The 72,089-nt window shown below is 48.4% G+C and overlaps 1 protein-coding gene and 1 long non-coding RNA gene across 2 annotated transcripts in view; one reads left to right on the top strand and one right to left on the bottom strand.

The window, feature by feature from the left end:
• LOC139361621 (disco-interacting protein 2 homolog C-like) overlaps positions 1–3,646 on the top strand; it is a 247,810-nt gene extending 244,164 nt beyond the window's left edge. The window contains exon 9 of the mRNA XM_071090247.1: positions 3,334–3,646. The gene's annotated coding sequence lies outside the window, so the exon portion shown is untranslated. The remainder of the gene's footprint in view (positions 1–3,333) is intronic.
• A 38,197-nt stretch (positions 3,647–41,843) lies between these two features.
• LOC139361624 (uncharacterized) lies at positions 41,844–72,074 on the bottom strand. The gene is made up of 3 exons (XR_011619203.1): positions 70,170–72,074; positions 44,220–44,337; positions 41,844–43,493 (listed from the first exon to the last, which is right to left on the bottom strand). It is a non-coding gene; the product is annotated as an uncharacterized lncRNA (long non-coding RNA).
• Between the last annotated feature and the right edge of the window lie 15 nt (positions 72,075–72,089).

Here is a 72,089-nt window from a genome sequence, read left to right as displayed (position 1 = left end):
TAAGACGTTCTTGTCACCTAAGCACCGAGTACAGCCTGAGAACGCACAACACGCACTCACACAAACTCAGACAGTCAACAGGTGAGATACGGCACATGAGGAGGAAGACAAGATAAATGAGCTTCACTGACACCCCAGATCCGACAAGAAATGACACACGCAGCCTGCTCTGGTGCAGGTGACTCCTGGAAAACAGCCAAGGACAGCATTTGGAGAAGCAGCACCGCAGGCCAGGAGGGTCTGGGGGCTTAAGAAGGGAGGGGCGCCCCGACCAGGTGGCTGGGGGGATTCAGAAGGGAGGGGTGCCCCGACTTCAGAGGGGATTGGTGCCCCGATCACTTCCTGGGGGCTTCAGAGGCAAGGGGTACCCTGACCACGTGCTGGGACTTCAGACGAGAAGGCACCCCGACCGGGTCCTGGGGGCAGCAGGACAAGCCCAGGGTTCCGTCGTCACTTTTCACTCCCTACTCCCGAATCTCGCCCTGAAGTTGCAGCCAGTCCAGGTATTCATTTACCCATAAAATTAAGTACCTGTGAGTAACACAAGTCACTAATCCACACAGATCTGAGTCTACAGATACCTCCCAGAGACGCCACCATCCCTTCTGGTAGAAGAACAGCCCAGGGGCCCACGCTGCTAGGAAGGGAGACTGTCTCCAGCCTGACGCTGCAGAGTCCTCAACACAAAGTCTACCTTCTGGAACCATGCCGTCTCCTACAGAGGCAACTAGGGGCATGTAGGGTTTTTTAAAATCTTTTTTTTTTCTTAAGACAGAGTCTCCCTCTGTCACCCAGGCTGGAGTGCAGTGGCTCGATCTCGGCTTGCTGCAACCTCTGCCTCTCGAGTTCAAGTGATTCTTCTGCCTCGGCCTCCCGAGTAGCTGGAATTACAGGCGCCTGTCACCGCGCCTGACTATTTTATTTATATTTTTAAGTACAGATGGGATTTCACCTTGTTGGCCAGGCTGGTGTTGAACACCTGACCTCACATGATCCACCCGCCTCGACCTCCCAAACTGCTGGGAATACACGCATGAGCCACGGTGCCCGGCCCATAGAGCTATTTAAATTTGACTAAAATTAAATAAAATTAGAAGTTCTCATTTACACTTCAAGCATTCAGTTACCCACAGGCGGCCACTGACCAGAGGCTGGTAGAGATGTCACACTCCACACTGCAGAAGGATCTAGGGACGAAATGGCTCTAAGATCATCTCAGAATCTTTATGTTGAAGCTACTGAAGTTTTACTCTGATTATTATAGACATCAGCATTCTCCCACTTAAAAATGTCAGTGTTATTGCAATGATCAGATCTGTGACTTCCCATCAGCTCTTCTCTTCCTGGATAGATAACTGTAGAGCATCTGCACTCTGCCTCCACACTAAGGGGTAGTAGAAGGCTCCGTGTAAAATCAGGGGGAGAAAAAAAAATGAATCCCTAGTCCGCCTCTCCCCCTATGATTTTGTGAAACTCCTCTTAATATGCAGAATAACTGCCAGAGTTGCAATAAAGAAGCATCCGTTGACCAGGAAGCAGCAGGGAAGCAAGAGGAGGGAGATGCAAAGACCCTCCGTTCCCTCTGGGACCCCAGGCCCAGCCAGGACTGAGAAGGGCCGCACAGCCCGGCAGACCCGCACACCTGATGCGAACCATACACACGGCTTCCCTGGGCCTCGGTCCCCTGCTCTGCCCTCACTGGCCACTGTGGCTCTGGGTAGAGGCAGCTCCCTGAGCCCCAACACCCACAGCCAGTCCCCTCCTTGCAGGTCTCAGCTGTGCTCTCACTGCCTCCCTGACGCTTCTCATCATCCGCGTACCGTGTCCACTCTACCCCACAGCCCTTGCTACCGTTCACCCCACCACGGAGCCTAGCACACAGCAGGTGCCCAAGACGCCCCAGTGGGCGGGCATGCCAGGGTAGGGCTTGGAGTTCCAAGGGCCTCGTCCCGCATCACACCACAAACGCCACGGAGGCTGTGGAAGGGGTCCAGGTTTCAGGCCTGTACTCAGCTTCTCCTGGCCCCCGAGGCCAAGAACCTAGCAAGGGAGCGCAGCCGGAAGCAGGGTCCCAAACCCCCTTCATGCTCCTCAAGAGGAAGGGGGCTTCGGGGCACAACCCCACGAGCGTCTTCCTCCTGCCAGGCTGCCTGTCACAGCCCCGACACCTTCACAGCAGGGAAACCCACTCCTGTGAGGAGAAAACCACCAAGGACAACAGGAGCCACGTCCCCCGCAGCGTCTGCTGAGCCCAATAGCGACAGCAGCAGCCGGGCCCCCACTCAGCACACACCGACTCCGAACCCGCCACGCACACCACAAGGCCGACCATCTTGAAGCTCAGCTTCCACTCGTCAGGGCCCTCTTCCAGGAGAGCTCGGCATGTCTATCTTCCCTGGGCTCACAGAAAGGAGTGGGACCCAACCCCGAGTGTGCACAAAGTTAAGCTCCCACTAGCTGTGCAGACAACCTCCCTAGCCCTGGACTGAGAAGGGGCCAAGCGCAAACAGCCATATTTTGCCCGCGCAGGTACGGAATTCAGTCAGCTCTCTCAATGAAGTCGTGACAGGTCAACTCCAGGCTCCTCAGTGCTCTGGGGTTCACCTCGGGCCACTGCACCTTTGAAACGTGGCTGTGGACTCCTCTAGGGTGCTCACTTTCACGGCCCATTTCATTCAGACACTGCAGGCCCCTACCGTGGTGTCACTACCCAGGACACCCCTGCTGGCATCCTCTGAGATGCTGCTGCAGCTGCTGTGATCTGAGAACAGCCATGCACAGGCATCAAAGGGAGGAATTCTCAAGTCTCCTCCAGGGGCAGTGACTACAGCTTTGAAAGACGTTGCACTGAATCCTGGGTGAGCCTGGCTTGGTCCGCAATCTAATCCGGGTTGCTGGGGAGACACACTCTGTTGTAATTGACAGAGGCTGTGGGTGGCAGCTCTACCAAGACTGATAATTGCAACTAGTTTGAGATTTACTATCCATACTTTCTATTTGATGTTTCAAAGGAAAGCATCGTGAAGTTCCAGTAGCAAGGAATTTTCTACAATCTATCACATTAAGATACAGCAGAAATGTAGCTAAAATGTTCATAGGGTCTATGCAGAGGAAGAGATGGGTCTATTTCAGGAAAAGTGCTTGCTGGCTTTTTAGAAACATAGTGAAATCCCTGACAAGTAAAAGGTTGTTTATACTTTTTCTTTGGAACAGAGGGAAAGTTCTTTCTTATTATTTGAATACATTAACTATATTTAAGTGTTCTGGTAGACTGAGTATTAAATATTCAAAAGGAAGTAATTCTGTTCGGTCTATTTCATTCTTTAAATGTAGCTTTCAAAAACTGACAAATACCTGGCCGGGTGCAGTGGCTCACGCCTGTAATCCCAGCACTTTGGGAGGCCGAGGCTGGTGGATCACGAGGTCAGGAGATTGAGACCATCCTGGCTAACACGGTGAAGCCCTGACTCTACTAAAAACGCAAAAAAATTAGCCTGGTGTGTTGGCGGACACCTGTGGCCCCAGCTACTCGAGAGACTGAGGCAGGAGAATGGCGTGAACCTGGGAGGTGGAGCTTGCACTGAGCCGAGATCACACCACTGCACTCCAGCCTGGGCGACAGAGCAAGACTCCATCTCAAAAAAGAAAAAATAAATAAAAAGTGGAAAACACCCCATATCTGCCCTGGCTCCGGCCATCTCCATGGAGTGGACAGAGCTTGAGAAAAGCTCACTATGGAGGCGTAGAAGGCCAGGCCGGGCCGGGCCTTTGCTCAGCAGATGAGCAAGAGGGTCAGCCACCCTAGTGAAGAAGCCCATGTTTGCTATGTTACTGATGATACCCACATAAATTTCTATTTGCCTCCCACACAGACCTGGGATCTATGTTTGAGCAAGCGACTCATACCAACAGTCCCTCCATGCCATCATTTCCCTGACCTCCCCCAGAAAAGCCAGGCCAGGCAGCGTCCCCACACGGGCACTGGGGCCCAGGAAGATCCTGGTCCTGCCCCTCTTCTCTCTCGTCCCTGCAGCACCCTGGCTTGCTGTGGAAGCCCAGCAGTGCTGGCTGAACCCACGTTCACCTGGGGCATTCAGAAGAAGCCTCTGTGCAGAAATCAACTGGGAAGGAGGGCTGTGTGTGCTGGTGCTGGCAGGTCACTCCAATGGATTTGCAGAACTCAGTTTTCAACACAGGTGCGCCACCAAGTCCCTCAAGCCCTTTGTGAGCCTAGAGCCACAGAGCCATTTGCGGCATTCTCACAATCTCTAACAACCCTGCACAGAGGCCCTGTTTTTCCAAAGGACCATAAAATTTTCCGTGTAGACAAAGTTTGACATAATGAAATAAAGTGAAGTCACCACTTCTATTTTCTATTAATCCATTCATTCAAACAAGTATCTCTTGAGTATGTGCATCGAATACTGTGGAATTAGGATTTAGTCCATGCCTTCAAGAAATATACATCACAGAAGAAAAGGTATAGCTTGTAACTAACAGTGCTGAACAGGCAAGAAATAAACATCATAGAAGGAAAGGTAGAGCTTGTAAGTAACGTCATAGAAGGAAAGGTGTAGCTTATAACTAACAGTGGTGAACAGGACAGAATTTCACAGGCTCATCAGGAGCCACCGAGGAGGAAGCCATGATTCACATCCACCTGCAGTAGATAAATGTTTCCCGGATAAAGTAACTTTTCTACAGTGATATCTGCTCCTTATTGTTTAATCCTGCTCGATAGGGTATTAAATTACCACTTTATGTGCTGCTTATATAAAATACATCATTGTCAGGGGAGGTTATAAAATAATACTTCACACAAGCTTGGGCTGTGAATGGTGTGAGGCAATGGGACGATGTGTTCCCGTGTTCTCGAGACGCAGAAGGGTCAAGACCCTGCTTCCCTTCTCCTCCCCACCGCCCTGTTCCCAGATGAGGGGTGGAGGCAATGCCGCCGGGCAGTCCTAGAGCTGGCTCCAGGGCCAGGACAGCACGCCCAGACTCTCTGTGCCCCATGTGACAAATACAGACTGTGGGGCAATCACCAATTTACCTGGCAGTGGGGAGAGTCCTTCGTCAAAAGCCTGTGCTTCCAGGAGCCAGGACAAAGCAGGAGCCCCTAGGAAAACAGTTCCGGGTGCTCCTGAAACCTGGGCAGAGTCACAGTCTGGCAGGAAGCACCAGTGATGCAGGTGTGCCCAAGACTGGGAGGATGGCCAGATGCCTGGAGACCAGACCAGCCTGCAGGAGATGACCACCTCTCTCTGGTTCATTAGAGACAGACAGTCTGGGCTTCACTTTTGTATGTGGAGTCTCACAGTACAGAAATATCACAAAGGGATTAGACTTCGTATACCCCATTTTTTTAAATTAAAAAAACACAATTATTTCAACTAATTCTAAATCCAACAAAGAAAAATAAATAAGTATATAAACGCATACATCCAAAATGTAAGCCACAATCTCTTTACCCATAGGAGACCCAAAATTTAGTTTACCTTTTCTTCAGTATTATCACTTTTTTTTTAAGCCATTACTGAGGTGTCTCCTCACCGCCCCATGAGGAGGTTCATGGGCTCTTCAGGGCTGTTTGCTGTTTCATCGTTTTTTAGATTTAAGGGCAGGATCATTTTCCCACACTTGCTTGCTTCCCTGATCACCAATTTTTCACAAGGACATCATTGTGCCTCAGAAAACCTAGTAACTGAACTTCATTAAAAGTGAAAACAATAAGGACATGTTGGCTGCTATGACAGCATCCTCAGTCACCGAATCTCCCTGGGGGACCCGACACACCCCCAAACTCCTTGGAACTCCAGCATGCAGGTATCGCTGTGGCGGACAGGACTGACCTACCCTGGGGGGGCATGAAAGCAAAGAGAAGAGAAAGCAGGTGACTCATTTAGGAAACTTCGGTGATTCTCTCGAGTCACATTTCTCAAGGTGTCAGGGGAGAGCCACATGCAGGGAACCTCCTTGGCCTGGCAGGTAGCAGACTCCTGGGACCCTCCTCAGACACGTTAATCAGAGAATCTAAAGGCGGGTAGACTCTGAAAAGTATCTGTAAAGGAAGGACTTAGCTCTGCTGTGACCCCACTACACATGGGGTCACGCAGGATGCTGCTTCCGGCGTCCAGTCTCCATTTCACTCTCCTGGGAGGAACACCCGTCAAGTCACAGAGCACGGTCTTCAGCGAACACCTTCCTGCGCGACCTCCACTGTCGCCCAGCCCTGCAGGAGTAGCCGCCGAGTAGGGGAAACAAGTCTTTGCTCCTGACCCGGCCACCTTGACGCTGGGCATAAGACCAGCACTGCTACGTCTCTGGGGAAAGGAGCGGCCCTGGGCAGGAATGCACTTGGCAGCCCCGGGGAGTGGCAAGGTGTGGACGACCAGGCCTCTGCCCGCAGACACGTCAGCACGGCATCCTGGAGCAGTACTTCCAGCCCAGCTGAGCCTACAGATGGCTGCAGCCCTGGACAGCATCTTCACAGTGACCCGGGGGACTGGGCCAGAGCCGCTCAGCAGGGCTGCCCTGAATTTCCAACCTGAAAAAGCTGTACAGTCGTACGTGTATGTTGCCTTAAGCCCCTAGGTTTTGGGGTCACTTGTCACACAGCGACAGACAGTGGATGTGCACGGACTCCCAAGGCCACGATGGCCTCTGCCGGCCTCACCCGGGCTGTCTCATCTGTTCCCGTGACATCACGTTTCTCAGAGCCAAAGGCTGCCAGGGCCCCCTCTTTTCTTCACGACGTCGTTACAAGCTCACGATACAAACTGAAAATACCCAATATGTAAAATACAACGTATGACGCAATACAGGGTGAACGCGCAGGCACATACACAGGCGAAACAGGCGCATGCGCGAAACAGGTGTATGAACACAGGAACAGGTGTACATGCATGAAAGAGGTGAACGTGTGAAGGTGTACACGCGTCAAACACGTGTGCATATACACATGAAAGCACCAGACATGAAGGGCTGTCTTTGGGAGCCTGGTTTTTAGACATCTCCCTCACCCTTTTACATCTGCACGATCACAAACACAGCACACCACAGTACTGAGGGGAAGCCCCAGCTTCTCATGGGGGCACATGAGGCTTTTTATTTATGCCACAGGTTGCATCACTACATCCTAGAACTGCAAGGCCCCCCACTGCCAGGACTGAGTCAGGTCCACCCTGTGCTCCAAGGACCAGGCCGCCTGCCAGCCCACACGGACCTGCCCCTCAGATGGTGCAGCTGCTTCTAAAACAGAGGCTCAGCCCTACCCAGAGACCTGCAGTACCTGTTATTAAATCAAGACTTGGCTGTGGGTAAACGTGAAGATTTTTATTAAACATGACTCTGCAACATTCAAAGGACCATAACTGAATGCTCCTTTCACAGCCACGGCGTGTCCAGACGCTCATGGAGAAGGCCAGGGCGTGGGAACCCATGGAGCCCCGACAAAGCAGACTCGGAGCTGAGTGGCGCAGTTAGCACCGATTTTGTTTGACACTTGCCTTTTATATTCAGAATAAAATAAAAAACAAGACGCAAAAATAGCTCACATTCTATTTCAATTCTCTATTTTTGTAGTAACTGGGCCCCTTTCCCTCTGCTTTCCCAGCCAAGCGATAAATAGGCCCAGCTGGGATTTGTCAAAGTCTGGACCTCTGTTGTAGAGTAAGTGAGGAGGGTAGGGAGGGGAGCAGGAGTGGTGAGGAAGATTGGGGGATAGGGAGGGACAGAGGAAAGGAGAGAGAGAGAGAAACCCCTGAGGACTGGAGGCAGGAGGGATGCTCCCTGGCAGCCTCAGGTTCCCCATTCCAAGGTAACTGAGCTGGCATCACGCACGCGGTACCATCATATGACTTGGCTGACACACGCCAGAATGACAACAAAATGCTTGAGGAGAAGACTAAGCACCAGCATCTTCAGATTAAGGTAGTGTCCCGGTTTCACGCTTGCCTTGTATGACATTGTATAAATTGTAAAGATAACACATTTTCTTACCAGCCACGCTGTTCCCCAAATACTAACTATAACAAAGATCAGACAGCATCTGAGTACTGAGCGTGTGTTAAGCCCGGTGAGGTAGGCATCATTTACTTTGCTAGAGAAAGAAACAGGCTCTGAGAGAAACTTCCTGAAGCCAGGCAGCTGTCTCCAAACCCACCTCGTGCCTCCTGACCCTGAAGGTGGAGGACCCAAGTCATTCACGTCAATAATTTACCTACATGCGTGTCAGATTGAGATTCAGCCCCCAGATCTAATCATCTCTATGCAGGAATGTGTCAGGAAGGTATACAATTCTATGAGTTCGACCTGGGGGAACAAAGGCAGGCACCCTCGACACAGATGTAGGGCGGAGGTGGGCGCCCAGCGCAGGAGCATGTCCAGCCCTGCCCAGTCACACAGCCACCCTGCCATGCCAGTGCAGGAGCCGCCACCGCGTCTCGGGGAAAAGCAGCTTCTCCTGCACAGGAATCTACCCCTGAAAGTGTGCTCCTGAGAAGGTGTGGACCAACATCTCAGAAATTAGACACCGTGTAACACGCTTATCTATACAGGCTGCCTATGTCAGGGAATCACCAATAATTCCCATCTCGCCATCAATTAATTCTGGTAAATACTGGTTATTCTAAGTTAACTGAGGCAACACAAGAACAATATAATGGAAATGTCAGAGTCAATCAGCTCCATCTGCTGAAGAGCTGGGACTAATGATGAAACCTAAGGAATCCTGGAGAACGCAGCAGGATCCCAGACCCCGCGGACCACCCCAGCCTCCTTCCACAGGAGAGTTAGTCGTGGGGCCAAGGAACGGCTTTCCAAGGAATCTCAGAGGATCTCAAGGTCGTGAAAGTTTAATGGGAATTGAATATTTGCATCTGAGTCACACGAGCACATTAAAAGTAAAATTTCCTCTTTCCACTAGAATTATGAGCTTGCGGCGGCGACACTGGCTGTATCTCATGCTCGTGAGATGTTTGGGCACAGCCGTGCATCTCTGGTGAATCATTTATAATAATATGAAAGAAGTGCTTGGGCCCTCGATCCAGGACCACAGACCCCACCAACGAGGGTCTAAACAGGACAAGCCTCGGCCTGGAGAGGCTGGTATCCGTGGGGGCTGGGAGGAGCACCAAGGAAACTCAGGGGCAAGCCCCACCCAAGCTCGGCATGTCCTACCCCACGCAGTCGACATCAGCCACAGGGATCTTTTGTTTTTTGTTCAGGAAGGAACATATTAAAAAGCCCGGGGCCCAGGGCCTGGACTCCTCAAAGCTCTCCACAGAGCCGGGTTAATTGGCACCTTCCGTCATGTTAAAATCAACTATATATGGCTGCTGAGGGCATCTCAGAGCAGGTGCAACGCTGAGCTTTCTTGCTGTCTGGGGAAAGCAGGAATTCCAGGCCTCTGCCTTCCTACCTCCCCAGAGGCTCTAGCCCAGATGAGCTCAACTTCTCCCAGGTGAGGAGCACAGAAAAGCTTCCCACATGCCCCTCAGGTCACACACGAGCGGTGCAGACCCTTGCACCTTGGCACGAGCCCTCCCAGAGGCAGAAGCCCAGCCCTGTGGCCCCGGCCTGGCAGGAGGCAGCTGCTGGGGCCCCTGCTCAGGGTTCAGCACAGCGAGGTCCAGCCACAGCAGGTGAGACATCCACCATCCGGCCATTCATCTTTAACCTAAAACAGACACAGGAATTTGGCAAGGGGTTCCTTCCCCTGACAAACCCATCCTTCCTGTTCTTATCTCTCCCTCCTGCCCCAGTACTGTGCCCAAGGCCACCCAGCACTGCGCCCAAGGCCTGACTCCCAGTTTCACAGGGAATCCAAGACAATTAAGAATTTGAGAAACTGGGAGCTACACAGAAAATGAGTCGGTAAAGCCAGTGTCCACTGACCCTACCCTCCCAACAGCGGAGAACAGTCCTCGGGATAAAACCCACGGGGCAGGGAAGACGCGATCAAGGTGGGCAAGGACAGAGGAGCCACAAAGCAGGTGGTTCGGAGAACAAGGCCACGTTAACACAAAGCTAAAATGCTCAGCGGCTGGAAGACAAAACACAGGAGACAGAAACACTGACCATTTAAAAAGAAAAGAAAAAAAAAAGCCTCACTCTTAAGAGTCCATCAAGATTTAAGTTCTCAAGTCACAATGTATCAGCACAGACTTCTCGTAATGTCTGAAACTTGGCACAGTAAACACGTGAATCAGTTCTCCCAAGTCCATCGTTTTCTTTGATGAGCCTCTTGAGTCTCAGGCTGGTTTCAAAGTAAGCCCTTCTCTGTTTGTTGATGATTTAATAATTAACATACTTGAAAACACATTGACTTCCAAATTAATCTGCTAATAAAATAATTACCACACTGGCTGTCATCCACAGAAAAAAACACAATCACTTTCTGGTTTTAAAAACATTAGAATTCGAAGCCCCTTTGCCCATCTGAACAGCCCCTGCTTTTGACAAGGGCATTCCAAAGCTAATCTGAAAAACTAGTCCAGGCCATGATCGCTGGGGCGTCGGACTTGCCTCATCACCCTACCTCCCTTCTGGAATTAGACAGAACTTAGACGCTTAGTCTGATGGGAAACATTTACAATCTATTCTCTCCAAAGCTACCTGGAGGATTTCCTCCACATGACAAAGCCTTGGTCTCCACAACCCCTTATCTGACAACTCTCTTAACCAACTGTCAATCAGGAAATTTTCGAATCTACCTATGACCTGGACACCCCTGCTTCCAGTTGTCCCACCTTTCCAGACCAAACCCATGTACATCTTACATTTATTTGATTGATTGTCTTATGCCTCCCTAAAAGCTATAAAACCAGGCTGGGCTCTGACCACCTTGGGAATACGTTCTTAGGATCTCCTGAGGGCAGTATCAAGGGCCATGGTAACTCATTTGGCTCAGAATAAATCTCCGAATGCTTCACAGAGTTTGACTCTTTGCTGACACGGTACCTTTCATGGGTATTCATCTGGGGGACTCACAATCAACCGGAGGCATCAGTTGCCCACTGTGCAGAAGTCTCTGCAGGACTGAGCCTCTGGCACGGGGACTCGAACCCCTGAAGCAGCAGCTGTCTCACGTCGCATGGCCTGATAGACCTGCACCTCCAGGGCTTCTCATTTCAGAGTCTCAGCAACAAATCTACCAAATGTCATCAACATCACAGAATATTCCTCGGGGCTTTTGGCTGTTGTTTCTCCCCAAGTTTACTCTAGAACCAGAATGGCAACACTCGGAACAGGATGGTTCTCAGTCACCAACCCTCCTGGTAAATACACTGTCTCCAAGGCCCTTTCCCGCCAGTCACAACTTCCTTCATGTCAGGCTCGAAGACCACCTCCCCAAGAAGGAAACCTCTTCAATCCAGCAACCACAGCTCCTGTTCCCATCTAGAGCTTGTCTGCCAGGAAGGGAAGACTCCTCATTCCAGAGACAGCAGGTGCCACAAACTCAGGGTATTAGCCATTGCGAAGGCAAACACTCATGAAATTAATAGACTTTTTCCTCCTTGGATACTGACGTTTTCTCTTCTGGAGGTCAGCCAAGGCCATCTGCACGAGTCACGAGCGTGATGGCTCCAGCCCCTCCTTCAGTGTCAGGAGTGTGGCTCCGCTCTGAGACCCTCCTGCATCAGCCAGGCCATGCACCTGTTCCCACGACTGCTGTCAGCGGACTACAGCGATTCTAAGATAGTCAGCAAGCTGACGTTCCGAAGGAAGCATTTTAAAGAAAAATGTGTAAGTTTTATTGCATGAAATCAGCTACATCTTTTGCTACTCCAGAGGCTTGTTTTGCTTTCCTCAAGGTTCTCTACAATGATCCTGACAGTCAAGCTTCCCAGTTACAGGCAGAGGGTTGGGCAGGCCGCGTCTGATGTGTAACACACACAGAGGATCCACGTCAAAGGATTTTCCCTGTTCACCAACATCATCAGGACAAACTTTAAACAGTAATAATCTGTCTGTCTGGAAAACTGAGCTCACTTGAGGACTAATGCAACAAATGTATTTGACAAAGTTGCAGGTGGACGTTTTAGTGAATGAATCACTATTTCAAGGAGGATAAAGGCTCACTATTCAAAGGCATGTTTTTGTCAAGTTTTCTAATTTCAGCTTCATGCATTTAAATCATGAAGTGAGACTTGTACCTGATACATTACAGAATCTCTACAAAATAGACAAAATTCCAATTCTGTACCTTCACTCTCATTCTTTTCCATATGTGTACAGATGGTCGTAATTTAAGTTGGCATTGCAACAGGATTTCTAAATTAAACTGTCTTCTACTTTAAACACTACGTGTTAAACATTACACGTGCCATTGTTCAACATTTATAGCAGGGTCTGTATGGCCCATTTTAAAGATTTCTTCCTCACTAAAAACAAGCGTTTAAACAATAAATGGTCTACTCTAAAATATTCTAGAGACAGAGATACATTTGGAGAGTGGACACACTTAACACAGAAGTCCGCAACATCAAACAGGCACAACCGGCAGTGAGGGTGGAAAGCGCGCCATGTGAGTGCCCCTAAAAACACACACAAGCCTGGCTGCTTAAAAGGAATGAATATAGCTCAACACTCCTATGTGAACATTGATGTGTCTACTGCCTTACAGAATCCTCCTAGCTGAGCTGCAGGAATCTTCTTTGGAACCTTTTCTCACCTACACTGCCTACAGGTGCCCACTGGGCTCCCTGGGCAGTATCATGTCTTTGTTTAGAATATCACACTATTTGGAGGCCTGTTTAATCCCAAGTCAGAGCCTTATCATAACTCAGACACCATCCCTCAGGGCTTGTGGGCCAACTTCGGTTAATGCAGGCTGCTCCACAGTGCCCTGCAGATGGGCTTGGTGCATCCACACGATTTTAAGATTTGGGGCTGCCGTTTTCTGCAGTCACAGATGCGGACTTACAGATTCATCATGACTGAAGGCAGCACGTATTTTTATGTGCCTTCTGTAATGGTAATAATCATGGCAACATTTCCTCGATCCTTAGAAAAGCCTCCTAACAGCAGTTGCATTCCACCCCCTTCCTTAAAATTAATAGAATTTACCAAACTAGGTGAAATCAGTCTTCATGAGAAAGTGAGAAATCAGTGTTCACACAATGGCATAGTAGCTGGGCATAGAGTGTACGTCAACATCCCAAACTAAGCACCCATCACAGTTATTCCCAACTCGCAGGAAAGCTAGAAAAATTTGAAGGCTTAAAACATAATTATAAATGAAAATAACAAGAAATCAAAGTTTTTGAGGAGCATTTGTTAGCCAAGCAAGGAAAGCCATTAACCAGTGCTGATTACATTGCATTTGATTACAGCAGCCAAAGACGTGTCAAGAGGAAGAGACTTTTAAAGATTAGTCTTTCGGTAAGAATGGTTGCTTAACAAGTTCAGACTACTGGGGTATACCAATTATCAATTAAAAAGCAAGGCAAACTAGTGAGAGTCATTTTCCTTAATCCTTAATGCGTCAAAAATTACCACATTGGCCAAGCTGGTCTCCAACTCCTGACCTCAGGTCATCTGCCCGCTCCGGCCTCCCAAAGTGCTGGGATTACAGGCGTGAGCCACCACGCCTGGCTGAGAACTGTTTGACAGAGGCTGAGGGGAGGCTCCTGTCCCTTCCTGGGACATCCACATCCCACCCAGTTTCCCATATCGACTATGACACTCGAAGCCTCACAGCAAGGGCAGCTGCATCCCCGCAGTTCTCTGCACTCATGCCACAGCTGCGTGAGCAGCCGCAGCCCTGGAGCTGCCACTCAGCCTTATCGTGCTGGCACAAGCACATCAGAGACTACCAAGCCCCCAAGAGGGAGGATTGGGGACCCAGGGGAGTGAACCAGGAGGGAGGAATGTGGCCCAGGAGAGTAGGGAGGAGTGGGGGCCCAGGGGAGTGAACTATGAGGGAGGCGTGGGGGCTCAGGGGAGTGAACCAGGAGGGAGGCGTGGGGGCCCAGGGCAGTGAACCAGGACGGAGGAGGGTGGAGTTCGGCCCAAGGAGTGAACCAGGAGGGAGAAGTGTGGTCCAGGGGAGTGAGTCAGGAGGGAGGTGGGAGGAAAGCGGTCCAGGGAATGAAGCAGAAGGCTCTGGGGGTAGCAAGTTCACACACCACAAATACCTCCCAATCCATCCGCGTGCAGGGAGGGGATGGAAACCACACAGGACCTGCAGCACTTTCTCCTCGCAGATGAGGAGTGAGGATACCGACTCACGCACAATATCAGAGCTAAATTTCTACCACGGTGGGGAGACGCTTCATAGACCCAAATGGGTACAAAAAGAAACCAATCATACAAGATCAGTGGATGGAACGGGATCAGAAATTTAAGCCTGTAACGAGTTTTCAGAAAAAACTTCACTTGATCTGCAAGATGACTGCAGCTCTGCTTGATCATTTCTGCAAATGTCTAACTCGCGATGATCCATCTCAGAGCCGTTCAAGAGGAGTAACAAAATCAAAACGCCAAGGCATCCTCCGTATTTTAGATAGCCTGCAACAGTATGGAAATGAGCAGCGGTGCCAGAGCTTTCAAGTTTGTTTGAAGTAAATTCCAGCATCAGGGCAGCATCTTCCTGGCTGAAGCAATGAGGTGGGCTCCTGCTCACCGCATGGGAGACCAGCTTTCAGCTAAACTGCTGTTAAGGGTCTGCAAACCATGATCCCCGACCGAGCCTTGGCCAGGGATTTTTACACGTTGAAGTTTTCACAAAAGAAATATATGCAGAGACTTCTGTGGCCCTCAAAGCATCACACGTTGCCTACTCTGCCCTTTACAGGAGCTTCTAGCTTTGCTGTCAGTTACAAAGTGTTTCTATAAAATAATGTCACTGATTCTCAAGCATGCCAGCAAAAGTCACACTTCTCAACAACCCTCAATGGAGATGCACCATCCTGTGTTTCACACAGATTTTAGATTTTTAAAAGCCAAAATAAGGGAGGTAATTCAGCTAAGTATTATAGTAACACAATTTGAGATACTTAATGATGTGTGACAACAGAATACTTGGCATTCCTGTGAGGCAATAAACTAGCTCAAACACAAAATAACAAATCAAAGCATGTTTTGGCCTCTCAAAGTGATCAGTGAAATTGGAAATAACATTCAGTTAAATGACACTAAAAAAAAAAAAAAAGCACAAACAAAACAAATACTACTACACCATCACTCCTTAAATTTATTTAACTACTGCTGCCAAATAAAATGGAGAGACTTCTTACTGCAGGGTAATAATCGGCCATTGTCATCATGAAATAGACCGCTGTGCAGGCTCAGGCCCTCCAGCCCACAAAGGCAGGGGGAGGGAGGAGAAACGATGGCCAGAAACAAAGGGACAGGGCAACCATGACCTAGTCAGCAATTGTACCCTCCCACCTTTCTTCTGGACTTACAATTTTGGAGCCATCTGGGTTTACCTTCCTATGTCCATAAGTCAGCAAGTTCTCGAAGCCAGAAATCTACAATGCTTCTGGCAGCCAAGTCCTCTCGGCCTTCCCCCCATGTTTTAGGGCCTCATCAGCTCACCCCTGGATAGTATCAATGGCCCCGGAGCTCCAGTCAACCTTGCACTCCACAGACTCAAGTATGCCAGGAGCCACTCCAGGCTGCCACTGCCATGACCAAAGGCTTTCAAAGACAGTCGCCAGCACTGCACAAATCCATGTGGCTTCACCAGGCGCAAAGGGGCTCCAGCATTCCATCCAGTCTGTCGCTGCTACCATAGCTGTGAGTCTAGGATGTGTCAGGAAGGGAAGGAAGACACCATGTACATCATCTCATTTAAGCTTCAGTGTCACAAGGTGGATTTTGTCGTGCCCGTTTTATGGATCAGGAAAGTTTTAAGGAGGGCAAGCACAGGGCCCTGCTGACACAAGAGCAAGACCCGCAGAGGCCTGGGCATGACCCCCGCCCCACGCTCCCTGGGTCCTGATATCCACTCCTCCCCCGTGGGAGCCTGATCCTGGGTCTGCCTGAATTGCTACCATTCCTAAGACACGACTCACGTCTGTCCACCTCCTCCTTTATCTGTTTCCCGCAGCCCAGAGGCGTGTGTGCTCTTCCATCCAGACAGACATCACACTTCAGCTCCTGCATCTGACATCACACTTCAGCCAAAAGCTTCTCTCAAACCTCCCCCACACCTGCCGGTCACACAGGTCTGCACCCATCACCTTTCTCACACGAATTCTCACATATTCCTGTGTAGCACCATCCAACTGATGATAGTCTGGGAGGAGGAAGCTTTGTAGATAAGTCCACGTTCTACTTTGCTCCCAGCCCTCCGTCTTGCGTCTTGCATGAGGCAACCGATTAACAGCAATTTTATTTCAGCACAACATTTCCATTTGAAGAAACGCAGAGCATAGGGCTCTGGTCATAATTAAAAGCTTGTTTCATTTGTCATTTGAAATTCCATGTACTGCTGCAACAGCAGCACCCCCTCCTCGCCAGGCTCTGCCCTAAGGACATCTTTCTTCCAGCGCTCGATTCCCATCAGAACCCTGGCAGTGAGAGCCCCGCAGGTTTCCCAGCACCTCGGGCTGCGGCTTCCACGCTGGGCCGGCACTGACAGGACCGGAATGGTGCCCCCAACAACTACAGGATCGGAAGCTGGTCGACTGCTCTGTAGAATGGAGACATGTTAGTAATCCCCGACATTTCCACTGACAGGCTGCTCAGGTAAACTGGGAAAAATCCACAAACTAGAAAGAATCCATGGGGAGGAGCACTTCTGTCTCCAACCTGGCAGCAAACGGTGGCTGTGCAGACGATCTCTTCAGGAAAACTATCGACTGTATCTCAGGTCAACAACAGCCCCGCTGAGGGCCAAAAAATCAGCTCCCCCTGGCCCTCACTTCCTAAGGGTCAGCCCTCCCAGGCCACCTCTCCTGGAAGATCAGCTCTGACGCACCCACGACGGTCAGGAACCGGCTCTGGGACACATTTCCCAGGCTCCTGCCCACCGCCCTCTCTCTTCTTCCTCCTCCATCTCCCTCTTCACTCCCATCCGCCCTCCCCCTTTCGCTTCCCTTCTCTCCTTTCCTCTCCCTCCCTCATTTCCTTTCAGCCCTCACCTTCCTCACTGCACTTCCCTATGCAACTCAGCGGACGCATTCTCAGGTCAGTAGAGTTTTCTTTCACTCTGTTTTTATTGCAATGATCATTCTTAATGAACAGAAACCTGTTTCGGACCATGTGGATGCCACCTCCTGACCAACTGCTGCCCCGCGGCTCCGTGTCCACTCAGTGACCTCACGGCGCAGGTGCCCAGCAGTATGGCTGTGACCAGGGGTAGCAACATGGGACATGAGAGAGGTATCCCAGCCAAGAGGCCCTGCAAAGCCTCCCCAGCAAACCGGAGCAAGGCCCAGGGCGGTAGGGAGAGCGCCGTGCTCACGATGTAGGCAGTTCAGCTTCCGCAAACTGTCCATCGACTGCAACTTACTTTGTTTCCATGGTTACAAAAGAACCATAAGCATTCTGAAATATGTTCTTGGTTTCATGTTTGCGAAATCTAAGCAACATTATAAGAAAAATCACTGAATTCTGCCTGAGGCTCTAGGGGTGTTTTCCTCTCTGAAAGGAGCCCCCTTCCAGGACTTGGGATTGAGTGACAGCCTTCAAAAATCACGGTTATCCTGGTGGTAACAGGGAACTCCTCAGCCCGCCAGGAGCTGGGGCCCTCGACAGCCCCCATGGCTCCAGACGCCAGTGTTCTAAGGATCACACATGTGCAGATAGCAAAGCTTGCTGCACACACGCCAGGTGCTAACAAGCCCCAAACGTCTCACTCATACTTGCTAACCACATCGCTTCTCTCAGCCTCCACGGCGTTTCACACTCTGCCTTTATATAGAGATGAACCATGCGTCCTGAGCGCTACAAAGATTCAACTCCTTCCGGGAAGAGGGGTGCATCTTTCCATCACGGGGTCCTCACTCCAGCTGGCACAGGATTTGCAGAGTGGGCGAGTCTAATGTTGATGACACTTTCTCAATATTCCCTTCACACCCCTCCAAAAACAAGAGTGCTGCCAGCTTCTTACCGACGTTGTAATGAGCAAAATATTTCTCTCTTATTTGTCACTTTTTAACGTAATACTAGTGAAGAATGTGACTCTGCATGTACACTGTAAGCACCCACACCATGAACATTCTGCTCTCCTGTGACTGTATTCACAGGTCACAAGGACAAAACTTCTCCATAGTAGCCTATATATATATATATATATTTATATATATATATATTTTTTAACATGACTTCCACTCATCTGAAAGTCACAGATGTAGCTTTTCCTTCATAAAAAGATCCAAATGATACACAAACCAGGTTTAATAAACACATTGGTCCAGGTGGGAAAATGACCCCTCAGTCTCCCTCCCCTCAAAGACCAGGGCAGCCAGGAAACTGCGCTCTCCAGTAAATGACAGCCGGCAGGATTCCCTAAATAAGCAGCCGGAAGATTCCCATCTCGCAGAGCACACCTTTCAAGACTCAAGATGCCCCCGCTCCCTGAATATCCGACGAAGAACAGGGCTACCCAACGGAGGACTGAGGCAGTAAACAAACATGTATTTGGCCGGGGGCGGCGGTTTATGCTTGTAATCCCAGAACTTTGGAAGAAGGAGGCAGGCAGATCACAAGGTCAGGCGATCGAGACCATCCTGGCTAACACGATGAAACCCCCGTCTCTACCAAAAATACAAAAAATTAGCCAGGCGTGCTGGCGGGCACCTGTAGTCCCACGTACTCGGGAGGCTGAGGCAGGAGAATGGCGTGAAGCCAGGAGGCGGAGTTTGCAGAGAGCAAGATCACACCACTGCACTCCAGCCTCGGCGACAGAGCAAGACTCCGTCTGAAAAAAATAAAATAAAATAAATAAAATTTTAAAAGTTTTCAGCAAATAGCATCATCGACCCACAAATGAGAGGTACCGTTTTCATTCTAGGAGGGAAACACTACAAAGCACGTATATTTTAGCCCTGTAAGTGAATTCTTCGGGCATTCCTGTGTCCGCTATCAAATGCAACACATCACCTCAAAAGGCAAAGTTCTATAAGTCACATCCAAGGAAGGGAAAAATCATTCTAAGTTTTAGCCATCCAGTAAGAACCTGATCCAGAGAAGCCTACTTGTTCCAGACTCTAAGCAGCAATATATTGCTACAATGTAATGAAAACAAAGGGATAATTAAGAAAATTTCAATGCTAATAAAAGGCAAAAACATAATTAGATTTATTCTACTCTAGACAGAGCAGCCGGGCAGTTCACCCATACGTTATGAACGTTGCTGTTTTTCAGACAGGGTCCCAACTCTGTCAAGGCTTGACAGCAGGGGCGTGATCTCCACTCACTGCAAGGTCCACCTCCCAGGCTCAAGCGATTCTCTTCAGCCTCTGGAGTAGCCGGGACTACAGGTGTGCAGCCATCATGCCCAGCTAATTTGTGTGTTTTCCGTAGAGATGGGATTTCACCAGGTTGCCCAGGCTGGTTCCCTGGGTCTCGAGTTCCGAGCCTCAAGCAATCCGCCCGCCTCGGCCTCCCAAAGCGCTGGGATTACAGGCGTGAGCCATCACGCCTGGCCCTTTTTTTTTTCTTTCCTTTTTAAGCGATTAATGTGCTTCAGAGTCTTGTAGGCATTTAAAAAAAAAAAAAAGAACAAGCAAATTCTGTAAGGGAAAGAAACCATTAACATGTTTTACACACCTCAAAACTCAAAACAGAAATACTAAGAATAAAATGTATTTTATTCACAGAGGCATTCTTAAAGTTCTGTAAAAGTGATACCATGGACACCACCATATCACAGACGAGTGTGGCAGGACTGCTCAGATTCAGAACACATTCTAAACAGTCCTCCTGCCACTTTCCTCAGTGGGAACACTTTATTCTGTCTTTTATTCAAATTAAGTATCTTGCAAGGGAGTTGAAGAAAACTGCAGAGCAGATTTTAAAACTTCAATGCTTTTCTCAATTTTCGTCACATTCTGATGCATTTTTACCTACTACACGGCCAATAAGTTTAAAGCTTTTTGCATCGGTAAAGACAATGCTCCTTGTAGCAATAGGCTTTTTCTTTTCTATACAAAGATCTATAACTTAAGCTAGTAAACTGGGCATTTCACAAAGATTTTGCACAATTCCTAGCACAGATTTTAGCAAAATAAAACCATTATCTTTCTGCAATTAAATAACCAAACATAGGAAACTGCACAGTTAAAATAGCCATTCCATTATTTTATATAAACACAAATGATAAAGGAGAGTATGCTTTGGAAAACAGTGTTTCCATAAGCTAATGATGAAGCAGAAGACAGTTCCTCAGCCTCATATGACATTTGACAACCGAAGTACTCTGGCCCAAGCCCAGCCCGGTTAAATGGAGGGGAAGTAAACATGTGACCGACCGTGGTGGGGCACTGTGATAGCCACAGTCCAGGAAAGAACAGCTGACATGTTTCTTCTTCATGGGAAAACTGAAACATACTCGAGACACCTTAATTCTTTAAAACACAGTCTGCCCCAGTACTAACCTTAAGCTCCCATTGATAAAGATTGCGATAACCACAGAGGTGTTTATCCAGGCCCTCGAAAATCACGGACATGGTACGTACACAACATTTTCAAACACTCAATGCTGCCAGTATGTTAAATGCACTGTGATACCGGAGGTCTTGTGCAGGACCAGAAACATCGCAGCCTGGTTACCTTCCTGGTGTTCAATGCTTTGTATGTGCAAAGTCTGCTGTTACAATTTACTGGGCTTAATGTCATTCAGTTTGTCACAGAAGAGAGCTATGACATTTACTTAAGTCCACACACAGATTCTCAAGTTCATCTTCCACCAATGACTGCCCTGTCCACAAGACAGCGGAGGGAAGACCCAGGAAAGGCCTGGGAGATGCCAGGTGCTCACAAACTGGTATCAGTCTGCTGGTTCTGGCTTAAAGGAAAACAGACATAGAAGAAACTAAAAGGACTCACTACATCTAATATCACAATGTTCTCAACTTTACCTTAGCCAAAAATAAAAGCGGAAAAGCAAAACTACTCTAGGGCATGATCCCAGGGCTAATCTGAAACATGAAATATTTAGAAGACAAAGCTTATTGTGAGTGCAATTAATATACACATAAAACACTGGTTCTGCAAAACCCAGTCTTTGTGATTGCTTTTATAAAAAGTAAAATTCTCATGAGGATCACATACACTAACTGATTTTCAAATGAAGGGACTGGTAAACTTCAGAGCATATGATTTCTGCCACACACGAGGGGAGCAGTGAGAGAGAAGAGCTAGGATCAAGTGTGCTGAAGCTGTCCTAGGACTGAAATTCAGTTTCTGCCAAAACAAAAACACAGGAGTCTGTCAACTTCGATAGCAAGCTCTGCTTGAGAGCGTCAAGATGTTAAAATTGCAAAGGGGATTCTCCCTGCTATAAGCACGCATGATCCTTGCAAAAACATAGCTCAGCATCATCAAAAATCAGGAAAGAACACAAGCCTTCCAGACACGAAATCCAAGAGCAGAAGGGAGCAGAGTCCAAGCTTGCTCGGCAGAACTGTTCCTGGACAACAGCACAGAGGACGTCACAGGGAGGGCAGGGCAAGCAACAGCAGCTTCCGTGATGCCGCAAGCAGGGCCTGAGCCAGGGGAGCAGTCTCCTCCAACCTGACAAGGAGGCGCGAGGAGCCACAGAGAAGTCAATTCAGGGTCCTTTTCAGAAAGGGGCAACAAATGAGAAAATCTGGTCTTACCCAACCACCCCCCACCCACGGTAACAGCTAAACTCGCACGTGCGTCTGTCACCTTCCCCACCCCCTCTTGCAGATGCTCTTCCTGCACCCGGGTGCCTGTCTCCGTGCTGCTCCTGAGGCCACACCTGTTGCCATCCAGTAGTGACCACGAATTCACCTTTGTCCGGGCGAAGCAAACGCAGAGTTCACACACTCTTGTACAGGTTTGCTGGCCGAGAATCTAACCGAGCTGTCCAATTCCAGATGTGCTGGTACCAAGGAGAACGCTCGATGTCCGGCATTTATAAACGGTATCAGTGGGTTCTCCTGGGACTCCCAGGCAGCCGCACGAGGGAGGGAGCTGTTGCCCTGTTACCCCGAGCCAAAGCAGCGCTGCGAGGCAAACACCACAGGCCACATCACACTCGAGCACCGACTCTTGACACTTGCTCGTTTGTGTGTTCAGAGTTCAGGGTACAGGCGACAGACAGGCCTGATCTCAGCCATGGGACAGCAGTGATTGCCCACAAGTCCCGTATCTAAGCCCCGACTTGCCCATCAGCCTTCCTTCAGGAACAATGCCCACCTCACAGTGCTGCCATGAACGCTAAGTCAGCACGTATATACACAACCAGATTCATTGCAATTGTGCTTTCTACCCCAAGTTAATACAACCAGGTGCTATCATCGAGACTGAATAACCAATATTAGAACAGAAGGTCAGGCCAGCGATGGTGGCTCAGACCTGTAATCCCAGCACTTTGGGAAGCTGAGGTGGGTGGATCACTTGAGGTCAGGAGTTGCAGACCAGCCTGGCCAACATGGCAAAATCCCATCTCTACTAACAATAATTTATCCAGACATGGTGGCACACACCCTGTAACCCCAGCTACTAGGGAGGCTGAGGCATAAGAATCGCTTGAACCTGTGACGTAGAGGTTGCAGTGAATGGAGATCGTACTCCTGGGCTCCACCCTTCCAGCCTGGGTGACAGAGCAAGATTCTAATAAAACAATAAAAGGTCAAGATGAGAACTGATTGCCAAGGTCCACAGTCCATATACTTAAAACATAAAATTCATTAGCTAGTACTTGATCAAGTTGCTGCTTTCTTCATTACAATCTTGTATATCCTTCTAACACGGCTCAAAATGTTTACATTTGAACACACCTCGAGTATAACAAAAAATAAAGTGCCTGTATTTCACAAACGAGCAATTTCCAGTAAGGCTGCATCCTGTTCTAGTTAATCCTTTGACAATGTAAAACTGAGCCATCCTGACATAGCACTGACACATGGTACAAGAAGAATGACCTCCAATTAAATCGCTAGATTTAGAGAACACGTAAATATAGTTTATCACTAATTCACTAGCCATTAGCAAGATTTTAAAGGAAGAAAAATTATCAGGACTGTAACTAGGAATAAAGGCAAAAATAAACATGAAGAAATTAGTCACGTTTAAATCAATACCCTTTCTGTGAGGCCGTAACAAAGTATACACAGCAGGGGCACAAACTGTCATGCTAAACTGTCACCAAGCTCTCTATGAAGGTGGTAAGAGCGACCCAAGTCGCAGAGCCTCGTCTTCCTATTTAAACCCTAAACAGCCAACACCACTCAGCATGCAGTGAGAGCTCTGAAAGCTCAGAGGAACGCATGATGGGATGAAGGGCCCTAGCCCTGCCATCACCCTGCTGCTTATTAAAAATATAAAACAAACCCCTGCCTTCAAGGTGCCCAGATCTAACTAGTACAAGGTTTTGCTTTTAACAAGTTAACTACGAATGATGAAGACTCTGAACAGCTGTGTGAAAAGTTAGGCAACCTCATAAGAGGAACTTGGCTGAGACTAAACCCAGAGATGGTTTTTTAACCACAGAAGAGGAAAGAACTGAAGAACCTTACAGAAAGTTGACAGCAATTTCTATTTCTCTATGGTAGAACCTGGAATTTACCTTTGAGACAGACTGTCCTTCTATTCTGAAAAATCAGATTATTCTTGCAATCCTCCATCAGGACTGAAATTCCCAAAGGCATGGAAAACCAAGTACTAATTTTAACCCCCCCCCCCAAAAAAAACAAACTACCTATGATCTTAGATGTGAGATTTAGTATTCTCAAATTCCAAATTTGGAAATATTTTGCACAAAGTCCTTATTTTCCCTGTTTACTTGAAAGCTCTCTATTCTTTTGTCCTAAACATCTTCCTTCTCATCCTTCCAAACAATATCTGAAGATGAACTTACATATCGTTTTCAATGTTACAAAGAAGATACTACATTTGTCATGGACTGTTTATATTCACAACTCTAGGAAGGATTTTGCTACATCGTGAGGAATAACACGAGGCAGTTAATACGCCACGAATAAAGAACAGTAGAAAGTGGACACATTTCCTGATGAGTGCCGATTTCTCATTGAGCTGCTGACAAAGTTATAATACAGAAAGCTAGACAGCTGCTCTGTTAGTTCTACCTCACTTAAGTGACCGAGTCATTGTTGTTTCGGTTCCCTCTCTCGTCTGGGGATGAGACACACCTCACAGAGCTGTTTATGATTTCAGGAACACACACATCAATGAAGTGACTGTTCCTAAATCGTTGCAAAGGGTAGAGTAACCTGCCAAATTTCAACTAGGTTGTAACAAACAACTGTTTTCATCCTACACGCTCCGGTGCCAGCGAGATGGTGTGTTCTTGGATCCCTGCGGGAGCCCTATTCCTGGTGCCATAAAGCACACACACATTTACATCCACATAGTGTACATATATGGCACACTGTAACACGTGTACCTGCATAGAGTGTACACACATCCGAATACGTAGAGTGTACATAAGTGCACTACGTGCGTACAGAGTGCACACACATCCAGATCCATGTAGGGTACATGCATAGAGTGTACACACATCCAAATATATATAGTGTACAAACAAGTTCACTACGTGTGTACAAGCATAGAGCATACACACATCCGTATAGCAAATGTACATAGGTATGCTAACATGTATGTACATGCAGAGCATGTACACACGTCTATATGCATACAGTGTACACAGGTATACTATAACCTGTATGTACATGCATATGGCATACACAAGCACATCCGTATGTACACAGGTATGCTATTTGCTATATGTATACACATGCATATAACATTCTTATCCAATGTACGTAGGTGCACTACAGCATGCATACACATGCGCAGTGTACACATATGCACATGTATACAATGTACATCAGTACACTAACGTATAAAACGTATACACATATGCAATAGTGTACATACATATGCAGCATGTATACGTATTATTGTGTACATATCCAGAAGTTTATTCAGTGTGCATAGTGTACATGCATGCTTGTGTGCACATATGTATATATACATCTGCAGAAATAATGTGCACATACCCACATGGTGCACGTACACAAGTATGTATGTGGCATTAAATACATGCATGTATGTACACATGTAGAACAGATAGGTGTCCAACTAGTGTGCATATAATCATCCCCATACACACATATACACATGTACATGCATGCCTACAGCATGCACGTGTGTAGGACACAAATGTAGTGTACATACCTATACATTGTAAATACATGCACAGTGGAAATACACGTAGTATGTGTACACCACATACACACATGTACATTTATACAGTACACATATACCGAGACCCAGAACGGGTCATGAGTATTAACACGGCGCAAACGCTTCCAGTTCTACCTAAGTGAATTTTTTTCAAACTATAATAGAACTCATATAAAAAGGGTTTTAAGGAAATCAATACAGCTAGTGACAAAAACAGTGGGAAGGGCACAACCACTTTTCCCTCAGAGTTCTGGGCCTGACCGTGGAAGTTCAGAGGTTTCCTAATGCATTACACGTCAGAACTGACTCACAATGAAGCACTCCTTAAAAATTAAAAATGTGTCCTCATATTTTGGCCTTTGAGACAAAGCCTCTTATTTAATCGAGTTCTGACTGAATTTGACTCACAGTACTCTGGCAGATTCTTCATTTTCTGGTGAGACAGACGAATGTCCCAGGGTGAGGACAATGCCAGCCGTTTCAGGGTCAGCTTTTCGAGGAGCGATATCTGGCAGAACACAATCCAACACCATAGGAGGATCCCCCACCCAGCCACTTAGACGCTTTCTGGTACTTACACTGTCTGCTTGTTTCCCTTTCTTGAATTCAGCTGGGGGGAGAAAAAAAACCAAAAAAATCAAAACCAAAAACAAACAGCCCATGTGTTTGTGTGTCTGAAAAGTGAATACATCCACATCCAACTTTCTAAATGATACACGGCAGGTGTGATGGTCACCAACCAGTGGCCACTGTTGACAAAATACAAAGTCATCTGCAAACATGAACGAGTTTCTAGGAATACAAAAGTCAAGGGAATTTACTTCACATATTAAAGCTCTCAAGGGTGCTCATCAAAAATATATTTAGAGGTTTTCCTTTAAAGATATTTTTGAAGATTTTTAAGTTGCAATACTTAAAAGCCTCTGGGAAAAGAAAGGATACAGGTATCAGGAAGATTTATACTAAATGATTTTCATGTCTTTTTGATAAAGTTAAATAAGGTCAGCCTTGAAGTAATGGCTTCCACTACTCTGAGGCTGTGGATGGAATCCACACCACCACCAGACAATTGAATGAACAGCAAGGCTGCACACACAAGACACAGGCAGTGAGCCAGCCTGACTAGTTGTCAGCTTCTGGGTCAGTTCTACCCAGTTCTGGCCAGGCCCCACTGGAGATGAAAACCTGCCCTTTAGAAGCCTTCAAACCCCACCTTTCAAAATCTAATCCTCTTCAACTGAGGCCCAAGTCCAAAAATCTACTGACATCTTAGCCCGCGTTAGGCCAGCTGTCCCCCAGCCTTTTTGGCACCAGGGATGGGTTTCATGGAAGACAGTTTTTCTGGGGGGTGGTTTTGAATTGCAACTGTTCCACCTCAGGTCAGGCAGCGGATCCTCATAAGGAGCACCTCCGAGACCTCTCACAAGCAGTTTACGATAGGGTCCCAGCGCCTAGCAGAACACACAGCTAATGATAGGGTCACAACACCTAGGAGAACATGCGGCTTATGATAGGGCTCCAGCACCTAGGAGAACAGGCGGCTTAGGAGAGGGTCCCAGCACCTAGGAGAACAGGCGGCTTAGGAGAGGGTCCCAGCACCTAGGAGAACAGGTATTAAAATGAGTTGTCAAAGCCAAAATCCACCGGATCTACCACTCCAAAGCAAACATACACCACTGCCCAATATTGATGTGAGCCAAAAACAGGGAAGTCCTGAGGGCCCACACTGACCACAGCCAGACACCACTTCTGCAAGAAGCAAGCACGCACCTAGAGATCACCAGTGATGACCCAGGAGAGCAGCTTTGAGCAGAGACAAAGGTGAAGGAGAGGCACATGGGCCAGGGTGCTGGGTGTGCCCGTCTTTGTGACCTCACTGAGATTGCTGACCTCTGGCCCTTGGTGTCCTTCCTGTGGAGGAGGTAGCCCCCAAATCCCTGCCTCCCTTCAGCACTGACTGAGGCGGCCATGAAGTCTCCCCAGGGCTGAGACTGCTTCTAAATCCTGTTAACTGCACACCCACATGAAAAACAAAAAACACAATATCAAGTATGCAGACAGGAAAATAAAAATACGTGAATCCTCCCTTATTCAACAGGCATTTAAAAAGTAACAGGAAAATTGTGATAGTCTTTAAACAACCACCAGCTATCACGTCCTCTTGAAATGTTTTAGCTAATCAGGAACATCTTTACCAAGCACTTGCGTGTTCAGGAAATCAGTTGACAGGTCCCAAATAACCTCGGAGCCTGCGACCTGACCCCCACTCACGCACATCACCTCTCCAGAGGAACGTGTCCTGGACACCTTTCAAATGGTGAGGAACAGGAACAAGGGTAGCTTTCCCTCAACACCACAAAACAAGCTCGACCCCGAGGAGCCCGGAGAACAGCGACGTTTGTTTAGATGCTTTCCCACTGTCCTTGTCAGAGCAAACATTCCCATCCCACACCGCCCAGTGTTTAACTCTCCCTGGGATACCAGCAGCCGTCAACCCTCAACAAGCTGGAAACAGAGGCCAAGCTGGTAGGAGGCCTCTCTCCATTCCTTACTGAATTCGCTCAGGACACGGATGTTCCCAAACACATATGGCCCCGAGTATTCCACACCTGGGGAACATTCAAACAGCAGACTTTGCAAAGACGTTCCCCTCAAGAGAAACTCAGTTTCTAACTTCCCTTAGGGAAAAATATGAGACCCAGAACTTTCCAGAAAATCAAGTGTGGGAGGAAGCCACTCACCTCTGGCACTTCCTAAACCTGCCTTCCCGCGGGTGCTCAGGGATGTCCCCGCGACAGCCCCGTCCACCCAGGACGGCAGCAGGTCTCAGGCAGCCAGCACCTGGGCAGCTGGCGAAGCAACCCCAGGGTGAAAACGCCATCCCAGGCACCACTTCCCGGAGCACCTCAGCAAGAAAAACAGAGGTGGGACAGAACCGAGGGCTGACTCGAGGCTGGGGAGCCACAGACCCGCACAGCTCAATCATCGGACATGCTCTTCTGTGGACAGAGCCCAGGGAGAGGCCAGCACAGAGACCCTCGTGCCGGCTCCACAGGCCAGCGTCCTCCAGGGCTGCAAGTTTGTGATCACAGCTTCAGAATTTGGTTCCAGAATCTTCCAGAATCAAAGACGCACCAAACTGTAAAGCTGCCAGGACAGCAGGGCCCAGGAGCAGGCTCAGGGGAGGACCACTTAGAAACCCCACACACAGCATACACGTGTGCATGCTTACTCCACACATGCCACCGCTTCACCCAATAGTATACACGCAAACGCATGTATGTACTCCATACACACCCTCAAATACACTCACCAAATATGATGCGTGTACACACTCCACACACACCCTCAAATACATACGACACACATGAACATGCTCACTCCACCCACACCTGCTAAATACACTCAACCACACATGCACAAACGTGACACACGTGCACACTCATTCCGGACGTCACACCCCTCACCAAGTACACAGGTGCACACACCTCCAAGTTCAGAACCTGTAGACTCCACAAGCTTTGGTTTCCCCCACTGTTTCTCTCATCACATGAGATCCACACACAGGTGTCATTTACTGACATCTAACACCCGGGGAGGCCCTTAGACAGAACTGCAGTCACAAGTCGGCTTCATTCAGGCACTCATCACCAGCCTCCTGAAGCCACCTCCTGTCCCCACGGGGAGCGGGGGCCGAGACCGGAGACGTCACTGGGCTCACAGATCCCCAGGCTGGCAACCCAGCGAAATGAGGAGGGCTGGGCCACGGCCCTGGAGGGAGACGGGTACTGGCTCAAGTATGCGGAACATGAGTCCTCATTTCCAGACAGTGTCACCTACGACAGCGTCAGGTGAAAGCCAGTGGTTTGGCATTCCTGGGATAGACAGTTCTGGAAATACAAGGGAAGCTTTTTACTCCTCCCCTCTGAACACATGAGGTCCATGGTCCCCTCACATCTAACACTGGGAATCCGAATCGGTGACTCCTTGTCCACCTGAGGACCACCCAAGAGGATCCACACACCTGCTACAACAGCAGCACCGCACCTGGTCTGCAGGGGAGCAAAGCAAATCCCACCTTTATGACTAAAACTGGATTACCCTGACACTGGCAGCCTGCAGTGTGTGTATCGTCAAGCCCCCACGTCTGTGCCACCTGCAAGAGGAACACAAGCCCTTAGTCCCAGGTTCTCAGGACGGCCTGTGAGGTGGATGCTGGCACCTTCCCATCTCCCAGGGGAGAGGAGAGAAGGCCACGGTCAGGGCTTGCATATCAGGAGGGTCGGGATTCAAACCCCATCTGCCTCACAAAGCAGCCCTTACCATTCAAGTGACTTCTATCATCAGCCTTAAAATGTACCACAGTTACCAGCAATTCTGAGTGCTGTTCCTTGGGACATCATAAGCAAACATTTTGTTAGAAAGGTTTTGCCAAATCTGCTTTCAAAATCCTATGGTATGAAATGACTAATGAAAATTTGAGCTATGAAATAAAGCACATAGTTAAATGAATCCCAAAATGACTATCGCGAAGGAAGTTTTAACTTGAAGTGAAAAATATCCTCCAAATGACATCAGCCAGAATTATCTTCAATCATTACTGATCCCATACGCTTCAGGAATTATACAGCATCATCTCAGATATGAACTTAAAACCATTAGCTGAATGCACATTTCAGCACAACCAAAGTTCTGCTATAATAAGCAGCACAGGCGTCTCTGGAGAGGATTTTAATTGGGACTACAAACGATGTGCACGATCGTGGTAAGAGGTTTCATGCTGGCTGTTCTCCAAGGTGCGACACAGAGAAACACCACTAACCTCAAAGACACCTGCTGCTTTGTAATGAGATGAGAGACGATGTGGACGGACTACTGTAAATATTCGAAAAGGAGAAACAATGCAAGGAAAGAATCGTATCAGTTACCCTTTACATTCTTAGAAAAAAACGATTTTTCTTTTGGGATGATTTTAAAAGAAAATGACATTTCTGGATTTTTTTTAACTTTTCTTTCTGAGACAGGGTCTTGGCTCTGTCGCCAAGATTGGAGTACAGTGGAGCAATAGCAGCTCACTGTAGCCTTAAGTGATCTTCCCACCTCAGCCTCCAGAGTACCAGGGACCGCAGGCACGCACCACCACACTCAGCTAACTTCTGTTATACAGATGGGGTCTTGCTATGATGTCCAGGCTGGTCTTCAACCCCTTGGCCTCAAGTGATCCTCCTGTCTTGACCTCACAAAGATTTAGCCTAAGCGACCATGTCTTATTGGAAAACAGACATTAGAGCAAATGTATTTCTGTAAGATTTTCTACCTCTTTTCACTGGAGAAAAAGGTAACTTGCCTCCAAGGGTCGGAGACAAAGACGTTACTGCAGACAAGAGCGCTGTGCATCCCGGGAACCGCTACACCACGAGGCACGGCCGTGCACACTGGACGCAGCAGTAACAAACGAGGCTAGCACAGGCCGATGCTGGCCCTCTCCAGAAGCAGGCCTATCCTTCCTCCTCTCCTCAGCCCCCTCTCCCTTCAGGCCTCAGTGGCTGCTGACAGCGGAGAGGCCACAACTAGAGGAGGCTCTCAACTCCACCAGGGACAGGAGTCCCGGACGCTGGGGACTCAACTGCTGTCCTCCGCATCCACCTCCTTCTGGTCCAGCCTTCTCAGGAGCCAGGCGTGGCCACTTTGACCCTCTTTTCCCTTCTGTGGCTCCTACAAAAAACCAGTCAGAGAGCCCAGGCTGCCTTGCACTCCAGGGATACCTGGCACAGGCCCCCTCCATGTCCTTATCCAAGCTCCTGGGGCCAGAAGGGTCTTGCAATATTTCACTTTCCAGTTGACCATCCCCAGCCTGAAATCCAAAGTGCTCTAAAGAGCATTTCCTTCGAGTGTCACGAGGAAGCTCAGAATGTTTCAGGTTTTGGAGCATTTTGGAGTAGGGACTCTCAGCCTTAATTTGAACCTCTTCAAGGAAGCCACACACTGAAGCCCCCGATGTCCACCCTACAGAATCCCAGCACACCATCTGAAGTCCTCAACAACAGATTTTCTTTCTTCAAAAATAACCACAAGTCACAAACTCACACGCAATCACAGAAGGGGGTTGTGGACACCCACACAGATGATGAAATTTAACTGTCACATTTTTACCTAGGTAATTTAAAGTCATTCCTCAAAACACACCTGTTTTACTGAGTTGCATTTTAAGGTGAACACACACAAATCATTTCAGGGAAACAAACGTCACTTTGGGCTGCGTGTGGTTTCTTGACTCCCGTGAATAACTCAGCGTTCACCCTCACTTCTGGATAAGGGAGACGATGCAAAGAAAACTGTTAAAACAAAGACATGAAAACAAGTTTAAGAAGGGTTTGAAAGGTTCCTCCTGTCCTTCTGGAGGGGAGACGAGGATGCCTGGAAAGCTCACGGGGGACGGGAGCACAGCCTCCTCGGTGTGTCATGGACGCTGCCTCACCAAGGGGAGAGGATGATGCCTGGAAGGCTCACAGGGGTGGGAGCACAGCCTCCTCAGTGCTTTCTACACTCAGCAGCTTCAGAAATTCCTGCAGAAGCAGAACACATCATGAGAACTGAGACTGGAACACCCCAAAGAAAGGGATGAGGGGTCAAAAAAAGCATTCGATCATTACCAAGGAGCGCGGGCATGAAGCCGCTTCAAAGACCGTGTGAGAAGTCACTCATAGGCGTTTCAGAAAATAAGGGTAGTGCGAGATTGCTCGATCAGCTCAAACAGGCTGCCGTCCCTCAGGCCATGAAGTCCCTGAGATGAGCCTGTCACTGAGCAGAAGTCACTCGCATCTCTGCCAGAGAAAGTACTACAAGCTGACACATAACCTCATGAAACCTAGGCTTCAGCCGGTCAACAGTGAGTCTGACATGGTACATCCCTCCAGATAGTTAAAGACCCCAGGGGTTCATCGGACAACCTCGAAGGGCTGTGTCTGTCCAGCTCCTTTTCCAAGTTCTGGATGATTTTTCCTAATGCACTATAAGCAGCATGTTCCAATAGAGATGTAATTAACTGGATGGGTGTCCTCTTAATTTTGAAATTAGAAACACACTTGGCCAGGCACGGTGGCTCATGCCTGTGATCTCAGTACTTTGGGTGGCTGAGACAGCTGGACTGCTTAAGTCCAGGAGTTCAAGTCCAGCCTGGGCAACATTGCAAAACTCCATCTCTACAAAAAATACAAAACTAAGTCAGGCATGGGGACACATGGAACATGTGCCTGTGGGTCCTGGCTACTCAGGAGACTGAGGCAGGAAGATCACTTGAGCCTGGGAGGTTGAGGCTGTAGTAAGCTGTGCTCACACCACTGCCTGGGCAACAAAAAGGTTTTTTTGCCTGTCTCAAAAAAACCAAAGAGAAAAAGAATTATATACCTGACTAGGCCAAAATAAAAGAGGCCTTCGCTGCCTACATAAAGGGCTTTCAGAATTCACTTCCATCCTTAGGAAAGGGGGCCAACACCAGGCTGTGTCCCTTAAGATGCCCTGTCTCATATGGGAAAAAAAATCAAGAGAAATCAAATAAAGGCCATAAAATACATCAGTTTCAACACTAAAATTTGATAGTATGCTTTAAATTGAAGATGAGTTAAGTCACATTTCCAAACCTCTGAAAGCACGGTTACTGGGAGGGAATGGTTTGCAACACACAAACGCAGTTCTGTAAAAGTGCCCAGGCTGGATGAAGGCTCAAACGTCAGTGCAAGGAGAAAGTCTGAACAAACTCTCTCCTGCCCTGCTGCTGTCCTCTTCCAAAACACACTGTTTATCTGTCAGTTTAGAACAAGGCCTAGGGAGGTGGGAGGCAGGCCTGGGAGGGTCACCTAGCATCCAAGCTCCTCATCCACACAACTGCACGAGGCTGAGCTGAGCAGTACACACAAACACAACTAATTCTCCCCAAAAAGAAGACGGAAGGCAGCACACTGCCATGCCAGGCACCCTGCAGATGAGAAGATTGAGGGGAGCCAGAGGTACCTTTAATCTTGCTTGCATGGTGGAGGGAGAGGAATAATGCCACTCACTTGAGTGTTGCACAATTCTTTCTAGCACTGAGTGGCAGAAAACAAAAATGATAGATGCTTCCTCAGATAAATGTTTCTGAAGAACTGAACATAAATTACGTTCAGGAAATAGCATTATGAATGCCTCAAGTGCTTCTGTTTTCAATAATCCCAGAGTAATTCTATAAACCCGGGAATCAGTCTCACCCAACTCCAGGATCACAGCCCAGGTGACGTGGGCACACATATCCTGAAGCTCCAATACTCAACTAAAGTGGGGCGAGTGAAAATGATCCTGGGTATAATTTACACGGACACAGGAAGGTGGCTGAGCCCCAAACCCCTAAACCAGGAAGACCAGTGTCCTTCAGGGGCCTCACCTCTGTCCTTTCGCAGCCTCTGGGAACCACCACTCTGCTCTCTACTGACACAAACGCCCCTCCCAAGGTACAACACCAGGAAGATCATCATTCAAAACTGAGGAACGTGGCAGAACAAAGCTGTCAGGAGATTTTAATCACCAACACCACTTGTTACATGACCCAAAGATGATTAAAATCCCAGGCCCTTCAAGACTGAATGCTATCTATACTTAAATGCATTTCATCACCATATTGGGGGGTTATTCCTTTGTTTTGCTGCAAATATATCCAACTGCTGTAAAAGGAAAAGGCAATTTGTTAACGAAGCTTCTTGGAGTGTCTCAACAGGCCTCGAGGTAGGATAAAAGGCAGGACTTCCTGGCAGAAACGCTCAGCTCTGAGGTCAGGTGGAGTTCTTGAGCACCAACCAAGGCAAAATAAGGTCGAAGACCACACCACACTTTCCTCAATCACATCTTCATTCCACCTTTCCTTCTATTTCTCACGACTTCACTGGGAGAAATTGTGCTAAAAGAAAATGGAAACACAGACATACATAGGAGACCCTACAGATGCTGAGAATGGGTGCAGCCATCACAGTCCGAATGTCCTTTCAGGGCCATCTGACCTGGCTGGGATCCAAGTATCCGAGGGCAGGATTGTATGTCAGACCCGTGAAGCCAAGATTACAGCCACTGAACGGCAGTTTTCCATCCCACGGAAACCGGCCTTGCTAGGGGCTTCCTCGGGGACCACCGACCTCAAGCCACCACCCGTCAACTACTTCAACTAACCTACATCATGGCAGAGGCCTCCCTAGGCAGACCAGCCCTGCCCAAGTCCTGCTTCATGGCAAACCCTCCAGACAAACGTCCTTGGCCTCTTCCGGGAGGCTGTGCTCGGAAGGTGCCCTCATTTACTTCTGTGGCTCTGAGACATTTAACTAGAGCCCAACACATTTCTTCCTGTTCACATAGTATTGAGTTAAAAGATTTTTATGAGTAAACTTTCACTGGGAAAAATACCATTTCAGGAGCCCCAGTGACCACAATGAAAATGTTTTTACCTTTCCTTATGTGACATCGGCAACGCCAGGTCCAGGAAACGTTCTGGATCTCAGATAATGGCAAATCCACTCATAGTAAGTCTTGGTCTTGTTTCACAAGCTATCAAATGCTGCCCAGAAGCAGGAAAAACCCCACAACGTGGCAGGGAGGGGCGACCAGCGTGAGTTCTAAGGCCAGACCACCCGGGTCTGCTGACAGCGTGGTGAGGGGCAAACAGTGCAGGGTCTAAGGCCAGACCGCCCGAGTCCCGCTGACAGTGTGGCTTCAGGAGTTTCCTAAACCCTCTGCTCTCCAAGTTTCATGTCAGAAAAATGCAGTGATAACCGTGTCCACCTCGTTTAAATATGTGTATATATACACACACATATATATATACTCCAAACCTACAGCCCTATAAAGGTCATTAATCCTAGTTATCCTCAAGGCATTGAGCGATCAATAATGAGCCATCCCCCTGGCTGCTGACCTGCCTCAGCCCAACCCTCCGGAAACCCCGCATCCGCACCAGCCACACAGGATGAGGCCAGGGAAGGAGCAGGACTGTGTCTTGGGAACTTAAACTCTGGAAGCTGAGTTAAATCAGTGCCGCTCAAATCTTGTCACCAACTATCTTGTTAAATTGGGAGATTCCATCTCTGGGGATCTTGAAGGAACCTGAGGTTCTACATTGAGTGAGATGAGCACTCGTGCTGCAATGAGACGGCAGGGAAAGCAACCGAATCTGGGGTCGCAGCTGCCTGAGGCTTGGGTCCCACCGGGAAAGTGGCACCAGGGCCCTCAGGACTGTGGCGGAGTTCCCAGGAGGCAAGTCCCGGTGCAGAGACTCATGGACCCAAAGATTGCTCCAGGGCCAGGAGGGGCTGCTGCGCTGACAGCCACGAGGCAGGCAGCCTTCGAGCTCCTCCAGCTGCCATCCTGCAGGCAGGGAGGACAGAGCCCAGACCACCCTGGGGCTCCCCCCAGCCTGCCAGGCTGGTACTCTTACTCCAGCCACTGACAAGAGTCCCCATGTTGCAAGCTAGGTTGAAACAGTGCCTCAGGCCTCGGGGCACATGCACCCCCCTGCAGGGCTGGGATGGCTATTCCCACACATCCCCAACTCACAGCAAAACTTAAAAATGAAAGTTGGAAGATACAGCCAGGAAACCAATGCTCAAGAAGCAACTCCAGGGTGACTCTTCCTAGAGCTATTGCTATTGAACATCTTTAAAAACATTTCCAGGGTGACTTCCTAGAGCAATTGCTGTTGAAAATCTTTAAAATTCTTCATTTCAAAATTAGCTTTTATTACACTGTCTTCCCTATTCTACCAAGACTCTAGAAAACAAAACCATTACAATTTCCAATTCTATCTTATAGCAAGTTAGAAATACACGTTTCCTCAAAGGATTCTACATGTTTCCTTGGCAATATCCTTTCCACGCCCCGTACTACTGCCCACAACAGAGAAGGCTTTTCCAACTCAACCCAACCCAACCCAACCCAACCCAACCCAACCCAACCCAAGGGCCCTGAGACAGGCCCCTAACGAATTGTCTACAAACTCTTGAAACAGGCTTGCCCTGACAAATCATCTGCAAACTCCATCTTCCATTAAAAACAGTACTGAAAATGAACATATTACCACTTTTTAAAAATTACTGTAAAGTGGACAGTGTTCAGTTCTGTGAATTTCGGCACAATATTCCCATAATCATCATCACACAAGCAGAACAGTCCAACAGCCCCAAACCCACTCACGGGGCCTCATAAGCATACCCTCCCATTCTCAGCAACCACCCTTTCCGTGTCCTCCCATGACTCGGGTCTATCTTTTGCGAGCGTTGTGGCAAAACACTCGCAAAATCACAATTTCCTGGGCATCGTGCTTGGAGGTGCACCCAGGGTGTCCTGTGATCAACAGCCAGGCCTCGGGGCTGCTGGGTATTTATTATTCCACATATGGCTGTGGCACATTGTAACCTGTTTTGGACAACCATAGACAGCGCTATTAACATCTGGGCACAGTTTTTCTTAAGCATCAGATTCTGTTTCTCTAGGGTAAATATCCAGGATTGGGGTCACTGGGACCCACGTTTGTGTGAGTTCAGTTTTGTAAGAAACCGCCAAGCTGTCTGCACCGTGCTGAACCCCAGCATCGCACAGGAGTCCCGACTGCCGGTCCTCACCAGCACCTGGGGCTGTTGGAAGACCTTAGTCAGGCGGCTCCAGCAGGGGTGTGAACAAATTCACTGCGGCTTCGGTGCACATCTCGGTGCAACCAGTCATGCTGAAGATCATTTCAGATGCTTTCGGGCCATGCTGAACCCCAGCATCGCACAGGAGTCCCGACTGCCGGTCCTCACCAGCACCTGGGGCTGTCGGAAGACCTTAGTCAGGCGGCTCCAGCAGGGGTGTGAACAAATTCACTGCGGCTTCGGTGCACATCTCGGTGCAACCAGTCATGCTGAAGGTCATTTCAGATGCTTTCGGGCCATCCTCCCGTCCTTCTCAGCGAAGCATCTGTTCAGGTCTCTTCCGCTTTTAAGTCAGGTGGTTTGTTCTCTGTCATGAGCCGTGGGAGTCCTGTGCATTCTGGATACGAGTCCTTTGCCGGCTGCATGGTTCGTAGACATCTTCTCCCCATCTATCGAAAATGTGTCTCTTCAATTCCCTAGGGGTGTCTTTTATATTAGAAGTTTAATTTTGATGAGTCTTACCTACTTGTTTTCTTCCTTGATTATGGATCATGGTATGGCTAAGAGCTCTCACCCTAGGTCTCCACAATTTCCCTTTCTTTTGTAGTTTGGTATTTTACATTCAGGCCTATGGTCCACCTTAATTTTCATACAGGAATTTCTCCCTGTTTTCACTCTTTTGCATACAGCTGTCCCATAATTCCAGCACCATTTGTTGAAAAGACTCAAATTCCACTGAACTGCTTTTGTGTCTTTGGATCTGTTCTGGACTCCACTCTGTCAGCTGACCCGTGTGTCCATCCTGAGCATAATTTATGACTTTAGTGGCTGTCTCTGTGAAAAAAAGTAACTCTGTCTGGAAGCAAAAACTACATTAGAAGTGCTCTAAATAAGATTCTTCCTGTTGTCAGGAGAGCAAAGCCACTGCCCTAAGCAGAGGTGAGGCCTCAACAGCTCCCAGGCACAACCTTAACACACAATGGGGAAGGGAATTCATTTCAAGGGCCACAACGTGAGACCAGCATAGCCATGAAAACTGCAATAATTTCACAACAGAATGAAATTCATAAAGAATTGCTGAGAAGCGTGTGATAAGTTACATAAATCACTGTTCCTTAAATTCTGACGGTTGACTAGAACAGAAATAGCTTCACGGTACAGTTCAAACAGAAAAAGCTAGGTAGGGGTGGTTTCCACACCACACAGGGCCTGCAGGAAAGGGACACTCTTCCTCTAAATGGGAGATCCCGGGAGTGATGTGATAAACCATGGTGAGAGGCAAGGAATTGTGCAAGCCGGACTCGCGGCCTTGGCCCCACCACGGAGCCTGTGTCCATGAACGACGAGGCTCAAATGTCAGGCTGGGGCAACCGAGGCAGTTATCAGGGGACAAGAAAACGAGCGCACGGTGGAGGCAAAGGTCTGATATCACGCGGCAACTTCGAGTCCAGTGGGACAAACTGACTCAAAATACAGGTTTCAAACATCACCACAGAGAGCTATTCCTCGGCTCTGGAAAGGCTAAGTGACTAATGCCCACACTGAGCATCTGCTCCCAGAGACGACCCTGGTGACCTAAGGGCCAGCTGCTCCGAACCCGCCCCGAACCTCAGTGAGGAACTTTGTTGGTATCTTACAGCACATTGACATGTTCCCTTAAAATCTGGTATTTCATCAACAATGCAGGCGCCAGCTTTGACTCATACACATTTCGATTAAACAAGATAATTTACACCCTGACCGTGCCAGGTAAGAGGTTTACTACAATCTTTAAACAGAGCCAGAGGCTACAGTCTGCTCCTACACAACACCATGTCTCTACAAGTTCGATGAGTTTTTACTTTCCATGTCTTCACTTGCCTAGTGCTAGAAAGCAGATTAAAAACAGAAGGAACCCAGAAACACTATTGAATGAGACTCAAATATCTTGCAGTCATCATCGAGATGAGATGTTTATTAAACAGAAATGTTCTCCCCTGTAGAAAGCAGCACATATCAACACGCACCGATAACTGTCGCCAGCATTCCAGATCATCTTCCCTTCCATGGCCACAGTGCAGGGCAATGGACCACGCACACCTGCAGACCCACGGAAAGCGGGGTGACACGGCCGATTCTTGTAGCGAGCAGGCCAGGGTGCACTCAAAGAGCATCTCTTTCCAGAGGTCTGCCATGGAAAGTTACACATTTATTCCACGAGTTAATGGCACTGCACCGAACATTTCTGTAAGAGTCTCTAAGCAAGTATTTCCTTCTGCCTACAATGGCCCGACACAAACTGAAAAAGCTCTTGGAACTGCCAAAGACTTCAGTATCCCCTTAACTATTGTCATGCACATCCATGTGAAGAGACCACCAAACAGGCTTTGTGAGCGCAACATGGCTGTTCATTTCACCAGGGTGCAGGCGGGCTGAGTCCAAAGAGTCAGCGAAAGGAGCTAAGTGTGGGGCCGTTTTATAGGATTTGGTTAGGTAAAGGAATATTAGTCAAAGGGGGCTTGTTCTCTGGCGGGCAGGAGTGGGGGTCACAAGGTGCTCAGTGGGGGAGCTTTTTGAGCCAGGATGATCCTGGAAAAGGAATTTCACACACACAAAAAATCATCGCTTAAGGCAAGGACTGGCCATTTTGACTTATTTCTGGTAGAATGTTATCAGTTAAGTCCAGGCAGGGCATTTGCACTTTTGTGATTCTTCAGTTACTTCAGGCCATCTGGGCGTATATACGTGCAAGTCACAGGGGACGCGATGGCTTGGCTTGGGCTCAGACGCCTGACAACTATAGTCTTTACTTTTAAGGTGTGGGGTAAGATCATATAATCCCCAACTAGGCTCCTGATGCTGTGTGTGGCATCCAGCAACAGCACGTTCCATTCCTGGATTACATTTGACTCAAGAGTCCACAGTGAGAACGATTTCTGGTGAATGAAACACCAGGCAGGAGGGTGATTCCGCTGGGCAGCTCTTCACACACAGCCCAGGAGCTGAGGGGAGAGGAACAGGCCCACGCGCGTCCACCGTGCTCACGCCCCCTTCGACTACCCCCCACTCCTAGAGGCCCGGACCCAAGGGAAATCTGACCTGAAAATGGGCAAACCCTCACTTTGGCAGAGAGACAGGGACTCGGGGCCACAACTTGACCTCAGAGCAACACAAGTGCAGACACAGCACCCCAGGACACCCTCCCCACCCAAATTCAAGGAGGAAAACCAACGCCCCGCCCCCTTGCGGAAACCCCCGGCTGCTGGAGCAGACGCCTGCCGGCGTGTGCAGCCTCTCCCGTCCCACGTTCCTGGCTCAACACCTGTGCCTCAGCCCTGGCACTGCTCGCCACACCCACAGGTGTGCCAGGAGGGGCAGGTCCTAAGGTCTCCACTGCACCAAAGTCTGCAAGGCAAAGGGGCCGCTCCCTCCAGCAGGAGTCCAGAAGCACACACTGCACCAGCGTCAAGGCGTGAGAATTCTCCCCTCGGTCTCCGAGTCTCCAGTCTGTTGCCCGCCACGGTTTTCTGCCAACGGCGAGGCCCAAGCTGGGCGGCACATTTGGTTCTCACCATTTCCCTTGTCAAATCAATACTGCAAACATATCCAATTCATCCTGTCACTAAAAATGAAATAATCCGCCATCTCCATCACAGATGATGCAATCAGGTTTTCATTACCGGGTTTTTGTTTTGTTTAGTTTTTTGGTTTTTTTCTATTTTGAGATGGAGTTTCTGCTCTGTCGCCCAGGGTGGAGTGCAGTGGTGCGATCTTGGCTCCCTGCAACCTCTGCCTCCCGGGTACAAGTGATTCTCCTGCCTCAGCCTCCCAAGTAGCTGGGATTACAGGTGCCTGCCACCATGCCCGGCTAATTTTCATCTTTTCAGTACAGACGGGGTTTCACCATGTTCACCAGTCTGGTCTCGAACTCCTAACCTCAGGGGATCCACCTGCCTCCTTCTCTCAAAGTGCTGGAATTACAGGCATAAGCCACCACTCCCGACCATTACTGGTGTAATTTCTAAGCCACTCTCTCACACCCACTCCCTTTTTTTTTTTTTTTTTTTTAAGAACCAGCTTTATGCCTATATTTTTTCCAAGAGAACCAGTTACCCCATTTCAAGTACAAATAAGACACGGTGTTTAAAAACCAAAAATGCCCATTTGCACAGAAGTCTCCAAATACCCAGTCGATTTAAGCCTTGAGAATAAGATCAAGCTGTTGGCTGAATACAACTTCCCTTTCCATCTGTCTGCCTGTGAGTTAGACACAAGGATGAAGCCACGAGCTAGGGACATAAAGGCAGGAACCAAGGTAGCGGAGACTCCAAATAAAAGCTGGAAGACCAACACAAATGCACCACACCCTGTACACCCTCCTCTCCTTCCTTTTCAGAATTTCCAGAGGATGAAACAGGGACCTTCTCAGACGTCCCACGATGCAGGCGGCCAGAGGGGAAGGCGGCAGCAGCCTGAATGAGGCGACCGGGAAATCACTTTCCACAAACAGAAATTCTCCATGTGCTTTACATCCTCTGTCTCTGAAGAACTATGCCAGGCTAACAGTCGCTAGAAAACCGCATTCAAGTGTCATTTCCCATTTCAAGCAAAGAAAACAGTGGTGGGGCATGAGGGAAAAACATAGCCATGTGTTCTGGGCTATTAAATAAGGTTTTTTCTGTTATAAACGTATAATTTTACATTCTCAGATTTCTGTATAATTGATATGCTTCCTAATTAGCAGACATAGTAATAAAAAGTGAATTCCAAGTGTAAGATCGGAGGAACCGTTCACATGGCTTCAGGTTCTGCTACTGTGTTTCAACTTAAGAAAATGGTTCTGTGTGTTGGTAACAAGGCCTGAGAGTCTGTGTGAGAGTCTGTGTGGCTGTAATCAGGGTTCGTGTTGGCTCCCTAGCAGAGGATGTTACACTGTTACATTATCTTCTACAAAAAATCCTGAAAAAATGAAGGCTGAATAGACATACACACCCACCCAAAATAATCCAAATGTCCACCGATATGAAAAACAGATGAATTACGGCTTCCATCGTGGAATATTCTTCAGCAGTGAAAACAAACTATAGCCACAGGTGCCAACTAGGATAAAGACAACCTTTTAAACACGCTTAAAGTGAACTGACTAGGCAGAATTCCTTGATTACAGGCATCTGCTCCAAAAGGGTACTGTTATTAATCCTGTGATGTAGAATGATAGTTAGCAACCCTGTTTCGGGGCACATCTAGAAAAAAGCAAAATAATGACTACACAATTTTAAATTCTTTGTAAATTATAACTATTACTATGAAAATTCTAAAAATGTGAAAATCTTCCCAACTGTTATTGGACACGCTTCAAAATAAATACCCTGGCATTGCTTGCCACACCCACAGTTGTGCCAAAATAAATGAAAATATAGCCCAAGGTAGTAGAACTGAAACCTGAAGATGTACGAGCCGTCCCTGTCTCGCTATCTATACATCGGGTAGAAATTTAAGAGCAGGTAGTGACACTGCAATGCAAGGCTCAAACCAACTGGGTATTTGGAAACTTCTATGCAAAGTGGCATTTTCGGTTTTTAAACACGGTGTTATTTGTACTTCAAACAGGTAACTGTTTGGTTCCCTTGGAAAAAATATAGCCATAAACCTGGTTTTTTTAAAAAAATACGGGAGTGGGTATGAGAGAGAGTAGCTTAGAAATTTTAAAAGTATCAGCAGGGAGCAGTGGCTCATGCCTGTCATCCCAGCACTTTGAGAGGTAGGCCCAAGGGGCCTTTGAGGACACCGGTCTCCTCTGCTGCCTGCCTGCTGGACTGACCCCCCAGGACATTCACTGGGTTTCCACCCCTGTCTCATTCAACATCCCAAGGGTGGTCTTCATCCTCGTCTGGGGCTCAGCTCTGCCCCAATTTCCTAAATCTCTGCCTTCAGAGCCTGAAAACACCCACGCCCAGGGTCACCCTAAGTCCACGTTTACCCCAGAGAGTCCCAATTTTATGTTTTCCAGGCATCGCCTTAGTGATAATTTATCCTGTAAATTCCAACTTGCCTTCACACCTCACCCCTGCTGTCTCCCAGCAGAACCCACTCAGATGCACATGCCCCAGACCCACACCCAGGTCTGTACATGCTGCCCTGCTCTACCCATGTGGGGACCACCTCTCTTTCTTGAGGAATCAGCTGGCGATCATCTCCTTGTGGAGGGCTGCCCTGACTTCCAACTCTCTCCAGCAAAGGCAGAAGCCATCCTCGGTACTTCCCCAAAACTCAGGCCAAGTATGAAGATGGCGCAGATGCTAGCTGTGCCTGGGATGCCATGGGCAGGGTCCCCAGATGCTCTGCACATGGCCCGGGGCACCCCCTGAACACAGCAAGTGCTGAAGAAACAAAACTGACGTGCACTGACCTCTGATAGGGCCTCCTTCACCATCCACATCTGTCTCCCCTCTGGACAGTAAAATCCACAGGACACAGAGGGCTTGTCTCACTCATCTTCAAACTCCCAGGGTCACCCTGGTAGGTAAAGGGGACTCAAATGTCTTCTGAAGGAAGCGACTGGTTAGCTGCCAAGTTAAAGGGCCTCTGAAATTCAGAGCTCTGCATAGCAGTCCAGCACACTTTATTATGAATGACTCCAACCACAGCAGAAGTGGCCGTGGAACCAGTGCTAACCAATTCAGGGTTTGTTCACTGTTTCTCAGTTCATTATCACAACGCATTCTCACAGAGCAGCTGCGCACAGATCCTCAGACATCTACACAGAGTGGGACGATGGCGCCAAGTCACGTCAACGTCCTGTTGCAGACTGGGAGACAGCAGTCAGACACGGACCCAGGTAGAGCACAGACCTCGCGTTAAATCGGCTCCGTGTAAACAGCACTCCCTGCCAGGCCCTTTCCTATCTGCACAGCTTCTACAAATTCAACTCTCGCACCTGACACCTAAGAATACTGCACACCCCCATGTGAATCCCCTACTCACCTCCCAAAATGACCCGGCATGGCCGAGTACAAAAACTTTCAACATAAGGGAACTGGAGGGCATGTGGGGCTTTCTCGAGTCCCTGCTGCCTCCTGATGGGAGGGCCCAATGCTTCACACCCCTAGTGAAGGGCGGGTCTCTTCGGCCCCCAGGCTTTGACCTGGAGCTTAAATCAGCATTAACTAATTTCACCTTCCAGGACCAACTTCAAAGGCCTGCAAAGCCAGAGAAGGGAGAGGAGATGGAACACGCCCTCACCTCAGATCTGCTGCAAGCACACACTTCTCAGATGCGTCCCAAGGTGCACAGCGTGTCCGATGCCTGTTTCACATCCACCGACCTGCAGGTCTTCTATGTGGCATCAGCCTCCTGGGCACTGGGAACAAGAGGTATAATGGCAAGTCCCTTCTGCAGCAAAGCTGAGGCAAAGGGACCCAACACATTGGAACTGACCTTTTTCTGACAGTATCAAAACAGAAGGAAAATACTGTACAGTCAACTCCCCCTCACGCAGGTTTATTTACCTGTGACTCAGAGGCCATGACAGAGAACTTCAGGTTCTTACCGATTCCTATTTTCCCCATCCAGGAAGCCTTTGTTTTTAATATCGTACGAACTTGCCATTTTGTAGGCCAAAAACAGCAAATATTGGCAGTTTCCTACAGTTCAACTGAATAAAATATGATCATGGCCTTTTGTGAAACCATGAAGAAAAGGTGGATATCTCAATATGTGTTTCCAGACTGGCTTTGTTCCTGAAGCGGTAACTCTGTTCACTCAGGATATTAGACACTGAAGAATAAACATCAATATCCCACCAAGAAAACCAAAGGAATGAAATAATTTTGCATCCACCTTGGAACCTTTTTAGGACAAGGCAGGACACAAACTTCTAAAAAGCTGCAATTGTCCCTCTGTATACACAGGGACATGGATTCCAGAACACGCCCCGAGTTTACCCAAATCTACGTATCCACAGGACCCCACGGCCACCCTATGGAACCACATGTAGGAAACGTCGGCCCTCCACAAAGCCAGGTTTTTTCAGTAAGGGTTTGGTTGGAAAAAAAATTAACATAAGTGATCCTTCGAAGCTCAAAACCCATGTTGTTCAGGGTCAGCTGCATTTATTACTTGTGTCATATCTGAGGCCTGAAAGCCATCATTCTCGATACCTTAATGTGACGGTTAACAAACTAACTGTTCCGATTAGAAAGAGGAAAAAGCTTATTTTTAAGCTGACAATGAGAGTGGATGCGGCTACGGTGAACGGAGAACAGACCTAAGCAAGCACCAAGGCTGGGGTGACTGCCTGTGCTCAGACCCACCAGGGCCTGTTCTTCCATCTCCCTCTGCTGAAAGGGATAACCTCCTTCTCCCCCACGACTAAAGGGCCTTTTTAAAATATTCACACGAGAAGTGCTATGAAAAGCTGAAAGGTCACAGATAACATTTTTAAAAATAAACATTAACGTAAGCATTTAATTTTCGTATAAGGAGTAAGGAAAGGATCCAGTTTCAGCTTTCTACTTATGGCTAGCCAATTTTCCCAGCACCATTTATTAAATAGGGAATCCTTTCCCCATTTCTTGTTTCTCTCAGGTTTGTCAAAGATCAGATGGCTGTAGATGTGTGGTATTATTTCTGAGGACTCTGTTCTGTTCCATTGGTCTATATCTCTGTTTTGGTACCAGTACCATGCTGTTTTGGTTACTGTAGCCTTGTAGTAGAGTTTGAAGTCAGGTAGCGTGATGCCTCCAGCTTTGTTCTTTTGACTTAGGATTGTCTTGGAGATGCGGGCTCTTTTTTGGTTCCACATGAACTTTAAAGCAGTTTTTTCATACGAAAATTAATTCAAGATGGATTAGAGACTTAAATGTTAGACCTAGTACCATAAAAATCCTAGAGGAAAACCTAGGTAGTACCATTCAGGACATAGGCATGGGCAAAGATTTCATGTCTAAAACACCAAAAGCAACGGCAGCAAAAGCCAAAATTGACAAATGGGATCTCATTAAACTAAAGAGCTTCTGCACAGCAAAAGAAACTACCATCAGAGTGAACAGGCAACCTACAGAATGGGAGAAAATTTTTGCAATCTACTCATCTGACAAAGGGCTAATATCCAGAACCTACAAAGAACTCAAACAAATTTACAAGAAAAAAACAAACAACCCCATCAAAAAGTGGGCAAAGGATATGAACAGACATTTCTCAAAAGAAGACATTCATACAGCCAACAGACACATGAAAAAATGCTCATCATCACTGGCCATCAGAGAAATGCAAATCAAAACCACAATGAGATACCATCTCACACCAGTTAGAATGGCGATCATTCAAAAGTCAGGAAACAACAGGTGCTGGAGAGGATGTGGAGAAATAGGAACACTTTTATACTGTTGGTGGGATTGTAAACCAGTTCAACCATTATGGAAAACAGTATGGCGATTCCTCAAGGATCTAGAACTAGATGTACCATATGACCCAGCCATCCCATTACTGGGTATATACCCAAAGGATTATAAATTATGCTGCTATAAAGACACATGCACACGTATGTTTATTGCGGCACTATTCACAATAGCAAAGACTTGGAATCAACCCAAATGTCCATCAGTGACAGACTGGATTAAGAAAATGTGGCACATATACACCATGGAATACTATGCAGCCATCAAAAAGGATGAGTTTGTGTCCTTTGTAGGGACATGGATGCAGCTGGAAACCATCCTTCTTAGCAAACTATCACAAGAAGAGAAAACCAAACACCGCATGTTCTCACTCATAGGTGGGAACTGAACAATGAGATCACTTGGACTCGGGAAGGGGAACATCACACACCGGGGCCTATCATGGGGAGGGGGGAGGGGGGAGGGATTGCATTGGGAGTTATACCCGATGTAAATGACGAGTTGATGGGTGCTGACGAGTTGATGGGTGCAGCACACCAACAAGGCACAAGTATACATATGTAACAAACCTGCACATTATGCACATGTACCTTAGAACTTAAAGTATAATAATAATAAATTAAAAAAAAAAAAAACCGTAAGCATTTAACAAGCCCATTACGATTTAAAGGAAAAAAAAAAACGGTATTAAGTTCCTGGGTGCAGGGGCTCATGGCCGTAATCCCAGCACTTTGGGTGGCCGAGGTGGGCGCATCACCTGAGGTCAAGAGTTTAAGACCAGCCTGGCCAACATGGTGAAACCCCTTCTCTAACGAAAATACGAAAATTAGCCAGGCATGGTGGCGGAAGCCTGTAGCCCCAGTTACTTGGGAGGCTGAGGGAGGAGAATCACTTGAACCCGGGAGGGAGAGTTTGCAATGAGCCAAGATCGTGCCATTGCACGTCAGCCTGGGCGTTGAGTGTGAAACTCCATCCCAAAAAGAAAAAAAAATATAAAGTTTTCCTTCCAATGAACCTATCATTCAGCCACCGAGGTATCCTATAGCTACTTATTCAGCCATGAGATACACCACAGGCGATATAGGCGAACAGGACACAGTTCTTCCCTGAAAGAAGGCTGCACCCTCAACAGAAGGGAGGCACATACTCCGAATGGAATCGGCATAGGAAACAGATGCTGCTGCAGGTGGAACTGGCTGCACAGAGCACCCACTCAGGTGTCTGAGAAACAAGGAGCCGCTGGTGCCATCACCTTCCATACCTGAGCTGGGACAGTGGGGAGCCTCTCATCACCAGGGACAAAGAGCCCCAGAACCACACAACGAGCTTACAAACTCACCAAGGCGATGACTGAGCAATGTGTGTGGAGTGATGCGAACACGCAGATGTCAGGGCCACGCGCGGCATTGGTTTTGTGCATCAACCTGAGCATGCCCGGGGTGCCCAGATGGCTGGTTCTGCATTATTTCTGTGTGAGATGCATGTTTGTCTCTGGACTGAGTGGAGACCCATCCTCGCCGGTGTGGGGGGCACCACCCTATCCCCCCAGGGCCCGAGTAAAACAGCAAGGCGGGGAAAACTGGGTTCACTCCACCTCTCTGGCTGATGGGCCAGTGACATCTGTCTTCTGCAGCCCGTGCTCCTGGGTCTCAGCTCCTCAGACCCTGGTCGGATCTGCAACCTCCGCTTCTCAAGTCTTCAAGCCACACCCTCTCAGGACTATAGCTTGCAGGCTGTGGGTCCTGGGGCTTCTTGGACTCTGTAGCCCCTGCAGCAGGCCTCGCCCTGGAGACACACGCACACCTGGCTGGCTGTCTCTCTGGAAGCCCTGACTAAAAGTCGCCCCTAAAAGTGGTCTTCAGGGTTTCTTTCTAGCCCTAAGATCCCAGCGCCCCTCCTACAATTCTAGGCGGAAAGGTGAACGGAGACCAATGGACAGAGGTGTGTGCGAGGACACGCCAGGCAGCAGCACTGGGCAGGAGGGCACTAACGCTCACTAAGCAAAGAATCAAGGCTGCTTGCCACAAAAATGAGAGCAGTAGAGATTTCTTCAAACAGAAATGAGTTTGTTTCATGATTTGCTCTTAATACATAAGAAAGCATAAAAGTAGGCCTATTAACAATTACGTAAGTCTTTACAGGCCCTTGAACTACTTCTGTCCCTTTGTGTTTTTATAGAAAATAAGCCTGAGGTTAAAGAGAATAACGTCACTGGCCACAGCTGGGGCCACGCGAGGACACAGCTTATACCCCTGAGGTCCCTGGGTGCCCCATATCCTTCCCTTGCTATTTATGGAAATATGGGAGAAACCAGGAGGTCTGAGCGTGGACATGGCCGTGCTCCCAGGGGCCGAGGAAAGCACCCATCTGTCCAGTCTTCCCTCCACCCCGCGGTTTCCTCTTACTCAGACTCTTGGGCTGACGTGGCTCATGCACTCAGCAGCGCCATCATTAAACGTTTAGCTTTGCATCACGAGGGCCTCCTCTGGCCTCCTCTGACCACTCCTCAACCTGCAGTCAGCACTAGTCTGCAGGACACGCGTGGACAAAGTTGATGGATCACGGCCCCCAACGAGGAAGGTGCCAGGCAAGGAGTCGGAGAGCCGGGGATGGAGCAGCCCTCACCCAGGGAGGCGAAGGCCAACAGCGGCCACCACCGAGGGCCTCCCTTCCCACCCTGAGGGCAGCTCACCCAGGGAAGCGAAGGCCGACACCGGCCACCACTGATGGCCTCGAGGGCTCTCCCCACCCAGAAGGCAGCTGCGATCACATTTCCCATAGCACCAAGAGACCCCTGTATTGAGCACAAACCTTTCCAACCTTCGAATCAATAAGGAATCACAACACAGACATTCCCTCAATCCAAATGGCCAGCCCACAAAACAGACACGCAATTATACACATTTCTTGTGGGAAAATCAGTCAGTCCCTGGGGCCTCGCGCCAGGGGTGGGGGAGCATCATGGGGAGACGCCCCAGCCCCAGCCTGGTTCCTCCCTCTACAGCTCCTTTTCCCTCCTCTTCCCCCCACCCCTTCCCACCCCCTCCTAGCCTCAGAGGCTCCTTCCTCAAATTCTTTCCCCTTGATGAAGTCATTCATGCCCAAAATACAAGGCAAAGTCATGGGGGCTCAAGAGAAAATCCATACCGTGGCTCGCGTTTTAGATTCTCTTAAGTTTGAGAATAACCAAGCAAGAATCTTTGGCATGTGAATGTGGTCTGAAGGCATCTGAGCACAATACCCGGCACTGGCCCGGAGTGGATCATGGGTGTCTCGGACATCTTCGCAACTCTACACCAATTATTTTGAAACACACCAGCAGAATAGAACCATGTGAATAGCTGCTTCTTAGTTAAAAGTAGGAAGAGACTCCAAAAGCTGCCCTCAAGGAACATCCTTCCCACCAGGAGTTTTCTGCATCGGGCCCTTCAGGCACAGGCAAGGCCCCCGGGCCCAACTGCCTCATCCCTGCGTCACAAAGCAGCAAAGACGGTGGGGAATAAAGCAAATGAAGGAGTCAGTCCCGCCCAAAACGGGCTCCAGAAGCCACAGCCACTCTCCCAGTGTGGGAGCCAAGTTCAGAGACCTGGAAACACCAGCGTTCCCAGGGAGGAGGGCAGAACAATGCCATTTCCCTCTAGTTTAGGGAGACACCACCCCACGTCCTCTAGCCTTGATAGAAGAGAGACTTCACATAAATGATTTCAATGACTCCACCACACACAGAAAGTGGGCTAGGGGCTAACACACCCATATAAATGCCTGGCAAAAACACATTAAATGAACACACAGATAAGCAAGGTTCTCCTGTTATCCACCAAATATTCAGAAACAAATCCAGTAAGCAATCTCTTTGCAATCAAAAGACCAATTCAGAGGTGCAGATTAAAAATAAACATACAACTGAACCCTTAATACACCAAGAACCAATTTCCACGGAAGTGTTATCACATCACCACCTCCCAGCTGAAGGAAGCAGCACTGGCCACTGACCAGCTGTCCACTCATGGGTCAGTGAACGAAAGACAGTGCTGTCCAGGACAACGATGAGATGTTAACCTGAAAAGGGCAAAATTGCAGAGGCTGGAGGGACCTCCCAGGTAACCTGGCCCCCTCAGTGGACAGAGGACCCCCGTGGGGCCACAGAGCCCAGAGCTCCAGTGTGTTCGGGGAAAGCACTCAACTGCAAACCTGATGACGTCCGAATGCCTTCTGCCCTTCTGCGTCTCTGCCCCACTAACAGGGAATCCGTGAATGCTAAGGAAATGTAACTCATTTTACAATATATGTAGATTTTTAGCAAATTAAAGATAAACAGTGACAAACTTTGAGAATTAACCAAAATATAGTTCAGTGAATGCCCAAACTCATAGCTAGTCTCCAAGAGGTGATAAGCTGTGTGTGGTGGTTAACGCCTGTAAATCCCAGCAGTTGGGGAGGCTGAGGCAGGAGAATCACTTGAGCCTAGAAGGTTGGGGTTGCAGAGAGCTGTCATTGTACTACTGCACCCAGCCTGAGAAACCGAGTGAGACTGTCAAAAACAAACAAACAAAAACAAATTAAAGGAGTTCAAATGAACTCGCCCATACCCTTTAAATTTTCATTTGGGTACATGGGATGATCTAGTTCCTTTTTCCCTTGCAATACATGAATAATCTAATAATTAAATATAATCTAACAATTATATGGGAAAATTTAATTATTTTCCCATTTCATTATTCCCTATCTCAGGGAAAAAGTTAAAAGTATTCCCTATTTCAGGGAAAAAGCTAAAAATCATTTTAAACCTTCCTTCCACAAAACAGTATACTCAGTCATCTCTATCTGCTTTATCATGTGGAATTCAGCTTCACATGCTTACAATGCAGTTTTTGTTAAACAGCGTTTCTGTAGACAGGCAAGAGAAAGAAACACTTGGTCTATGTAGAAGCAGCAGAAGACACGTTTTAACAGAAAAGGGAGAAGATACCACCGTGTGAATCTGGAAATTCTGTCCTCATCTTGTCCACACACACAGAAAACACCCAAGCACGTGCCTAGTGTCCAACAAGAGCACAGAAAGGATAGGGATCCCTCCAGTTGTTTAATGACCAGCCCCACTTGTCACCGCCACATAACAAAATCCGCACGGCAACTTCAGCACGTTTCTTTCACGATTCCACGGAAATCAGGCTGAAGAACATACAGATGTTTTGCCCACATTTAAAAATCCAAGTGTGGGACTCAGAAATAAAACAAATTATGGGTTCACTTCACTTTTCCAAATTTTTACTTGGAGAAATCTATAAAGATCTTGTCAGTTACATCCTTAAGGTTTTCAATAATTTTTCAATGCAAAGATCGGGCAAGACTTGTAAAGAGGTACACACATACGGCCCAGCGCGGTGGCTCACACCTATGATCCCAGCACTTTGGGAGGCCGAAGTGGACAGATCAAGAGATCAGGAAACCGAGACCATCCTGGCTAACACGGTGAAACCCCGTCTCTACTAAAAATACAAACAATTAGCCAGGCGTGGTGGCGGGTGCCTGTAGTCCCAGCTACTTGGGAGGCTGAGGCTGGAGAATTGCATGAACCCGGGAGGCAGAGCTTGCAGTGAGCTGAGATTGCACCACCGCACTCCAGCCTGGGTGACAGAGGGAAACTGTCTCAAAAAAAACAAAGGAGGTACACACATTCATGCCACATTCTTCTCTCAAAGAGACAGGCCCTTTCTTAAGATTCCAGAAGTAAATGTGGTTGTCACCCTGCTTTTGAGAGGATGGGCTGTGTTTTTTTTTTCTTTTTTTTTCTTGAGACAGAGTCTCACTCTGTCGCCCAGGCTGGAGTGCAGTGGCCGGATCTCAGCTCACTGCAAGCTCCGCCTCCCGGGCTTACGCCATTCTCCTGCCTCAGCCTCCCGAGTAGCTGGGACTACAGGCGCCCGCCACCTCGCCCGGCTAAACAGACTTTCCTCCATGCACCAAGGATGCACCATGGGGGCAGTGCTGCCCCCGCCTCCCCAGTCTCTGCTCAGGGTGGGGCAAGGGGAGCTCCGTTGTCTCCCGTATACACCGTCAACAGGCCAGGTGCTCAGAAGGAGGCTTCCAGGACTCGCTGTAGGCATTCGTCAGCAGGGCAGGCAGTGCCTCGTGCTGGTGGGCATCCAGCAGTAAGGGAGTCTTGCACTTCACTCCCTGGGCCCAGCCCCTGAAAGAGGGGAAAGAGACACCTGTATCGTAACTCATGTGTATTTATAGACACACAGAGACTCTGCAGTGCAAGGTGCAGAACTAGAAGGAATCATGGAAATAAGAGGGAAGACATTTGGTGACGACTGGCAGAGCCACCTCAAGCCTCAGCACTTCCTGCCGGAGCCCTCACTGACCAGACTCCTCCAGGGTCACTGCCACTGCCTTGCCCAGCTCATGACAGGGCAGACAGTGACAGAGCCTCAGAACAACCTCCCACTCTTTCCTCACCAGCCCAGGGTACGAGCTGTTCATGAGTGTCCCAAAGCCTGAATGCGGGGACACAGAGGTGACTGAGCAGAAAGGGGGACAGCCACAATGGCCGCGGGTGTGCAGACATTGCGGGGCACCCCAGCAGCCCTTTCCGTCTTAAAGAGGACGGCCACGGGTGTGCGGATGCTCCCGCGTGACCCAGCCGTCCTTTCCATCTTATAGGGGAATGGCCACGGGTGTGCAGATATTCCCAGGTGCTCCAGAGACCTTTTCACCTTAAGGAGATTTTCACAGTCTCATATCAGTCTCCAAACTATTCAGTGAGGTTGGAGGAGTATCACTGTGGACCAACACTGATTGGCACCAAGTAAGGGCAATTTTATAACCATGTCTCAACCATGAAACAATCAGGTCTTTGGCCATCTGGTCTAAGCTTTTTCTGTAACAAAGTTGGATAATTAAGTTGAACTTTGGTTTTCCAAAGCTTGTTACAGAAACCACATCTTCCTAGGTGTGGCTCTGTGGTGTCACGAGGGCTCTGGCGTGCTCTGAAATGAATTTGCCACTTCAGCCTACACTCTACTCCCTTGTTTGGTTAAAGAAACCCAAAAAGCAGAATTTGTTTTGGCCAATCGCGTGCTGACCCAACTGCAGAGGTTTTAATTAGAGTACTTTCATTGCATCATAGAAAGCAAAGTCATATAGATCAACTCATTATTACCACTCCAAAGGTTTAGTAAATCTCCAGATAATCAGGCAAACATTTTAAGAAGCTACATTAAGGTTTACAATACTCAAAATTTAAAACTACATCCATGCTTCAAAAAACCACCATTCCCATTTTAGATGGCCAAATGCATATGAGAAAGAAAGAAACGTGCTGAGCGCATTTTTTGGGTAATCTTATGGAGAAACTGCCACTTTAAAAATGGCTCTAGTCCCTGGCTCCAGATGGGTGTGGTGGGTTGCCTCACTCAATTTCAACTCCACCTGAAGCTGGGACACTAGAAATCCATTCCCACACTCCAGGGCACCAGAATTCCCACTTCTGGAAACAGCCAGGAATGCAGACCTGTAGCAGAGAATTCTTTCCTGCCCACCCTAACTGTCCTCTGTGGAAGGCGACAGTCAAAGACAAGTCCATCCCCCTAGGCGCAAATGCACCACGAAGAACCATTTCAAGGTGGGAAGTGATTGATCAGTGGGAACAGGCAGTTTAGCTAATCACTTATAAGGCAGAGAAGGGGGGTTTGAAGGCCTGTACCTGGTCTTGTCCTCGGTAAATGGTCATCCCACCAGTCAGCCTAAGCCACATGGGAACGGGCTTCTTGAAGTAAAAGTGGGGGCGCAGTTGTGGGGAAGGGGAATGTCTTAACCATCACTGTTTTGAAGGATCACAGGGCTCAGGCAATGTTCAGTATTATCACACACCAAGGTTTTTACAGTCTGAAGAAAACTACAGTCCTAAGGTGTCAGTTCTCAAAGTCCTTAAGTTCCTCCTGCTAAGATTCCCAGAGGGTCTCCACTTCTTGCACCGAACCCCAACTTGCACAGGCACCTGCGTCCTTCTCCTGCAGCAAATGCAGATAAGAAGCTGTGGCTCTGCTGCAGTAATGATGCCATGCAGCCCTAACACCCCAGCAGAGCAATGGCTCTGGCCTGAATGTCCCCAAAACCTCATGCTGAAACCATCTCCGAAGGGATACATTAAGAGGTGTGGCCTTTGGGAGGTCCTGCTCTCAGGACCAGGGTTGGTGTCCTTCTTGGGAGGCCTGGAGGAGCCCTCCTGCTCCTCCACCACGTGAGTTCTGACGAGATGACCGCTGCCACGCAAGACCCGGCGAGATGCTGCCGTCTGTGAGCCACAGGCCCTGGGGCACCAGATGTGCAGGTGCCTTGACCTTGGACTGCCTTGACCTTGGACTTTCCAGCTTCCAGAGCTGTGAGCAATAAATGTCTCTTTACAAATCACCCAATCGACAGCAGCCGGACAGAGACAGTAATGTCACAACATGAGTCACTTTCTCAGTGGGCCAGAGGACTCCCCATGAGCCACCACTGTAAAGCAAGAACTCCCTGGAGGATGGAAAGGGGTTCACAAGGAATTCTACCCAGCACCAGGGTGTCTGTCCTTTCTTGCAGGAAGACAGCTGAGCCATGGCAGGAAACTACAGGGTGGGTGGGGCTGGACAGTAATGTGTCACCTGCTCATCTAAGCCTCAGTCTCCTGCCTCTCATCACGACAGTGGGGGTAACACCCCCCTCACCTGAGCTGTTGGGGGAGGTAAGAGTGCTGGGTGATTAACAATTGTTAGTTCCACGGAAATAAGGCAAAGAATCTGCCCCATGTCTTATAAAACCAAATCAGCCCAGGAATTCCACATCACTACTAATTTGCATGGGAAAATACCAGATTCTCCTAAGTTCTGGCATGTCATTTGTATTAATAAAGTTTGCAGAGTTTTCACATACTAAGTATATAAAACAGGAAAATAAATCATGCAATTTGGAGGCTGAAGCAGGAGACTCACTTGAGCACAGGCGGCGGAGTTTGCAGTGAGCCGAGGCCTCGCCACTGTACTCCAGTCTGGGTGATAGAACGAGACGCCATCTCAAAAAATAAAAAAAAAAAAAAGATTTTGCTTCTTCATACTAGTAAAGTGGGCAGACTCTACATGCCAACTCTTATTCAAAGGTCGCCTAACACTGACTCAGGAACTCTGGCCCTGATGTGCTTGGAGTTTTAATCCTAACAGTGTTAAAGACCACTCCCCCAGGAGCTCTGAACAAGTACTCCAGGTATACGCTGAACAAGACCACACACTCTGACCGAAATCTAACTTCCCAGACCCAAACTACAGAACCACAGAAGACACTGCTTCTGTCCAACTTTTTGTTCTGCCATCGTTTGTGTCCATTATTTCCTACAAACCATCTCATTAGAATTTAGGGCACACAAAAGGCCAATACAACAGGGTTACTTTTCAAAGGTTTGGAGGTGAAGAACAGATACAATGCAGTAGCTTCCTATTGCTGCTGCAACAAATTACCACAAATGCAAACCTCCTCTCAGCCCTGGGAGTCAGGAGTCCCAGGGCTGAAGTCAAGGGCTCAGTAGCTTGTATTCCTGCCTGGAGTCTCCCAATTCATAGAAGCCACCATGCAGCTTGGCTCACAGCCCCACACCCCTCCTACCACTGCCCCGGCCTCAGTCCTGCACCTCTCCGGACCCTGCCCCTGCCCCACACTTGCCCTCACCCCCACAGCCCTCTGGCCTCTATCTCGTCCTCAGGTCTCCTCCTCTGAGGCAGACCCTCGTACTGCCTTCTCAAAAGGCACATGTGAAGACACTGGACCCGCCTGGACAACCCAGGGTCCTCCGCCATCTCACTGTCCGTTACACTCACATCTGCAAAGCCTCTTTTGCCATGGAAACTTCATTATACTAACAATCATTTAACAAGTCCATTATAATGATGTGAAAATTGGCATTGTTTTCCTCCTAATGAACAGATCAGTCACCCATGTAACCTATAAATATTTGACTATTAAATATACAATACTGTAGGAGACAGAGGTGAGGAAGACGGTTCCTCCCTGAAAGACGACTGGACCCTAGACGGAGGGATAAACATTCTGAACAGAATCAACATAACTCAACATTTGAGTCGGAGAGGTCAAGCAATGAGACGTTCAAAAAAGCAACCAGAAAGTATGTACTGTGCCTGTAGTTCACATCTGCGCCTGGCGTCATGAGCACGAGCATGCGGACACGCACACAGGGCCCAAGTGTAAGACCAAATATAAGGAGCTTTCCACTGTAGTATTTAACTAGATCTTATTACAAAATAGCCTCCTGATTTTTATCCAAAAAGTTCTCTGTAATTAAGGAAATTAATTTTCCCCTAAAAGGCATTTCTCTAGCTATCATTCCATATAAACTAAATGGGCATATTAAAGAAAAAAGACAAATGTTTGACTTCGGGGGTTTGCCTACGACTTGAATAAGCATGATTTTCTTCTGGCCAAGCAGGGAGCAGCTGGACCAGACTGGAGGGAAGGAAGAACAAATTTCCACTCTGACCTCAGTTGGGCACCAGAGTCTTCCCTGTCAGAATGTGGGTGTGGTGCTTCCCACACACCAGCCTCTGACGAAACTCAGCCCAAGGGTGTGGGAAAAGGCTGTCTACTTCTGAAAAATCTACAAAGTGCAGACACATCAAAAGCTTCAGAAGACTGTAAAGGGCCAAGGAGACCACTGCACCCTTGGAGTTTACAGAAAATGGTCAGCCTCACACGTGCCTGAGGTCCAGGGTCAGCTCCCGGCTGCCGCGACGCCGTGAACGCAGCCCTGGCTTCCCCTCTGATGCAGAGAGCTGGTCACTCCGCCGGCAGCACTCAGAGCTCAGAACATTCTAGAGGAAAGCAACGTGTTCCTTTTAAAATGGGGAACCGGGGCAGCACAACTGAAGCTCTACGACTGTCTCAACTACTGGGTTTCGGGGTAGCATTAGGAAATCGTGAGAATCCAAATCTCAATTTCATACAGATTCCAGATTCACTGCAGGTTCCAGAATTTCCTGAGACATTCTTCCAATTTATCACTCAGGATTCCCTTGCCAAAGCTAATAAAGTCTACATTCCTTACGGAAAACCCACCATAAGCACCACCACAAATAAGATCAACTGACTGACGCCCGCCCTTCGCACCAAACATAGAAACTGTTACTCACACAAGACTGTGCTGGAGGCAGCTCTCAGCTGAAGCCGAATCCGTGAGACTTCATTATCCCCCATTTTGGATCGAGTGTGAAGACTGTCAGCAAACCAGGGCCCCAGTGTGAAGCAGAGAACAGATCCTCTGATGCCTGCCTGAACATTTCCTTCCCACCTCTGTCTTGGATATTGAACACCCTCAGAGCTCCTGAGTCACCCACATTTGCAGGTCATTTATCCAGCCACCAGGATAACACAATTATGCGATAAAAATGCCTTCTCAGGGCTTTGTCGTACTCAACAAAGAAGCTCAGAAGGCTAGGTAAGCGCAAGAAAGGGGGAAGCGTCCTCCAAACAGACAAAAACCAAGGAAAACCGTGCAGAGACTCGAGAGAGAGAGAGCAGAAACACAGCCCGCTGTAGCCTTTCAGGTCCTGCTGGCCGCAGCCCTGCGTTAGGTGGCACCATTTCCACAGATGCATCCTGCTGGGCCCACTTGAAAGGTCCCGCTTGCGAGACACTCACCCCCACTTCCAGCTCCTGCAAGACCCGCTGCAGCCCCACTCCATCCCGGGGGCCGACTGTGCAAGTCTTCCCGGCGAGACCCCTCAGAGCCTACTCAGTGTCTGAGACTGGGAAGCACCAAGGATCCAGAAAGGCACAATCCCGTTCTCCTCGTGCTGCTTTCTGGGTTCCAAGTTGTCTAACGAGTCCTGCATAAACCCCGGGCTGGGGAGCCAGCCAGGGCCCAGCAGCACCCAGCTCATGCGCTCCACTCACCCCACAGAGGACCACGGAGGCCCCAGCACGCTCTGTCCGCGGGGCAAGACACCAGAAACAGCCACAGTTCAGGGTTCTGACACCCGCCCCGCTGCCGTCATTACCTCCTGGGATCTGAATTCTCATTGGTTGCAAAGGTGATCCCACAGCTCCGCTGCCTTAATTACCTGCTGGGATCTGAAATTGTATTGGTTGGAAAGGGGATCTCATTGCTCAAGCACTCCCTGCTGCCTCCTTGCAAACAACATAAAAAATCCAAAACCCCTCGTAAAGAACGTTTACTATAACCTCAAAACAAGACACATCCCGAGACCAAGGAAGATACACACGCACATCTGACACCCGGTGGACGTCAGTGACCGACGCCACGGCTTCCGTGTGGCGTGTGAAGCAGGAGGCCTGTCACGGTGACTCAGGCTGGGGTCTGAATGGGGGTCTTCCAAGCAACTAGGCAACCAGGACGCACACCCCAAAACCCAAGTCCCCGCACTCATGTACCTGGCAGAAATGCTGCGTGGCCATCGACACCAGTTGTGAACCAAGACCGATCTGTGTCCTGTGGCCCTCACAACGTCCGTACATGCCTGGGCCCAGCAGAGGCCCGCACGGCACCCTGCTCGCCTCCAGTGGGGCTCTCTCCTGCCAAAGGGGATGGCCCTGAAGTCCGTTGAGATTTCCAAAGCTCTACAAAGTCGTGCTTCCTCCTGCTTGTTCAGAAGGCCTAAAGCCCTGAAGACACCAGTGAGAATTGACCTAGCCTCTTAAGGCAGCTCAAATACCTAAACACAGGAACGCTGGACCTCTCTGCCCTCGAGAGCAGCCGATAACACACTGGGCTAAGCAGAAGGTACAGATGTCACATTCAGAAGCCAGTGGCGCTCAAGATTGCATTCCAGGAGCCGCCCATGTGAGTCCCTCCAAGGCTTCCAAGTCCCACTTGATTGTTTTCATCGTATCTCAATAACATCAGAGACACTATATCTCACGGTATCTATGAGATCGTCTCCACTTTTATGAGCACATATGCTCCCTGACTTACCATGGGATGAAACTGTTCCAATAAACCCAGCGTAAGCTGAAAATATCCTAAATAGAAAGTGCATTTGACATCATAGTTTCAACTTACAACGGGTTCATCCAGAGGCAGCCCATCTTGGGCCAAACAATGCACTGAGTGTGACTAGTTCACACCATCACAAGGTTGAAAAAAAAAATCAGATATGTAACAATTGGGAGCCAGGGACCCTCTGTATTGGGGCTCCTGTCTTCAGAGACAACAGAAACCTCTTCTTAGACAAGAATCACAATTTATAATCCTCAAAATGTTAAACTTAGTTTAACAATCTAGACGTTCAAACAAAGCCAAAGTAGGCCCACAAGGCCGTTTGTGCCCTTCACTAAGACGCACGACTCTGTAATAACCCTCACCACAGCCCCTCAGGGTGGGTCCCAGAGGCAGTTGAGGCTTGTGGCTACGGACACTAACGAAACCAAAATCAGAGTACGCAGGTGCAGTCAAGTCATATGACTTCTCCACTAGCATATGCACAAATGTTCATCAGCAAATCTCATCTTCGCTTTACCTCCCTCCCATGACCTAAAAAGGAGTTCACCACACACACCCATACACACACACACCACTTCAAAAACAAAATTAGTACTTGCATTCAATTCTGGGCATTCGGAATAGACCTAATGGGTGATTAAATCTCTCCTCCAACCCATTGCTTAGTCTTCTTAGAGGATGAAGGATTTTGCATAACACAAGTCAACATATAAAACATCTGCTATAGAAACAGACTTTCAAGTGGTCCTCATTAGAGTGATTCAACTAATATACAAAGGACCCAACACACAGCACAGTGTATATTAGAAGAATGATTAATTTGTTCCCCTAAAAATCCTAATATCTACACAGAAAAAATACCCAATACACATTTTATCATTCTTTACCAGTATAGTCATACAAAGGAGTATCACAAAAGCAAAAGAACAGATTTGGTTTGACTCACAGTTCTAAGTTTAATATAAAATTGCTAAAACCACCAAGACAAACATGACTATGAAATATTTAACGATCTTCACCTAAATTCAAGTCACCATTCAACCACCAATACCTCTGCTCTCCTTACGGGAACTTTCCAAAAGTAAATTCTGGAATTAACAGGACAAAATTTTCTGGTGATAGAAATTAGGAAGAAATTGGTTGAAGGCCGTTCCTTGGCTGTCAAACTTTTTCTCAATAATATTTTGTAAAATAAAAGCGTCAAACAGATCTTTACATTAACTTACAATCTATCAAGCAATACTGGAGCAAGCTTTAAATATTAGCCACATTCTGTCAGGGCTGACTAACATTAAATCAGTATCAGTCTCATGTCTTGTAGGATCCACAGCTCATCTTCTTAAAACCACTTAAGATTTCATAATTAACTCAATTAAACAATGTAAGTCATCTCCTTGATCTTTGACATGAAGGGGTAATTTTCCCCCAAAATAGTACCTCTTTCCTTGACATGATTTAATCTGTGGTTAGAGTATTTAACAGGATTTCTTTCCTTCTTAGAAAATAAAATATACACCTTTCCAATATGAAAAACTCTAACTGATGATGCCATAGCTTACCCAGGTCAAAAGCATTTTTTTTTTTTAAGTTAAAAAAAGAACCTAACTGCATCTTTGGACCTTATGTGAGGTAGTGTCCAGGGTCACTGGGACCTCTACTTGGCCAGTGTAGCTGGGTACCAATTAAAGACAGAAACCCAAGCATTCACTCAAAGCCCCTTCCCAGCTGTTCATCCTAGTGGAAGAAGCCATGAGTACAAACGAATGCGGCATTCTACGGAGGGCTTTGGGGATAGGCTGCTTGAGAACATCAAAGTGGCTCACGTCCCCCGAGTATAAAGCCAGTGACTGCTCTCAGCTTCCATCCACAGTAGCCAAGGTCTGGAATCACCTGAGTGCCCGTCAACAGGGGATGAAGGGAACGTGGCCCGAACACACACAGGAGCAATACTCCACCACACAGCGGAGAGCCCTGTCATCCGCGGCAGCATGGATGGAGTTGGAGGACATTACGTTAAGCAAACGAGCCAAGCAAGGAAACGGCGCATGTTCTCACTCATAAGCAGGAGCTGAGAGCAGATCTCATGGAGGCCAAAAGTAGGTGGTCAACAGGGCCCAGCAGAGCCCACTCATAAGCAGGATGGGCAGAGGCTGGTAATGTGCACAAACACACAGCCTAATGGGAACACGAGACCTACTATTGATAAATCAGCAGGGGGATGGCAGTGGGTCATCTACTGTGTATTTCAAAACAGCTAGGAGAGAATAACTTAACATAACCAGCACAAGGAAAAGAAACTATTTAAAGTGAAAGACATCCCAAGTACACAGATTTCGTCAATATAGGGGTGAATCAAGGTATCACATGCACTCTGAAAATATGTACGTATATTATGTATCAACAGAAACAAAAACCAATGACAGAACCATTTGCGAAGCACGTGCAGGAGAAGAATGGGAAGCCTGACATGGTGTGGCTGTGTGTCCCCACCCAAATCTCATGCTGAACTCTAACCCTATGTTGGAGGTGAGCCCTGGTGGGAGGTGATTGACTCATGGGGGTGGTTTCTAATGGTTTAGCACAATCCCCCAAGTGCTGTCCTCATGATCGTTCTCCTGAGATCTGGTTGTTTGGAAGTGCATGGCACCTTCCCCTTCACTCTCTCTCCCCTTCCAGCCATGTGAAGACACGCCGGCCTCCCCTTCACCTTCCACTCTGATTGTAAGTTTCCCCAGATGTAGAAGCCTGTACAACCCACAGAACTGTATGCCGATTAAACATTTTTTTTCCTTATTACCCAGCCTCAGATAGTTCTTTATAGCAGTGGAACAACAGTACAGTCCTCAGGACCAGCAATGTTTTCCTTCTACCCAGCGGCCAACAAGGTCCTACACCGTAGCTGGTTTTCCAAAGCTTTGCCAGAATGCTGAAGCTGTTTTGGGGATACTAACTTTCCCCATCTCTGGCAAACCAGATGGGGCATCCTATTTGGCTCTTACCACCTTTCTCAGAGAAACCCCACCTCTGAAACAGCCTCCACCAGGGGCCTCCTTCAGCAGCAACAAAGCTGAGTGTTCCTTGCACTTCCCTTCTTCTGAACAAGTAAACATCTTAAGCTTGTTTTTCCATCTTCCCAGCTCATTGAAAAAAATATCTTATGCTTTCTATTTTCCTGACACACACACATGGAAGAGAAGTGCCGTGAGGGCAGGGGCTCTTGTTTTCCCGGATCTGAGCCTGGCCCTCAAACACTAGCCGAATACTAACACGATATCCAGAGGCAGAAATGCAAATATCCATATGACTTCAAATACCCTAAGGACCTAACAGGCCGAGTGGCCCATGTAACTATGGTGTGCTGGGCCATTCAACTGGTGTCCAAATCCCTGTCCAATTGAGCTCTTTAATTTCGAGACTTTTCAGACAGCTGTTGTTTTGTTGTTGTTGTTGTTCTGTTTTGTTTTTATTAAAGGGATATGTTACAATTATAATCAAGAATATCCCAGGCCGAGTGTGGTGGCTCTTGCCTGTAATCCCAGCACTTTGGGAGGCCAAGGTGAGCGAATCACCTGAGGTCAGGAGTTCAAGACCAGCCTGGCCAACATGTTGAAACCCCGTCTCTACTAATACAAAAATGAACCAGCCATGGTGGCAGGCACTTATAATCCCAGCTACTCAGAAGGCTGAGGCAGGAGAATGGCGTGAACCAAGAGGTGAGGCTGCAGTGAGCCAAGATCGTGCCACTGCATTCCAGCCTGGGCAACGCAGCAAGACTGTCTCAAAAAAATAAAAATAAACCAATACTCCCAGTTAGTTCTTCACCAATGTCAGATACCTCAGTTTAAAGAAAAATATGAAAGCATGTTTTTATATTTCAGTGTTGAATTTAACCATATCTTTTAACCATACCTTTTAAGAAGATATGAAGATAGAACTTCCTCAAGGATTGGGGGAGAGAAAAGCAGTTAAGAAAATCTTAAAACCTCAGGAGAAAAACAAGTATGGGTTAAGACCTCAAGGCAAAACTTTTTCTTTGCACTTTGATTTCAAAAGAACAGAGATGCCCAAATTATGAACTCTCCCATCTGCATTTTATATTCGTCTGTGTCCTTTGAAAGGCTGGAGATGGGATCCCAGGTTCCAAAGTGCCTGGCCGTGGCTCACATCAGGCGGCATCTTTCACAGCCGTTTACTCCCCTGACTCTGCCTAGAGAGGTCTGTGGCCCAATTTACAAAAAAAAGGTCCTAATTTACTCACGTTCATCACTTTGAGCAGAGTCTCAAGAAATGAGGCAAATATTGACACTCCACAGAAGCAAGTACTCTCTTCCTAAAAGTCAAGTGTCAGGTTCCCATGAGCCAGGCAGCTTGCGTACAGAAAGCACTGGCTGACTTGCTGGTTTAATGTTAAATGCATTTAAAATGTTAAGTGATCAAACCCCCCTCCCAGTGGGTGTGCGCGTTGAGCTGGCTGCAGTAGTGATGCAGACCACGTTCTTTCCTTTGGTTTTGCTTCAAGCAGAGCACCCCACACCCAGGAAGAGGCCGAAGGATGGCATCGAGGTCTAGGACAGATTTAAGGAGAGCTGCAGGCTGACTGCCTCATCTGCAAATAGTCTCTCATTTCAGAGAAAATCACTGAACAGAGTTCATAACACGTGAATTTTTAAAATTCATATTTCTACTTTCATCCCATTAGAACTTTTGAACCTCCACCTCCCACCTAGAGAACGTCAGCTCAAGCCGATCACAGCGCAGTGCGATTTTCTATAAATAATGTGCACGCCTGCATCTGAGCTGAGATGTGAATGTCTGGAATGTGCCTGCCAGGCCCAGGAGGAACTGCAGCAAGTGTGGGGACACAAGCCGCTAAGGAATCTGATTTGGAGGGAACTGGAGGCAACTAAAACTAGGTCCACTGGTTTTTCTTGGTAAGGTTTGACCAGGCAAACTGTTATCACTGTTGCTAATTTATGGTAATTGGCATGGGGACTTAACAGTAAGTAATTAGAGCAATTACAGAATTTGCTACTCAATTACAATGGCACAGATTCCTGAGAATGGAAGATCTGTTGCCCAGGAATAGAGTTCAAGAGGTCCTCCCCATGCTCCGAGGAACATGGCATTTCCACGCACCTCTGCTTTGGTCCCTGGCCACCACCATCCTGATCTCGGCCGTCTGATGGCATCAGTCCCCAAAGCTGGAAACACCTGACACCTCTTGTCACCCTCCCATCTGCCCTGCCTTCCTCCAGTCCGGGATATTCAGGGATGCCCACATACAGGACCAGGAAACCAGGGTTATCCCAAACCAGTGCCTGCATTCAAAGTCCTCCACGGCAGCACAATCACCAATGGCCAATACTCCCAGAACCTTCCACCTCAAAACGGGAGCACATCTGGATTCAAGCTGACAATGCTGCATTCTCTTTGCCATGTACACATGGAGGCATGTCAGGTTCCACCTAAAGGTATCAGGTTCCACGCTGCTCAGGAGCCCAAACCTAGTCACTCTGCATGATCTCAATTCACCATCCACAGAGAAGCCTGCAGTTTTCCTCTGGTGCACGGTGTGGATGGTGGATGGTGGATGCATTTCCCCTGAAGACTCGGAAACAGAAGCCTGGCCAAGGAGGCCAGTCACCCCAGCCCCTGCAAGGCCCGGACGTGACCCTCTGCTGTCTGCACACAGTACCCAAGTCTAGCAGTGCTGGCTCTGTGGTGGGATCCATCTGGGCCTGCAGAGGACCCGGGGCACAGGAACCGTGCAGCCTGGCTGCAGCCGGAAGCCTAAGGGATCCCCACGAGGCTCTCCAGCCTAGGTGCCCTCACCACAGGCAGAGCCATGCAAGAGAGTTGCCTGCTGAACTGGAAACGCCCCAATCTGCTCAGCCAACACAGAAAGACAACAGCCACCTACAGCTGCTGAGCCCCGAAACGTGGCCACTGGGCCTGAAGGGTTGAATCTGGAATTTCATCTGTGAAGTTCTTTTCAAATGTGTTTAGCTATGTAATCAAATCTTTATTCTAATTAAATTTAAAGGAGCCTCTGGCTATGGGCTCCCTTCTCGGGCTTCACAGCTCCAGGGAGTAAGAATGGGAGAGAGAGAGGCCCAGAGCCTCTCTGCATTCTCCACGTTAATTCAACAAGTCATCATAAGGAAAGGCACTCCAGCAGGAGAGGTGTACACGGGAAGAACTGGGTTGGCCCTGACAAGCATGACCCCCATGGCATCACAGCTGCCTCAGGCAACAGGCAAAAGACAATGATGCCCACCTGGACAGGCCACCGGATGTGATGATGCACCCCCAAGCCCTAGTCCCACAGCAGCCAGAGACCACCCGCTGCTCATCCCGGCTGAAACAGGCAGAGCTACCCGAGCTATCAAAAGCAGGAAGAATTAAGGAAGCGATTCCCACGACACACGTGACACTCCTTGGAGACAGACACAGGCTTCGCTGTGAAAGTGCAGAGGACGGTGGAGTCCCTAGGCAGGCTGCTTCTTCCAACGATCAGGAAGAAACCAGATCCATTTCCTTGTAGGAGAATCATTTGTACCGTGATTAGACAGAAGACAGAAGGTGGCTGATGTTATCAAATCATCAAGCACCTCACGGCTGCTTCTCCAAGGAAGGCCTGGAAACTTGCAGCCACCCGCGTAGGGGCCGCAGTGTTTACAATGGAGATACGGGTGACCGAGGTCTGGCTTCCTCAGGGAAGCTACATTTGAACTTTCACCACTGAGGAATCGGTCATTTACAGTCACTCACCCTCAATGCAGAAGAGGGCTCAAGACACTGCACCAGACTTCAACACTCAGGGTTGGGGTTAGGGTCAGGGTCAAATTCACAAGTTTTACAAGATGTATTTCCTTGGGATGCCAGAAGAGATGCAGCTTCACACCCCCGACCTCCATGGTTTGCTTAGCCCCTTCACCAGTGGATCTCACCAACAGATGACACATCCACGCCTCATCCATGGCAGCACAGAAAACCACTTGGAAGACAGCCACTCCCACCAAGCTTCCTGACTTTGGTGTTTAAAATCTGCATCTCATACGTGAGATTACACTCCTCCGAACAACGACATTGCCACTGTCATTTCACCCAAAAGGGCTTTAGGAAGTGACACGCGGTCCAGACGCCAGAGGTCGCCGGCCGCCTTACTCTAGCCTAATTCCTTTGTGCCTGTATGGAGGCTTCACAGATACAGCCCATTAATGACTGTATGAGAAGCTCAGGGCATAGACGAACTCAGTGCTGAATTTTTTCCATTTATCACCCTTTGTTTTGTCCAGAAGACAGCTGAGAAAGGCGGGGGCAGATCATCTCCTCGAGTGTAATGACTCTAGCCACTTCTCTTCACCCCAGGTCACCACTCAGTCAACACCCTTTTGAGAAACCAAAGCAATTCTGTTCCCTTCACTCTGGGTTCCAAGCACTAAATTCCTCCGTTTTATCAATTAGATTATCAAGCAGCCGTTTGTAATCTGGACTGCAATCTGATCCGAAATTTAAAGCTAATTTAAGTTGCGGTAATAGCTCCTATTCACATTATAGATAAGGCATGAATGAAAACTTTAATCTGTTCATAGGACCAACTTTGTAAACAAACCAATTATTCAAGCAATGATTGTCTTCAGTTACATGCAAATTACTTTGCTCATAAAAGATTTTCCAGTAGGAATTTTTAAATCCATGGTCTGTCTTTTCTGAGCCTGTCTCTGCACCTTCCCCTGAGTGCACAGCAGGACTTCTCAGGGCATCCCATCAGCAGACCCACTGAAGAGAATAAGCCCGCAGCCCGCAGCCCCCAGCCCAGGAATCAAGTCCGAGCCCCAGCAGCCCCTCGTCCAGCCGGGGCTTCCTCACCAGCACAGCACCCAGAGGTCTTCCAGGTTTAATGCCACGTGTGCGTGGAAAGTAGAGTGCTGGAAGGAACACAATAGACATTCAACAATGCAAATTCCCCCCTGGAACAGCCCAGCAATCCTCTACCTTCCCCAAAGTACCCATGCTAGGCAGGCGTAGAGTCCAATGGGGGTGCCTAGGAATCGGCATTTAACACTATTCTGATGAATAAAAGTTTGAGAGGTCGGTCAGCGAGAGGCTGTCGTGGCCTCCACTCATTTGCAGGCTCTGAAGAGACACAGATTCAGGTAACAGGCCAGACAGGACAGGACAAGGATGAGGAGGTGGAGGGCAAATTCCATGGACCACCATCCGCCCCGCCATCCCCACTGAGACTCCGTGATTTAAAGAGAGGCAAAGCCAGGGAGAAAAGATGCCCGCACCACACGAGCGACTGAGATTTCACCTAAAGCACGCAGCATGTGGCTGAGGGCCAAGGTTGGGCAAGCCAGGAGCACAGAACGGGGTTCACTGGCCCAGAGGTGTCTCCCACACCCACACCCCGTGCAGACCTCCCAAGCACTGCCTGTGTCTCCTGCCTGGTTTAGTTCCTCCCCGCCTTCTACTGTGTTGGTTTCTCAGCCGCCACCCACCACCACACAACCCTCTCTACAAGCTTGGTGGACTGAAAAGAGCGGGGGCGGGTAAGATCTGGGCTCTGGGGCCAACGTCCTGCCGGAGACATTAGTTCCAACCCACCTAGCTGTGATGTGAGCCCCCGAGATTTCTCAAATGTGAGATGGGAAGGTAACTGAACCCACTCACCAGGACGGCTGTGCAGACTGAGATTACATATAGCCACACCTCGGCATCCACCACACGTGGGACCCCAGTCGTGTTGCCCCTGATGGGAATCCCTCTATCTATGCCCCTTCTGCTACCAGAGCCAACTCCCAGCAGTAGCTGTGGAGGGTGCATCCTCTATTCCCACTCCACTCCCCTCCCATCGCTCCACGCCGTGCCCTGCCACGCAGCGGCCACCAGCAAATCCGGCCCCACTGGATAACCGACCACCAGCCCCCCCCTCACTTTGGGGCGTCTTCCACTTGCAGTTCTGAAGCAGGCCGAGAAACCGCCCTCAAGGGCAGTCACCTGTTCCTTATTGCATGTAATGACCTGCCACGCAGGACCACCAGCAAACCCAGCTCCACCATCCAGGCTCCTGTGGATTAACCGAACCCCCACCCCCCACCTTGGAGCGTCTTCCACTTGTGGTTCTGAAGGGGGCCGAGAAACCGCTCTCAAGGGCACTCACCTGTTTCTTATTGCATGTAATGACCTGCCAAGCAGGGCCACCGGCAAACCCAGCTTCACCGTCCAGGTTCTGGTGGGTAACTGCCCCCGTCCCCCGCTTCCTCCTGGGGTGTCTGGGAGGCTCAGAAACTGCCCTCCACGGACACTCACCTGTTCCTTATTGCACTAATACCTCATTTACAGAAATCCACTTTGACTTTCCAGCACTGCAGTTGTGACAATTTAGCAATCCTGCTTGCAAGCTACAAGAGCTTGAGGTCACGTCCACCTCACCAGTATCCCAGAGACCCAGCACTATCCCACTGTGTTTAAAATTCCAAAATACTCCTGCAAAATGCTACTGGCATTTGCTTTGCACATAAAATGCTAACAACCTTCAAGTGAAACAAATATCTTCAACAGTTTGGTACAATGACATGTGAGTTACACATCTGCCAAGTTGTAAAGCCTCATGCATTTATAACATTTTATGTACGGTCAAATGGTTCATTAATATAAATTATGAAAATCTCTAAGAAACAGGTTTCTTCTGGCATTAGATGACCAAAGGAAAACTGGGTTCTGGCTGGCTTGCGGGCCTGTAGAGGCAGACATATCTGCTGACACAACCAAGCTCCTTCCCACTGATGTGGCCTCATCCCAGGCCCCTCACCCGGATGCCTGCAGGCCCCTGGAGGAGCAAGCCTGACCTGTCCACATTTCTCAAATGCACAGCTGTTGCTCACACTGCAGATAGAGTTCAAGGCAAGAGCAGGCCACCATGCTAAAAATACCACGCAGCGTCCACGCCAGGTGACGGTGGTTTTCACTCCATCCCAAAGCCCCATGTATGAGTTTACAGCCATGATTACCACATGGATTTTTAGACCCTCAAGACATACTTTGTTTCCTTTTATGCAACAAAGTTAAAAGACTATCACTCAGATATAGGCTCTGAAACTGTGGAATAATTATTTGGGAACAGAGCCTCTGCCAGGTCAGGATTAGCACTTGGGACAACACCCCGTGACCTCGGTCCACACAAACCCATCCAGACCAGAAGCCTCCCGCACTGTCATTTCTGTGGATTTCTGTAAACGAGGTATTACTGCAATAAGGAATAGATGAGTGCCCTTGGAGGGCAGTTTCTGAGCCTCCCAACCACACGGCCATTTTCAGGCTGAAGCCGCACCACCTCCAGAAACACTGTCCCTCGCCGAGGTGTGCCTGGCTTCTCCCTTTTTCCAAAACTTAACAAAACCTGAAAAGGACAGGTCTGTGTAGAAAAACACAAACTACTTGCGATTCCTCTTCCCAGTTCACGCTGTAGGAAGCTCGTCTCGGCCCTCACCGTGTTCTGACTGTGGCTTGGTTCCCATAAGAAATAAAGTCAGAATTCTAGTCCCTGTCTCCTGGGCAGTGTGGCAGGCATACATACCTTCAGTTATATGAGGAAAGGCGTGGCGAGCCCCCTTCCTTCAGTAAAACTGCACAGTTCCCAGAACCCTGATGCCATCTCCCTCACACCACTGTGAACACCTGGACAGAGCACATTTCAATGCGTGCACATTTGTGGGCTAGTTTTCTATTTCTCCACTAAATCACCCCAAATTTAGCGCCCTAAACTCTGACTTATTTTCTCACATTTCTGGAAGCTGGAGTTCAAAACAGGTCCCACCATCTAACGTCGAAGTGGTGGCAGGGCTGGCTCTGGGGAAGCGACCGTCTCCTTGCCTCCCGCAGCCTCTAGAGGCTTCTGCATCCCCTGGTCCATATGGCACCCACTGTCTTCAGGACCCACAGCGGCTCTGACGGCCCCTCAACTGGAAGACGCAGAAACGTCAGGAGCCCGGGAACCTAGTGCTAAGGCCAAGCCTCCCCACCCTCCCAGCTCCTCACACACTCCCGTGTGAGCTAATATAGATTCCACTTTAACTAGTGTCACCTGTGTAAGGGGTAAGTGCCCAGCTGTGAACTGGTTAACCTCGCCCACACAAACCCCGAGAATAAACTCACAGGCCATGGACCACTCCACAAGCAATAAGCGACCACCTGCTCAGGGACCTCCATGCCCCAGCAGAGCCCTCCGGTACCTCCTTGTGAGCTCAGACTGGCAGCAGGGTTCTGCAGCGCCAGAGGGCCCTGGATAAAAAAGACAGCTCCCATATCGGGAGGCACCGCCCGCGGTTGGGTTCCCAGTACTTTAATAGCCCAGGTGGACAAGCCGGGGCGCATGCAACCCCATCACCAGAATAACGGCTGCACGTGGCGAGTGCACGGGTGGCCACCACTCAGCCCAGCTGGCCGCGCTAAGCACATCACCACCGTGACGCCCAATCAGATTGAGCTGCTGGAACAGTCCCAGCATCGGCCCCCAAGAACATTCTGGATCACAATTCAGAGTAGTGATTGCGATCAGGGCCACATGTGGCTGAATGTTTTTACAGGAGGACACCACAGCTGGACTGACGCCACAGCTGGATCTGGCTGGACTGAGAGCATTTCCCACTGGACATTCTTACAACACCATTTTATTTGCGCTTTATTAAACTTCTATGGCTTTTTTCTGCTTATCTACTTTATGGGAGTGTTTCTTGTTCTTCTGACTGCGGTGATACTTCAAGCTACAACTATCAATGTGTAAATTAGTTTGGAAGTCGCCTTATCATTAAACATTTCACAAGCAAGCAGTCAGAGGCACCTAACCCGGAGGCCTCTTTTCTTCTCTGAGCCAAAGCTACCTTGGACTCAAAGAAAATGGCACATGGAGGGGGGCTGGATCTCCAGCGCCCATTCCTAGGGAGCCTCCTGGGGAGCAGATATGGAGGGAGAAGCCCTGGGTTATGGCACTGTCGTACTAAAGAAAAGTCTATTTGGGTAATGTAAGCACCAGACTTAAGAGATTAAGCAAACCATGAAAAGAAACTACTAACCACAGCTTCTCCAAAACAGAGCTAAACTCCCTTTAGTTTGAATTGGAAAAGCAGAAGTGATGATCAGGATACAAAAAAAAAAAAAAAAAAAGAAAGAAAAAAACAAAAAGAAATGACACAGTATCTGAACACAGGAGAATAATCAAGGGCCACTGTCTCTTCCTGTGTCAGTGGGAGCCTCGCATCTAAGCTGGATTTAGAAGGTTGCTACTTTGGACTGAAAGGTATCCCCAACTCTAGTTTGTAAGCAAGTGGAGCAGAATGCTTCAATTATTTCAAGGTTTAGCGGTAAAGCTCTGCAACTCTTACAACCATTTTAATTGGTGTGAATTTTAAAGTGACTCAATCTGTTGGCTGGAGTATCTAACGGCTTAACCACGGGGTCACGTTGGAAAATTTTTCCAATTGCTTTTGTTTTTCCTACTGAAGATGCATTTGAACGTTCTTGTAGTTTGCAGTTGGCTGGTTCTGATGTTTGGTCCTGAGGAAGCCCAAGTATCCGTAGAGGAAGAATCTGAAACCTCAAGCCACTCGAGTGCTGTCTGGACAGATGGAGACCCCAACCCGAGGGCCACTGACGGGCTCAGCATGGGCGCAGGGCCGCCCGATGCAACAGGCCACGTATTTGCCG

This window comes from Macaca nemestrina, unplaced genomic scaffold, assembly GCF_043159975.1.
Source record: "Macaca nemestrina isolate mMacNem1 unplaced genomic scaffold, mMacNem.hap1 Scaffold_74, whole genome shotgun sequence".
Classification (NCBI taxonomy): Eukaryota; Metazoa; Chordata; class Mammalia; order Primates; family Cercopithecidae; genus Macaca; species Macaca nemestrina.
The sequence above is the reverse complement of the archived record's forward strand: the minus strand, read 5'-3'. Positions and strand labels throughout refer to the sequence as shown.